Below are 71,468 nucleotides of genomic sequence, written 5' to 3' on the forward strand. Positions count from 1 at the left end.
AGGTCTCCCCTCAAACTCTGGCGCCCCAGAGAAAACAATCCCAAGTTTGCCAAATCTCCGCTTGTAGCTAACAGCACCAAATCCGTACGGGTAAACCTCTTCTACACCCCCTCTAAACCCTCCACATTCTTTCACTGTTGTCTTGTGGGTCATCTCATGAAATGAGTCAGACCCACGTGCCTGCTCAGTGTGATAAAGCAACCCAGTAGGTTAACAGTGTGGGACTGCGGCTTTAACTGTACAGGTTGCTGCCCATTCCCTCTGGTGAACCGGATGCTGCCCAGTTCATTGCAGCAGACAGGGGCTGAGCGGCCGGTGAATGGGAAGCCAGGTGAGACTCACCTCGCCCACTGGCCAGGATCTGCTGGGATGGGAAGCTCAGAGCCGGCGGATGCTGCGTTTGTCGCACAGGGAATTACCGGACTGTCACCAAAACCCACCTGTCCTCGAGGGGAGGAGATCAGCCATCCTTGCCCAGTTTGTTGTACAGGTGACTCCATCCCCACAGCAGTGCGTGATTCTCGCTGCCCTGTGGATTGGCAGCAAACTAATTGTATCCTCACTCCTAATACTAATTGTATCCTCACTCCTGCAGCTCAGAGCGGTTTACCACCAACTTCTCAAGGGTAGCTTGGGATTGGCGCTGAATGCTGGCCTGTCCGACAATGTACCCCCTTGAAGAAACAAATAGTAAAACAATAATGAATCAGGTTGGGTCTCCTGTAAACCAACTGAGTTGGTGGGTTCACCATCAGGGGGAGGGGGACTGGGGACCGGGTCTACCTGGTCCTCATTATCACAGGCGACCAGAGGTTTGTGTGTCGTGTACAGTGTTGCGCGTGTCTCTCGGAGTGGCGGGGTGTGGGGGGTTGGGGGGGGGGGGGGGGATTCAGAACGAGTAAGAGTGTTTGGGAGATGTTGCACTAATTTACAATGACATGTCCATGTCTATACTTCTCTTCTCATCACGTTTGAACCACTTTTTGAATGATTTCCACAACCTTCTCTCTCGACGCTCTCTCCATGGGCAATTTTTGTGAGTGATTAACTTTTCTACTTTACAATACTGTGTCATGTTGCTGATTTTTTTTGAACAATGTACTGTGGCAGTGTCCTGTCCTTGGCTTTTCCGCTCTGCTGCTGCTGCTGCTGCTGTTGTTGCTGCTACCCCGCCTGCGTATGTCCCTGTGTAACCTGCAGTAAGGTGAACGTGCATGTTTCAGCCGCTGTTGCTTGCAGACCTGCCTCGGTGCGAGCCATGAAAGTGCCTCTTGAATCGGTGTCGCTCAGAACCCGTGGGATTTAGTGTCAGAGCAGCGAGAGGCCATGGCTCATCTCATGTTAGTGTGGAGTCCACACTGCCTGCACCCAATAACAAAAATGTTCTCCTGCCACCATGTTGCCCCAACCATGTTATCTCCTCCGTTAGAGAGTCAGGAAGGAGGGGGGGTCATTGGGGAAAAGAAAGGAATGGGATAAAAGTATGCCTTTCCATTTTGCTCAATTTAAAACGTTAAAATCAGACTAGGAGGGAACTTTGGGGTTGTGTACGAAGATAGACACAAAAAGCTAGAGTAACTCAGCGGGACAGGCAGCATCTCTGGAGAGAAGGAACGGGTGACGTTTCAGGTTGAGACCCTTCTTCAGAGGGTTGTGAATATTGGGGTGGATCTTTGTTGCAAAGGTTATTCGGAATCATAGAGTACTTGCTGTAGTATGTTGAAATAGAGTGGCCCGTGTTCATATTTGTGAGAGTTCCTAAGAAAAGGCCCTCCGAGAGGAAATGTTTCCCCTCGCCTCTCTTAGTTGGGTGACCCTTTATTTGTAAACAGTGACCCTCGTTCTAGATTCTCCCACAAAGAGGAACCATCTTCCCTTCAGCGTCACAGAACAGTCTAATTGTACAGCCCAGGGGAAGATGTGTTAGCTCAGTCGGATCATGCTGCAGAAAGATCAGTGATCCAAGTACATCATCCAACCACAGCCCGGGTTAAAGTGTCCCAAAGGAGCATCATTGGAGCTCAGACTAAATTTGATGCAGAAGGTGTGAGGCCAGGTGTTTGCAAGCTCGTTGACAGAGTCTGACATGCCTGCTTGGAGTGGAGAGAGGTTTAGAGAGAAAAGTCTAGAAGGCTGAGCCCAGAGAGCTGAAGGTACTCACTCTGGATGTGCTTAAATTCTGTGATGATGGAGAGACTGGAACTGGAGAAGCCCTGAGATCTTGGAGTGTTGTTGAGTTGCTGATGATCCCTCAGATAGGGAGCTGATGAAGCTAATTACAAGAGACTTTTGGTACCTAGAAATTAGTATCTCAGCAGATAGTTGCGCCCCTCAGTCATTGTGTGAGGGTGATTCACTTCTGGGGCTTTGCTCACACTTGCCAAGTGAGGATTAGCTTCAGGTTGTTAGTTCTGTAGCACAGGATCTACACTTGGGATCTGCAACCCACCCCTCCCTACAAGACCCAAGGGGCCGAGATCCTCATCTTGGTCGTATGTCCGCCAAGATGACCGGTGAGGGGTAGCCTTATTTAATTACCCCTTGGTGATGAGTGTAAGATGCCCCGGGCAAAGACTAGGAAGAGAACCCTGTGTGCTGTTTTTGAGACTGAGAATGCTGCTTGACGTTGCCGAGGTTTTGCGGGCTAACTTGCAATAGACGGATGGAATTTGTCCTTCTTTCCCATGTCGTAGGTGGGCCGTTCCTCGCTACTAATCGACAACCTGGCCAAACAAAAGCAGCAGCAGCAGTCGGCAGCTGTGCAGCCGACCGAGAAACTGCAACAGCTGGATCAACCCGACTCCGAGATGGACGATCTCAGTCAGCAAGGTGTGTGTCTGCATCCTCTAGTCCTGGGCCTGCACCGTAGATGGGGTCCCTGAGCACATCAACAGGGTCTCCCCCACTAACCCTCCTGTAGTTTAGTTAGAGATACAGCGCAGCCCACCGAGTCCGCGCCGACCAGCGATCCCCACGCACCAACACTATCCTACTCACTAGGGACAATTTACAATTATACCAAGCCAATTAACCTACAAACCCGCACGTCTTTGGAGTGTGGGACGAAACCGGGGATCCTGGAGAAAACCCATGGGTGTCACGGGGAGAACGTACAAACTCCGTACAGACAGCACCCGTAGTCAGGATGGAGCCCGGGTCCCTGGCGCTGGACGGCAGCAACTCTACCGCTGCGCCACCATGTAATCCACTGGTTGGTGGCTGAGACTCCATTCCTCCTGCTCTCACCCAGACTAAGATGTAGTCTAGATGAGTCACAGAGTTATACAGCATGGAAGCGTGCCCTTCGGCCCAACCTGACCATGGTGACCAAAATGCCCCGTCTACGCGAGGTCCATTTCCTGCATTTGGCTCATGGATCACTGAATTCTCAATGATTTGCCAAGTCCAGTAGTCGCGAATGAAACTTTTTATTCAGTCACATTGGTATACAGCATTGGAACAAAGCATTAAAATCAGTTGTGACCTTGAACTCACAAGTTGCTCTTTGTCACTGTGTTCAGCAGACCTGTTTTCAAGCAGTTAATGTTTTTTGTACAAACGACCCCCATCAATTCTAAATAGCCCCTACATCCCTCTAAACCTTTCCTATCAATACCCCTATCCAAATGCCTTATTGTACCTGCCTCAACTACTTCCTCTGGCAGCTCGTTCCATATATCCATATGTTGAAAAAGTTGCTCATCAGGTTCCTATTAAATCTTTCCCTCTCCCCGTAAACCTATGCCCATTAGTTCTTGGTTCACCTGCCTTGGGGGAGGGAGGGGGGGAGATTCTGTGCATTCATCCTATCTATGCTACTTATGATTTTGTACACCTCCAAGATCTTCTCCGCCTCCTGTGCTCCAAGGAATAAAGTCTTAGCCTGCCCTATCACTCCCTATCATAAATCTTCTCTCCACTCTTTTTAACTTAATGGCATCTTATATATAGCAGGGTGTAAAATAATACCTCCAAGTGTGGCCTCACCAATGTCTTGTACAACTGCAACTACAACGTCCCAATTTTTCTACTAAACGTTATTCCCTTTATCATGTATCTGTACATTGTAATAATTTTCGCCTTTCCACTAACTGGTGAGCACACAACAAAAACTTTTCACTGTACCTTGCTTGATGCACGTGATAATAAATTAAACTAAACCAAACTACTAATTCCCTGACTGATGAAGACCAACGTGCTAAAATCCATCCTGTCCACCTGCAAAGCATGTTTCAGACTCTCTCTCCAGTTTGCCCTTTTCCATGACTTCCAACAACATGGAATCCCTTTACTATAAGAAAATAACTGCAGATGCTGGTACAAATCGATTTATTCACAAAATGCTGGAGTAACTCAGCAGGTCAGGCATCATCTCGGGAGAGAAGGAATGGGTGACGTTTCGGGTCGAGTCCCTTCTTCAGACTGATGTCGGGGGTGGGACAAAGGAAGGATATAGGTGGAGACAGGAAGATAGAGGGAGATCTGGGAAGGAGGAGGGGAAGGGAGGGACAGAGGAGCTATCTGAAGTTGGAGAAGTCGACGTTCATACCACCGGGCCGCTCATACCGTTCATACCACCAGTCTCTTCCCATAATCTTTGAATGCCCAATGATGGTACGTTTCCCTGATTGTAGCCATGTCCCCTACCGGCCGACCGCTTGTTGCTGGGATGTTTTAGCACTGACCAGGCCTGGCCACTATTATTGGAAGCAGATTTATTTTGTGATAAAAAACATCACTGTAGTTTGATCCACAAAATGCGCATTTTGGCCTCTTCATAAGCATAATTACAAAAAAAAATTCTGTCCAGAGTTGTTCTTGCTGGAATTTTTCCATTTGTATTTAGAAGGATGAGAGGAGATCTTATCGAAACGTATAAGATTATTAAGGGGTTGGACACGTTAGAGGCAGGAAACATGTTCCCAATGTTGGGGGAGTCCAGAACCAGGGGCCACAGTTTAAGAATAAGGGGTCGGCCATTTAGAACTGAGATGAGGAAAAAAGTTTTCAGTCAGAGAGTTGTGAATCTGTGGAATTCTCTGCCTCAGAAGGCAGTGGAGGCCAATTCTCAATGCATTCAAGAGAGAGCTAGATAGAGCTCTTAAGGGTAGCGGAGTCAGGAGGTATGGGGAGAAGGCAGGAACGGGGTACTGATTGAGAATGATCAGCCATGATCACATTGAATGGCGGTGCTGGCTCGAAGGGCCGAATGGCCTCCTCCTGCACCTATTGTCTATTAAGTGGTGAAGCCAAGCTTTAACCAATCCTGACCACAGTTCTGACATATTGAAGCATTCGACTTTACGAATGGCCAAGGAAGAATATTTCATTGCCTGGCTGGATGGTACACGTTTAACCATCAAGTCTTTGCCCCTTTTCTTTACCTCAGAGTCGAAGGAAAAGGAGGAGGATGCTCTGAAACTGAAGTGCGAGTTCTGCGGGAGGCTTGATTACGCCCACAAGTTCAAGGGCTCAAAGAGGTTTTGTTCAATGGCCTGCGCCAAGAGGTAAGATCTCGCAGTGCAGGAACTTCTGTGACAGATTACCAGGGAGCCAGCACAGTGGCTCAGCTGGTGGAGCTGCTGCTTCACAGCTCCAGTGATAAGGATTCAATTGTCTTCTCTGGTGCTGTTGTGTGGAGTTTGCACCATGTGGAGTTTGCACATTCTGCATGTGACCACATGCACCAGTTGCCGGGATGCACCAGTTTCCACCCACATCCCAAAATCGTGTGGGTTAGTGAGTCAATTAGCCGGTCCCTCCAGTCAAGGTTGACTCTCAGAGCCATCCTATCTCACCCATTCCCCAACTTATTTCCAAGTTACCTGTGTTCTGTCACATCACATTGACGTCTCCCTTCCACCACCCACCTGTGCACAAGGGTCAATGTACAGTGACCAATTAACCCACAGACCAGCACATCTTCGGGATGTGGAGCGAGAACCGGGGACACCCAGGGGAAGCCCGCATGGCCCCAAGGAAAACATGCAAGCTCCACACAGACAGCGTCAGAGGTTAAGATCGAACCTGGGTCAACGAGACTGTGACGGCAGCTCTACCAGCTGCGCCACTGTGCCGTCCTTCAGAGATTTTTTATTATGTCCATTCTCTTGTATGATTTGTAATGCAGCATTAAAACAGGCTCTTCGGCCCATCTCGTCCATGCCGACTAACATGCCCCATCATCATTGCTGAGCGACATGCCCCATCCAAGCAAGTCCCAGTTGATCGGGCCTGGGCCATACCCCTGTAAACCTTTCGTACCCGAGTACCTGTCCAAATGCCTTTTAAATGTCGGTATTGTATCTGCCTCATTTACCTCCCCTGGCAACTCGTTCCATATACCCAACACCCTCTGAGTGAAAAGATTGCCTCTTGGGTTCCTATAAATCTTTCCCCTCTTACCGTACAAAGTCTTCTTTTAAGTTGCACATTGCAGAAAGATATTTAGAGAACAAGGGTTGTGTGTTACCCAACATGTTGTGAGTTTCACTGCGGGGTTTCTTTGGCTGTTAGGCAACCGAACCATCCTATCACCAAGGTGTGGGGGAAGGGGGAATAGGGAGATGCAGAGCAATGGATGTGTGTGTGGTTCTGACCTACCACCAATGGAGACCTTCGGCCTATATTTAATCAGACTTTACTGGATTTTATCTTGCACTAAACATTATTGCCTTTATCCTCGGTACACGTGACATTAAGAATAAACTGAACTAAACATTCCTTTTGCATTCCCAGGTATAATGTTGGCTGCAGTAAGCGAGTGGGTTTGTTCAAACCCGACAAGAGCAAGTACCTGCAGAAGAAAGAAGGAGGCAAGTTGGGAAAGAGAGGCCCAAGGAAGAACAGCCTGCACAGCACCAACAGCGAGCAGCCCAAGAAACAGCTGAAGGTAAGGGAACAGAGCCATCCAACATCGGCTAACTCGTGCAGTGGCCTCTGAACTAGCAGTGGGCCTGATGTGGAGTGGGAGCCCACATCTCACCACTGCAGCTGAGGAACAAAGGCACAGATTGGGAGTGGGGAGGGGGAATAGAGAGAGCCAGAGGAAGAGATGTGGGAAAGGGGGGAGGGGGAATAGAGAGAGCCAGAGGAAGGGATGTGGGAAAGGGGGGAGGGGGAATAGAGAGAGCCAGAGGAAGGGATGTGGGAAAGGGGGGAGGAGTGTGGGGGAGGGGGAATAGGGAGATGCAGAGGAATGGATGTGAGGGGGGGGGGGGGGGTGGGATGGAGAGAGACATTCATGGAATAATTTAAATGCAAGGCTGAGAATGTCAAACTGGGGGTGCTGGTTGCAGTTCCTGATGTGGAGAGGGTATGTCGGGTGTGAACCCGCAGGCTTCTGTGTGGTGACTCTAAACACGGCAAGTCTTGTGATGTTCATCCACCATAAAACTTTGCAAGTCCTTGTAAGTCTGAAGTGCGGCCATAAGCCATGATCATATTGAATGGCGGTGCTGGCTCGAAGGGCCGAATGGCCTACTCCTGCACCTATTGTCTATATCAGGAGATTACTTCTCTGGTTCAGTGCAGTTTTTGCACATCCCGGAGAGGGAGCTGCCCTGTGGTTTGAATAAAAGCCTGCGGTCTGCTGAAGGCAGAAGTGTTAACGAGGAGACAGTGGGTGGGATCCTGGACTCCGGCTTGGTTAGTACAGTGTTAAAACTTCCAATGAGTCTGCGGCGGGGCTGGGCCCCGGCAGATTTTAAATGAGGTCGGTGTTTGTCCGCCCGTCTCCGAGGTGGGCGATTGTGTTCAGACACCCAGATCTCCAGCTGGCCTCGCCTCTCTGAATAGGAGCACGGGTGAAGAAAGCCCTGGAGATACAATGCCCGCAGCTGGTGGACGTTTGCGGCCCGAGGTGAAAGGGAAGAATAGCTGCCTTTAGATTCATATAAAAGGGAACAAGTGGCGGATAATCAAAGATGCTCCAGGACACAGCGAGGCACAAGTGTCCCCACAAAGCAACCTGGCCCCGAGCCAGGGGGGCTCACAGCATCATGGCCATGTGTGCGCGTGTGCTCCCTCCCTCACCCCACCCCCACACAGCTGAGGCACACTGCCAGGCGAGATGATGGAGGCACACGCGATAGTGGTGTTTGAGGCTTTCAGCTAAGCACATAGATATGGATCAGGTGCAGGCACAGGAGATTAGGTTAACTTGGCATCATGTTCAGCGCCAACATTGTGGGACAAAAGACTTGTGCTGTGCTGTGCTGTTCTATGTACCATGACAACTGGCATTTAGATAGCGCCTTTAGCACGTCTTGGAGAGGAGTACGTCTTTCCAGAAATTGGTCGGGCTTGGCTCCCTGCTGTGTTGGAGAGAGTGATGAGGTACCTGGAGAGGTGAAGGTTACATCCACAGTTCTTTACTTTACTTTTACTTTAGACTAGCCTAATGGAAACAGACCCAGCAAATCCTAGCACTATCCTACACGTTGGATGCAATTTAGAGGAGCCAATTAACCTACAAACCTGTATATCTTTGGAGTGTGGGAGGAAACCGGAGCATCCAGAGAAAACCCACACGGTCAAAGAGAGAACATACAAACTCCATACAGACGGCACCCAGAGTCAGGATTGAACCCGCGTCTTTGGCGCTGTAAGGCAGCAACTCTACCGCTGCACCACTGTGCCGCCCAGTTCTGTTCCCCAGTGCTGTCCACATGTGCTGGGCCACCGATGAGCAATCCCCTTCTGAATGTTAGAACATTTAAAACACTTTACGTTTAAGTTTATTATTATTGTCGTGTGTACTGAGGTACAGTGAAAAGCTTTGTTTTTACAATCAGATCAGTTAATACGATACATAAATACAATCTGTGTAATAGGTAGAGCAACAGGGAAAATACAGAGTGCCAAATATAGTTCACAGCACTGTAGTGCATCACTTCCATAGACAAAGTCCAATGAGCATCACGGAGTGGAGGTGAGTTGGACATGCTCAAAATTATAGAAGCTGTTCCTGGACTTGAGAATTTTCACCTTTGTGTCAAAAATCCTTCCTTTCAAACGCATCCGTGGCCTTGTGATCTCGAGCCTTCAGGCTTTAAGCCCTCCAGGATTTCTGCATTCCTCGTCTTCCCTTGCCTTCCATTCCCCCCCACCTCCCACAATTTTAATCACTCTCACAGTTCCTGAGCTGGGGTTCTGGCTGTGTGGAATTTGTACACCAATCAGCCAAAACATTATGACCACCTGCCTAATATGTTGTTGGTCCTCCGTGTGCAGCCCCATAAGCAGCAGGGTGCGATGCACTGTGAATTGTAACACATTCCTCCCGTGACCACCATTATAGATTTCTGTGACTTGTGCCATAGTAGACCTTCTGTCGGTTCGGACCAGACGGGATAGCCTTCGTTGCCCTCGCGCATTGATGAGCCTTGGGCACCCAACACCCTGTTGCTGGTTTGTGGTTTGTCCCTCCTCGGACCACTGTCGGTAGGTACTCACCACTGCTGACCGGGAGCACCCCACAAGCCTTGCCGTTTCAGAGATGCTCTGACCCAGTCGACTTACCATAACAATTTGGCCTTTGTCAAAGTCGCTCAGGTCTTTACTCCTGCCCATTTCTTCTGCATCCAACACATCAACTTCCAGAACTGACTGTTCACTTGCTGCCTAATATATCCCACCCCTTGACATGTGCCGTTGTAACAAGATAATCAATGTTATTCACTTCACCTGTCAGTGGCCATAATGTTTTGGCTGATCGGTATATGTTCTCATTGTGACCTTGTGGGTTTCCTCCTTATGCACCAGTTTCCTCCCACATCCCGACATGTGAGTTTGTAGGTTAATTGGGCTATATAAATTACTCCCCGTGTGTAGGGTGTGGATGTGAAAGTGGGATAATATAGAATATAATCGATGATTTGGCATGGATTTGGTGGGCTGAAGGCCCTGTTTCCATCCTGCATCTTTCAATCAATCAATTCAATCAACTCCCATGAGTTACGGCTTAAAATCTGTCTTAGCCTTGATGAATAACCCACGTAACCGTTCAGCACTGGGGAAGATTTTGGTACATTAGCACACAATACCATACAATATATCTTTATTGTCATCGTACAGGGGTACAACGAGATTGGGAATGCGCCTCCCATACGATGCAATAAATCACTTAGCTAATCAGTATTAATTTAAACAACCCAATGAAACAAATTAGAACAGTTTTGAAACAGAATAAAGTGCAAGTAGATCTATGCCGGTTCACTGTGCGATGTGACCATCCGGCTCAGCAGGACCGGTTCATAGCAGCTATGGCCCTGGGGATGAAGCTGTTCCTGAGTCTGGAGGTGCGGGCGTAGAAGGCTTTGTATCGTCTGCCCGATGGTAGAAGTTCAAACAGACTGTTACAGAAGGAGTGTGCGGTTGGGGGCGTTTTAGTTGGGTATAGCGGGGCTTTGAAAATAGGGTCTACATTTGTGATGTTCCGAGCTTCGGCCTTCAGCTCTGACATGTTGCTCTTGCTTCTCAGCAGTCCCCGGCAACCGTGGGCCTGAGTCAGGAGGACTCCAGCAGATGTTCGGACAACTCCAGCTACGAGGAGCCGCTGTCGCCCATCTCGGCCAGCTCCTCCACGTCACGGAGGCGGCAGGGCGAGCGGGAGCTTGACATCCATGAGCTGCGGATGCGGGACCTGATGGGGATCGGCCACCACTTCCTGCCCAGCGACCCCACCAAGTGGAACGTGGAGGACGTGTGCGAATTTATTCGCTCGTTGCCAGGTAATGTTCTTGTGGGGTGGGGTTTTTATTTAAAATTGGGGGTTCAGAGAGGGTGCTTCCTCTGGCGGTGAAGCCCCCCCCATTCTCACGCTCTCGACTACCCCAGAGTTAGGGTAAAGGGATGATGGTTTCCTTGTCTCAAGGGATGGTCCACCCGGGAACAATAAGTAATCGGAGGTCCAGACGCTACATACTTACCTTGGGACTTTCACTGTGGATACATGGAGCAGGAAGAGGCCATTCAGCCCCTTGAACCTGCTGCTCCAACAAATGAGATCATGGGTGATTAAACTACAAACCTGCACGTCATTGGGACGTGGGAAGAAACCCAAACACCCAGAGGAAACTCACGCGGTCACAGGGAGAACGTACAAACTCCACGCAGACAGCTCCTGAGGTCAGGATCAAACCCGGTTCTCTGGCGCTGTGGGACAGCAGCTCTAGCAGCTGCACCTCTGTGAAGCCAGTGCCAGATGTGCAAGCACCCACTGGAATGTAACTTGGCACTCCACCTTGAGCCCGTGTAGTTGGCAGGACTGTAAACCCCTTGCACTGTGTTCCTTTCAGGTTGCCAGGAGATCGCCGATGAGTTTCGGGCCCAGGAAATTGATGGGCAGGCCCTCCTGCTGCTTAAAGAAGACCACCTCATGAGCGCCATGAACATTAAATTAGGGCCAGCCCTGAAAATATATGCCAGGATCAACATGCTGAAGGACTCCTAACCAGAACCCTTGGGACATTGAGGAACCTGGCTGGCTGAAGTGGCAGCTATACTGAGGGCCAAGGTTTCTGATCGCTGTGGACGTTTGGTCGCTCTTTGCGAAGGGAATTGAAGTGTGCCACTGCAGAGTGCAGTGATCACACGATCAAACAACTATTGGCTTCGTGAGAAGCCTGCAATCTGGGTACAATGTTTCCTAAATAAGGAAAATACATGGTGCTATCCCAGCGGCAAAGATAAAGATGGGAACATGGGTGGAGAAGTCATCTCTGCCAGATGAGCCAATCAATGCATTGAGTGTTTAGAGGATAATTCTTCACACAACACAGTATATTTGCCAGTGGTTATGTAGCTGAAGAGAATTGCTTTTTTTTGGATTTAGATCTGTCCTACGGTTGGTTTCTGTTTGGATGCATGTTTAGAGGTTAGACTTTCTTTAGATTGGTTTGATAATCAGATCTATTTTGTGATCTTATAATGTGCCTGAAATAACAAAATGTTGCTATAAAACTCTTTGTAACTGTTTCACGCAGGGTGAGGCAGTTTCTAGAATTTTTCGATCATCCATACAGTGCGAGTGATTGACCAGCATGTGTTTGTACAGCAGAACACACAACCTGTGAACATTTTATTTCTTGCTGGAATCTACATTTGTTATGAGTTTAACAAGGTCTGCCTCCCTGACTTCTGCAAGGGGGGAACATTCAGATGGCAGAACAGCTCAGGCTTTTTTTATTTAAAAAGAGGAGGAGGTGGTTCTCCCAGGTGTGCAGAATGAGTTAGGAAGGGAGCAAAGGCCAGAATCAATGCCCTGTTCAGCTTCTAATCTGTCTGCCCAACCAACGTATGAGTGGAGGTCGGCAGATTATCTAAATTTGGGGAGACAGAAATCTATTAATCCAAACTGTTGACACGCAGGGACCCAGTGCAGCTCTGGGTGCTGTATCAGGAGCAAAATCCTCAATGACTGGTTTAGAAATACAGCACGGAAACAGGCCCTTTTGCCCACCAAGTCCGCGCCGACCAGCGATCCCCGCACACTATTACGGTCCTACACTCACTAGGGACAATTTACAATTAAACCAAGCCAATTAACCTACAAACCTGTACATCTTTGGAGTGTGTGTGGAAACCGGAGATCCTGGAGAAAACCCACGCGGTCACATGGAGAACGTTCAAACTCTGTACAGGCAAGCACCCGTAGTTGGGATTGAACCCAGGTCTCTGGCGCTGTAAGGCAGCAACTCTACCCCTGTGTCACCGTGCTGCACTTTCTTCCTCCCCCCCCCCTCCAACTTTGTGACATAGACCATCAAACCAATGTTCAGGATGCAGAGCCATGCGTCTCCTGTGTTACTGCTCACCCACTGAGCCTTTTACAGACCAGTCTTCCAGAAGCTCCCCTTGCACCCGACCAGATGCAACAGGTGTGGGTACCAATTCAGGGCAGCCTTTCCCGGCTCTGTGACAAAACAATTTCTCAGCCACCGCAGGATTCCCAGCCTCGGCTGACGGTGCTGTGTTTGTGCCTCAATCGTTCTTTCATTCCTGCCATCACTGACCCATTACACAGGCCAAGAGCAATTAACCCGAAAACATAGGGTGACATCACAGGGCAAGTAATCGAAATACAATGTTAAATGTTTGTGTGCGAGCACTGAAACGTTGGATGTGCTGAACTTGTTTTGGCACACCTTAAGTTGAAGCTACACAATGTTTTAATATTTACAGAGGAGGGACCTAGGGCTGAAAACTGGTGTCTCTGAGCGCTGCTTGCCTGATCCCGGATTCACTATGGTCGCTTCATTGCACCGGCTAATTCAATGGCCCCTGTCTCACGCTGTCGCCCGGAAGAATTTCTAATCCCCAGTCTCCATTATCTTGATAACTGCAGATGGCAATTTACAAACGGTTCCATATATCATTCCAGCAAACCTTTTCCCACTTCATATTCATAACAATATGTCTTTTGGTACTTAACATAAAGCAATACCAAGTTGCCTTTAAATGGCAGAAGGAAATGAAGGTTAGTCTTCAACTTTCCAAATCACTTTGCTGTTGCTAGAGTCTGTACTGTTATTGTCTTGAAGTTAAATTTTAATAGAACTGAATAATGGAATACAATCAATGCCTTATTTTGAAACGGTCTGGAAAGGCAGAGCCCCTTAACGGCTGGTACGTGTTTCCGTAAATTGAAATGATGTTATATTTAGCAACTGATTGCTGGAGATTCATCCTGAGCTGCCCTGTGCAAGTCACACATTTGTAATCTGCATTCAAAATCTATTGAAGTCACTCGAGCTTAATTTTGCAAGCACCCTGTGCCACACAGCCAGAGACTCTCCCTTCTGTGTTTTAGCACAGCCAACCAACAATGAATTTCTGCCTCGAACAAGCCCATTGTCTGGTGATCCCCCCTGACCCCATTCCATCTGTTCTTTGTAGCGATGCTGAATATTTTCAACACTACAAAAGAGAAGGCTTTGGGATGACCAAAGACAATTGAATATTCACTTTTGTTCCTTATTCTTACTTGGTGCTTTCTCAGGCTGTTTCTTCCTGCAGGAAGCCCTGCTGTGGCTACATTTCAGTTTGTACAAGACTTGAATTCTGTTGCTCCTGTGAAAGATTTTTGTATTGTATTGCAAGTTCTGTTGGTAGTTTTAAAAGCATAATTTAACTCTAAATTACTGCGTTTCATTTATGTATTTTTGTAAGACTATGGGGATTTTTTTCTTGACAAATTGGGAGAGGCCTGAAGTAAATTCCTGCTCAGTCCACGCTAACTGCACAGAATTCCACCCTCTTTTTCCAGGGAAGAATCCTCACGGAGTGGGTGGACTCCTCATGGAATGGCTCGGCAGCTTCAGCCTGGTTTGGTGCTGAGCTGTAGAGACGCTGGCAGGATCTAGCGGCCCATCGTGGGAGGTCAGACGAGACCCCGCTTGTGACGTCTTCCTAGGTTGAGTTGCAAGAGCAGCATGAGACGCCACACGTTAAAGATGGCCACTTGTTTAGCACAGCCATGGTGTCGGTGAAACCAAACCCGTACAGCACCCTGTCTTAAGGAAATGCTACGGTTTGATTGGGGGAGGGTGGAAGTGAAAGGAAAAGACCTCTTCTTCAGAACAGTAGTAGTCTGGGAGTGATATGTAGCTCTGGCCAATTGAGCATTCCAGCTTTTGCAATCCTCTCCCAAGAAATCCAGTCACCAAATGATTATAAGTCATAGAGAGTCATAAGTGCTGATAGAACAGTGATCAGAAGTGTTAGCTTTGGTGCATCTTGCCCACCATCCAGACGTAGTGACCCCTGTTACCGATGCATTGCTTGTCCACTGTGAACAGCCTTCTGGTTGTGTTTTTCATGGCCTTCTGGTGTTTGTCACAAAATATTTTCACCCACGTAAGGGCCATCTTTGACGTGACATATGTTTCCATTCATGGTGCACCCAGATGAAATCCAGCCATTCAGTATGAGTGAACGAAAATCAAAATACCGAGGATGCTCAAAATCATAAAAAGGGAAAATATTGGAAACGTTCAACAGGCTAAGCAACAGAAAGAAACGGTCAATGTTTCGGGTAAAAGACTCTTCATCAGAACCTGAAAAAGTCAGTCTGAAGAAGGGTCCCAAAATGTCACCACAAATGCTGACTGAGCCACCAAGTTACTCCAGCATTTTTTGATTCACTTTGTTCCTCATTCCATTGTTGTTGACTGACCTGCTGAGTGTTTCCAGCATTTTCTGTTTTTACTTTCAGTGTTCGGAATTGGCTAGTTCAAAATAAAATTGAGAATATGGAGGTTTTGATAAGATGAATAACATGAATAAATTAAACTCGATCAATGTTTTTCAATTTCTGGTGATTTTTAATGCAATGTTGATTTTAAAATTATATAATTCTCTTTGTAATGAGACATGATTTGACTTTTTTTTAACTTCTAAGCTTTTTTTGTGACATCGGGTATTGGTCAATTCTGCCTCAGTATTTGAATTATACATCAAGATTGGTGCCCAATTTCCAATTTTCATTTCAGGGGTTGGGTCAATTGCTTAAATGTACTTCTGTCTCTCAACTTTTCTGAATTTTCACAGTTGTGAGTTCAATGACAGCTAGAACTGTGGCCACAAGGAACTGCATCGTTAGCTTACACAATAAAAAAGACAAAGTGCTGCTGGTACAAACATTGAATTCTCCAATTTCAGGTAACTACAAACACCATCTTCCCTGTGGCCCACCAGGCTGCACAGCCATTTCTCTCTTTCCCCAACGTCATCCTCTTCCATCTATCTTCCTTTCTCTGGCTTCACATTCCACGGCCCTTCTCACCACCCGTCACTTGCCAGGCTTTGTCCTGCCTCCTCTTCCAGCAACCACACACACACAAAATCAGTCTGCAGGGTCCCGACCCAAAACATTGCTTTTCATGTTCTCCAGATATGCTGCCGGACCCACTGAGTTAATCTAGCAATCGTTTTTAAGCTATAAATTCACGTTGAAATAGCAGTGTTCACAATCCTTCTGCCCCGAATGTTGCAGGTTTACACTGTGACAACGTCTACATCATTTTAATAATCAGCGCTATTTCAACTTGCTACATCAACATATGAGGTACATGTTACATTGAAATTGTTGATACATGGACTCCCATAATAACCTGCTGAAAGAGTTTGCAATAACTTATAACTTGGCAATTCCATTTGTATAAAAGTGAAATAAGACTCCTTTGATAGGACACTGATGTCTGACAGCAGGCAATTTTTTTCTGTTTGTTGTATTCATAATAAATTGGTTTAAAAAAAATAATTGCAGTGCACACTTGAGTTTTTACAGTGTTTGAGTATTCAGCTTTCCCAACAGGAAAAGGGGAACCTGATTTAATGTCCGGGTGGATTATGGTAAACTTGGACCAAGAGTTTTATTAAGATTCCTTGTCCGCATTAAGTTATACAACAAGGCACACCAGCAACAAGGGATCTTTGAATTGAATACTTCATTGTCACATGTAACAAGTCACATTGGAATTCTTTCTTTGCTTACCCAAGGTATGCAAATAGTCACCCATAAAGGGCGCTTACAAAGCTACAAATTCAGAAAAATAAGACTTTTCTTGCAGAAAAACAGGTATCTAACAGCTGCTCCCAATTTACTCTCCATAGCTCTTGTCTAATAATGTTATAATCCCAATTTTGTTCTATCCCAATTTAATACCTCCCCCGTGGTCCAGACTTACCCTTTTCCATAACTGTCTTAAAACTACAGAAATGCTCTCCCACAGAAATGTTAGTCACCTGGGCAAGTTCATTTCCCAATACAAGATCCAGTATGTTCCCTCCTGTTTTGACAGTCCACAAACTGTTTTAAGAAACTCTCTTGGATGCCCTTAACAAATTCTGCCCCATCTAAGCCTCTTGCATTAAAGAAGTCTCGGTCAATATTGGGGAAGTTAAAGCCACCCACTCTGACAACCCTGGTGCTGTCTCATCTGTCCATAATTTGCATTTCATATCTGGGAAGCCAATGGTATAATCCCATCGGAATGATTGCACCTTCCTTATTTTTTTAGCTCTACCTATATATTGCCTCAGTAGATTATTCCCGCCAGTATGTCCTCTCTAATTGCAACTGTGTTATTCTCCTGATTGGTAATGCAATTCCACTTTAGTTTACAGATACAGAATGGAAACAAGTCCTTGTCCATGTTATCCATGTACCTGTCCAAGTGTCTTCATGAGTTGTAAGAGCAGAATTAGGCCATTTGGCCCATCATGTCTACTTCCCCATTCAATCATGGCTGATTTATCCCTTAAATCTCATCCTACCGCCGTCTCCCCATAACCCTTGACACCCCTACTAATCAAGAACCTATCAATGTCCACCTTAAAAATATCCCTTGACATGGCCTCCACAGCCTTCTGTGAATGAATTCCACAGATTCACTACCCTCTGACCAAAGAAATTCCTCCTTTCTAAAGGTACGTCCTTTTATTCTGAAGCTGTGGCCTCTGGTCCTTGACTCTTAAAATGTTATTGTACCTGCCTCAACTACTTCCTCTGGCAGCTCGTTCCATATACCCACCATGTTGTGCCTCAGGTCTCCTTTAAATCTTTCTCCTCTCACCTTAAACCTATGCCTTCTAGTTTTAGATTCTCCTATACTGGGGGAAAGACTGGGTATTCACCTGGTCTATGCCCTGCAAAGGTGCTCTGTGAAGTCAGCCAATCTTCATTTGGTTTCTACAGTGTAGAGTAGCTTCTAGGAAAGACTGTTTGGGTCTCTCGACAGTGGGAAGGGAAGAGAGGGTGGGACAGTTTGCATCACTTGTGGTTGAAGCCAAAGTGGAATGGTTAGATAGATAGAGCTCTTAAGGATAGCGGAGTCAGGGGGTATGGGAAGAAGGCAGGAACAGGGTACTGATTGAGAATGATCAGCCATGATCACATTGAATGGCGGTGCTGGCTCGAAGGGTCGAATGGCCTCCTCCTGCACCTATTGTCTATTGTTAGTTGGGACGTTAAAGCAGTTGAGAAACCCATGGACAGGGTGGTACCTTTGAAGCTGGGAGGGGTGTGTCTGGCAGTAGAATCCCATTGAAGGTGGCAGAAATTCTCATTGAAGACCTGATGATGTACCCTTGCAGTCTGATTACTGTTGTGGAGCAGGAAATGCAATAGTCAATTTGCACACAGCAAGTTTCCACAGTAGCAATGCGATAAACACCAGATAATGTTTCAGTGATACAAAAACAGAGAGTGCTGGAAACACTCAGTGGGTCGGGCAATTCCTGTGGAAAGAAAAACAAATGAATTAAGGTTTCAGGTCACAGAATGACTAAACTTCATTCGATGTTTTAGTGATGTTGATTGAAGGACAAATATTGGCCACAGGATGCCAGGGGGAATTCCATTGCTCTTCTTTAAAAGAGTGCCACGGAGTCTGTGACATCCCCTTGAGAGAGGAAGTAGGGTTTGGGTTTAATGTCTTGTTCCCGAGCACTGCACTGGAATGCCGGCTGAGGCTGTCTAACTCGTGCCTCTGGAGTGGGGCTGGAACACCCAGATACAGAGGAAGGAACCTCTCCATCAATCAGCTATCTTGTGAAGTTCAAATCGACACAGGTCAATTCTCACATTGAACAGTTTCCCCAACAACTCCACTCAATTTCCCCAGATCAAAGGTGTCGCCATTCCTATTTGTTTTTGTGGGACGTGTGGAACATTCTCTAATTAAATGCTACTCGGGTCCCCTCTTTCAACTCCTTTTTCTCCGGGACATCAGTGCTGCATCCTGCACTGTAGTGGGCTCAAAAACGTTGTCATAGTTGCTGACAATTTCCACCCTGCCCTTCCCTTCTAATGGTCAAAATCTGACCCTTCCCTTCCCTCTCTTAGAAAAGGTCTCCATCTTAGAAAATGGGCTAGCAATAAGCAGACTCCCATGGTCATCCTCCCATTCTACCTCCTGTGTGGACTCCATTCCATTCTCCCCTCTCCTCCTTCACATTTACTTACCACACAGAGCCTCTGAGCAGTCTCCCTTTTCCCTGAACCGTGGCTCTCTTCTTTACCGTAGTTGACTGCATCTTATCCGTTGCCTGCAACATTGCCCTCTCCTCCTGGACAGAGCAGGAGTGTGGTCCTTGTTCTTCACCATCCACCCTACTAACATACGCGTTCAATGGATCATCCTTTACAATTTAGACTTTAGAGATAGAGTGCAGAAACAGGCCCTTTGACCCACCGAGTCCTTGCCAATATGCGATCACCCCCTACACTAACCTACACACAAGGGACAATTGTTTTTTAACAACTTAACAATTAGCCTGCCAATTAACCTACAAACCTGTACATCTTTGGAGTGTTTGAGGAAACCGGAGCACCCAGAGAAAACCCACACGGTCACAGGGAGAGCATCCAAACTCCGTAGAGGCAGCATCCGTAGTCAGGATCGAACCCGGGTCTCTGTCGCTGTGAGGCGGCAACAATACCATTGCACCACTGTGCCACCCTGTGGATGTGGGGGGAAAGCAGGACACCCAGAGGAAACCCACGCGGTCATAGGGAGAACGTGCAAACCCCACACAGACAGCACCCGAGGTCACGATCAAACCCGAGGTGAAGTAAATGGGCATTGTTTCTTTGTTCTGCACTGCACTACCTTCACTGATACCCAAGATCAGGTGGCAAAGATGACTTTCCTCTCTGCTCCATTCCAGTCATGGAAAGCTTGCTCTTTTAATCCGAGACGTGACTTTTATAGAAACAGGAAAAGGCTATTAATCCTACATAAATACTTTCAAGACAGCCACCTGACCTTTGCAATGTGCCCCTTCACATTCTCGAGAGAAATGAAACTCCATCTGGCAAGATGACCAGAAATGTGCACAACACTCCAAAGGGGCACTGACTGACACCCTGAAAAACTGCAATAAATCTCTTTAAATGTGTCCTCCATCCTTTTTGCTGCTTTAGATTTATTGCCAATTAGTACTACTCCATCACTTGGAACTTTACCTCGAGACTGATCACTGGGATTCATTTTAAAAACATATTATCTATTGTGGTCCCACCTGCTCATGAGGAACACTGTGACTTCAGCGGAGTTTGTACGTTATCCCTGTGACCGCGTGAGCTTTCTCCAGGTACTCTGGTTTCCTCCCACACTCCAAAGAAGTATAGGTTTGTAGGTTAATTGGCTTTGGTAATATTGTCAAATTCTCCCTGGTGCGTAGAAATGGTGTTGGCGCACGGTGTGCCCGCTGTTCGGCGCGGACTCCATAGGCTGAAGGGCCTGTTTCTGCTCTATCTCTAATGTCTACAATGTTTTCCACAATAATTAGGGGCGTGGCATCGTTAGGGGCAGCTGCCAATAGCTCTTAAATGCCACTATTGTATTGTATTGTACTCCACCACTACCCCCAGCAATGTATTCCAGGAACCCACCACCCCTTGTGTAAAAAACTTGTCCCGCACATGGTCATTAATCTTTGACCCACTCACCTTAATGCTTTGACATTTCAGAATCAGAATTGCCCTTATTTGTCATCCAAAAAACAAGTCTTTTGGACGAGATTTCGCCATCCACAGTCCAACAGTAAGAGCAATAAAATAAGCAAATTACACAACCACAAACCAACACAAAACAAAACAAAAAGCAACATCCATCACAGTGAGTCTCCTCCAGTCACCTCCTCACTGTGATGGAAGGCCAGAATGTCATTTCTCTTCCCCTGCCGTCTTCTCCCGCGGTCAGGCTGTTGAAATTGCCATGTTCCAGGCCGCGCCGGACAGTGAAAGGTCCGCGGCGGGCGGACCCAAGCCCTGCAACCCGGGGCGGGCGAAGACGCTGTCGCTGCACGTCGGGGCGATCGTGGCTCCCGACATTGAAGCCCCCGCCAAGCAGAGAAAATCCACCCTGGAAAAAGGTTCTGTCTAAACTTTCTTCGCCTCTCAAAATGTTCTATGCTTTTATCAGGTCTCCTCTCCCCGCCAGTGTTCTAGAGAAAACAATCTGAGTATCACCTCAAAGGACAGAGGGCAAGGGTAAGAAACTCTGCACGTAGCACTATCACAGGTGATAGTCAAACATAGTATGCAGCAGATACACACAAAATGCCGGAGTAACTCAGCGGGACAGGCAGCAAGTGAAGTCTGAAGAAGGGTCTCGACCCGAAATGTCACCCATTCCTTCTCTCCAGAGATGCTGCCTGTCCTGCTGAGTTACTCCAGCATTTTGTGTCTGTATTTGATTTAAACCAGCATCTGCAGTTCCTTCTCGCACATAGTATGCAGCAGATTGCCCAGAGCAATCCTATTGCATCTTCTCTAGCTTCACAATTCGCAACTCTTCAATCCTTTTGTCTCACTTTCACCTCTGGCTTTTGTCCACCATCTGCCTACAAACCCCCCCACCCCTCACATGTTTTAACACATGAAGAAGGGCCCTCCTATTTCTCCAGAGATGCTGCCTGGCCCGCTGAGTTACTCCAACAATTAGTGTCTATCTTTGGTATAAACTAGCTTCTGTAGTACTTTGTTTCTTCAACTTATTACCTGCCAGGCTTTGTCTTGCCCCTCTTTTCTTCCAGCTCCCTTAGCCCCCACGATCAGTCCCAAGAAGGGCTCTGACCCAAAACATCACGTCACCTATCCATGTTCACCAGAGATGCCACCTGGAGCTGAGCTACTCCAGCAGTGTCTTTTCTTTAATAAATCAGCATCTGCAGTCCCTTGCTTCTGCATCTTATTTAATGATCACTGACAACAAACTGACTTCCTTTCCTCTGCTGACATCTAGTGAGAAGAGTAAATTCTGCATTCACCAGCATCTGTTTCATGGGAGAGAGGGAGAACTATTTACAGTCTACCCACATTATTATGGACCTCTTTATAATAGATCTCGGTTAAAGACTGGAGCGACTAGGCTTGTATACACTGGAATTTAGAAGGATGAGAGGAGATCTTATCTAAACGTATAAGATTATTAAGGGGTTGGACACGTTAGAGGTAGGAAACATGTTCCCAATGTTGGGGGAGTCCAGAACAAGGGGCCACAGTTTAAGAATAAGGGGTAGGCCATTTAGAACAGAGATGAGGAAAAACTTTTTCAGTCAGAGAGTTGTGAATCTGTGGAATTCTCTGACTCAGAAGGCAGTGGAGGCCAATTCTCTGAATGCATTCAAGAGAGAGCTGGATAGAGCTCTTAAGGATAGCGGAGTCAGGGGGTATGGGGAGAAGGCAGGAATGGGGTACTGATTGAAAATGATCAGCCATGATCACATTGAATGGCGGTGCTGGCTCGAAGGGCAGAATGGCCTCCTCCTGCACCTATTGTCTATTGTCTATAGCGGATGGAGTGTCCCCACAGTAATCAGAATCAGAATAACCTTTATTGTCATCCAAAAAAACAAGTCTTTTGGACGAGATTTCGTCACCCACAGTCCAACAATAAGAGCAATAAAAATAAGCAATTACACACACAATCACAAACCAACACAAAACACAAAAAAAAGAAACATCCATCACAGTGAGTCTCCTCCAGTCACCTTCTCCAGACACCACTGACTCTTTCAGAACACAAGCTACTAGTTACACTGTAGGGGGCAACTGAAATTGACAAGCAATTGCTTCGATTGACATGTGCAATGATACTCTATTAACCAATGTAACAAACAGCCTTTAATATTTTTAGCTTGAAGTAGCAAAAAATGCATTTTCAGCTGTTAAAAAGAACTTTGTGCAGTAATTGAAAACAACTCGTTGTTTCACGGAGGTGTTTGGAGCAAATCCCTTACTCGATTACAGCGGACAATCGCCAATAGCGGACACCCATTCCTCCCCCATGGTCTGTAATAACAAGGGTTATCTGCACATTGGGAGGGGGAGAACTATTTACAGGGAGGGGAGAACCCATAACTGTGGCAAGATCTTCTCAAAGTCTTCCTTGTCACCTTTCCTCCCAACCAAGCTATGAAGTTAGCTGTGAAACGGCTAACCTAACCTGTCAATGAATAAATATTGCAAAACCTACCTCTGCAATGGAAGACTACGGACATCTTATGCACTACTGTGGACTTGTTTTCTCAGTATGTATTCTTGCACAATTTTGTTTACACTGTCTTTTTCTTGTTACTGTCCTGTGTTGTTTACGTATAGCTTAAGTTTTATAGTTTAGCTTATTGTCACGTGTACCGAGGTACAGTGAAAAGCTTTTGTTGCGTGCTAAACAAGCAGCGGAGGGACAATACATGATTACTATCGAGCCATGCAGTGTACAGATACATGATAAAGGGAATAACATGAATAACGTTTGGTGCAAGATAAAGTCCAGTAAAGTCTGATCTGAGGGTCTCCAATAGTAGCTCAGGACTGCTCTCTGGTTGTGGGTAGGATGGTTCAGTTGCTTGAGAACAGTTGGGAAGAAGCGGTCCCTGAATTTGGAGGTGTGCCTATTCACACTTCTGCACCACATTTCTTTTGTGTGTTGACCAAGTCTATGTGCCTACAAATGAAACTTTCATTGTAGCTGTATCTATCCATACTTGAGCACATGACAATAACTAGCTGGACTCAATTAGAACATAGATCACAGAACAGTGCAACACAAGAATAGGCCCTTCAGCAGACCAGGCTTTGTGGCCATGTTTGCGGATTATACTAAAATAGGTGGAGGGGCAGGTAGGTAGTGTAGAGAAAGCAGGGACTCTGCAGGAGGACTTGGACAGGTTGGGAGAGTGGGCAGAGAAGTGGCAGATGGAATATAGTGCAGCAAAATGTGGAGGCATGCATTTTGGTTGTAGGAATAAAGGAGTAGACTATTTTCTAAATGGGGAGAGAATCCAAAAATTGGAGGTGACAAGGGACTTGAGAGCGTTCATGCAGGATTCCCCAAAAATTAATTTGCAAGTCGAATTGGTAGTAAAGAAAGCAAACTCAATGCTAGCATTTATTTCAAGAAGGCTTGTATACACAAACAGGGATATAATGTTCAGGCTCTGTAAGGCACTGGTAAGACCGCATTTGGAATATTGTGAGCCATTTTGAGCACCATATCTGAGGAAGGATGTGCTGGCCCTGGAGAGGGTCCAGAGGAGGTTTACAAGAATGATCCCAGGAATGAGTAGGTTATCATATGAAGAGCGTTTGTCAGCACTGGGCCTGTACTCGCTGGAGTTCAGAAGAATGAGGGGGGACCTCATAGAAACATATAGAATAGTGAAAGGCTTGGACAGAGTGGACGTGGAGAGGATGTTTCCACTAGTAGGAGAGTCTAGGACTAGAGGCCATAGCATCAGAATTAAAGAAGGTTCGTTTAGAAAGGAGATGAGGATAACTTTCTTTGGTCAGAGGGTAAGGAATCTGTGGAATTCTTTGCCACATAAAGCTGTGGAGGCCAAATCAGTGGATATTTTTAAGGCAGAGATAGATAGATTCTTAATTAGTACAGGTGTCAGGGGTTATGGGGAGGAGTCAGGTGAATGGGGTTAGGAGGGAGAAATTGTTTTTTTACTAGTTTACACTTTATTTTGTAACTCATATACATCATGTCACAGTACTACAACATGTGTAGGAAAAAAAACCTGCAGATGCCGTTTTAAATCAAAGGTAGACACAAAATGCTGGAGTAACTCAGCGGGTCAGGTAGCATCTCAGGAGAGAAGGAATGGGTGACGTTTCAGGTCGAGAGTCTGAAGAAGGGTCTCGACCCGAAACGTCACCCATTCCTTCTCTCCTGAGATGCTGTCTGACCCGCTGAGTTACTCCAGCATTTTGTGTCTACCCACAGTACTACAACAGTCCAATGTTCTGGATCTTTCATGACCGGCATCCAAAATATCTACATAAGTTGTTGATCTTAGAGGAACAATTATGAGCAGAAATGTCCAGAGCCCATTTGCCAAGGAAGGTTCAACATCGTCTGATCAGCAGCAGTTCACCTGGACCTCTGCCTCATCTTTCGTCTTTTACGCTTCAATCTGCGCATACGCTTCTTCCGCCACTTGGCTCGCATCTTGTGAGGGAACTCAGACGGGAGAGATTGATCAGCCATGATCAAAGATACAAGAGGAACAAGATGGACCACTCCATTGAAATCGCCCATACTTAAGTGTAGGAGCGTAACGACCGCCATTTTAGCAGGCAAAACCCGCCGTTCGCAATGCCTCTCGCAGTGTAATCAGCGTTTGGGGGAACAGTATGTGTGATGATACCATTAAAATGCAGAATATATCTCATCTATCAATTCACAAATTTTTGTTATTTTTCTTTTTAACTGTTTCTGCAAGTTTCTACCTACTAAAATGGCGGCATGACGTGCTACGATTCTTAGGGTGGAGTGGTCTATCTTGCTCCTCTAGTATCTTTGGCCATGATTGAATGGTGGAGTAGTTATTCACAAAATGCTGGAGTAACTCAGCGGGTCAGGCAGCATCTCGGGAGAGAAGGAATGGGTGACGTTTCGGGTCGAGACCCTTCTTCAGAGTGGAGTAGACTAGATGGGCCGAGTGGCCTAATTCTGCTCCTCCCACGTGGTCTCCTGGCCTCTCCCCCCTCACGCTGATTGGCGCAGAGCCCCGGCGACCACGTGACGCCAGCCCCTCGGGCCGGAGCCGCGCCTGCGCACCGCGGCGGGTGTGCGTGATGGCGGCGGCCGAGTGGCCGGAGGTCGGGCTGGCGCTGGCGGAGGGGCGGCGGGAGCTGGTGGTGCGGGGCCCGCGGCCCGAGGGCGACGAGATCGACCGGCGGCTGTACAGGCTGGCGCCGCTGCTGCAGCACCTGGAACTGAGCGGCGTGGCGGGGCTGCGGGGGCTGGAGGGCGGCGACAGCGGCAGCGGCAGCGGCGGGCTGGGCGGCCTACGGGCGTTGCGGAGCCTGGTGCTGAGCGGCGACGGGCTGCTGGCTCTGCCGCCCGAGCTGGGGCAACTCAGCGAGCTGCGGCTGCTCGACGTGTCGGACAACCGCCTCTCCGCCCTGCCCGCCTCCCTCGGCCGCCTGGCGCAGCTCAGCAGCCTGAAGGCGAGCGGCAACCAGCTGGAGGCCCTGCCGCCCGAGCTGGCCAACTGCTCCCGCCTCGCCCTCCTCAACCTCTCCGACAACCTGCTGCCAGAGCTCCCCGCCTCCCTGCTCGACCCCGGACTCTCGCTCCTCAGCACCCTCAGCGCCGCCCGCAACCGCATCGAGCGCCTGGACGGCGACATCTCCGAGCTGCGGGGCCTGCGGGTGAGAAGGGGAGGGGAGCGGGCCGGCCATGGCCATGGCTATGCATCGATCATCACCCCTTCACACTAGTGCTACGTGTTGGAAGGAACTGCAGATGCTGGCTTACACCGAAGATAGACGCAAAAAGCTGGAGTAACTCAGCTTTTAACAGAGATACTGCCTGACCCGCTCAGTTATTCCAGCTTCTTGTGTCTGTCACACTATTTCAGTGTTATCCCACTTTCTCTTCCACTCCCCGCACATTAGGCCAATTAACCTACCACCTCTTTGAGATGGGGGAGAAACCCACGCCTTCACAGGGAGAACGTGCAAACTCGACATAGCATAGACATTACCCGAGGTCGGGATCGCACCGTGGTTCTTGGCACTGTGAGGCCATGGTGCAGCATTTGTATTTCTTTTAATCTGGACTTTCTCTGCAGCTGTAAGACTATATTCTGCACTGTTTATTTCCTCTTGCACTGCCTGATGCACATATATGGTATGATTTGTTTGGATAGCATACAAAACAAAGCCTTATCACTACTGAGGGATGGTAAAAAAGGCTTTGTTTTGTATGCTATCCAAACAAATCATACCATATATGTGCATCAGGCAGTGCAAGAGAAAATAAACAGTGCAGAATATAGTCTTACAGCTGCAGAGAAAGTCCAGATTAAAAGAAATACAAATGCTGCAACATGGTAGAGTGGAGGATTTGGGTATATGAGAGGCATCTGAAGCTTTTCTTGGATCTATTGATATGTACTTACAAGCCTTTACATGATTTTGCTTAGGGGGAGAACAACCGGTGTGAGTGGTCCTTGATTATGTCTGCTTTCCTGAGGCAGCGTGAAGTGTAGATGGAGTTCTGGTTTGTGTGATAGATGGGACTGTGTTCACAACTCTGCTATTTCTCTAGCTGTAACAATATATTCTGCACTCTGTTTATTTTCTTTTTTGCATCACCAGTTGTGTTCATGAATGATATAGTTTAACTGGTGAGCATATGAAACAAAAAAAATCATTATTTTTGTACCATGACAATAAAACAATTTTCTATGGTCTTTGACAGAATAGTTCCTGTGGTGCATGTGCAGAAATTGGTAAGGGCCACTGGAGATGTCCTTGGCCTTCTGTGGAAGTAGAGACGTTGATGCGTTTTCTTGACAGTGATAGCAAGGTGCTGAGATACAATTTTTGAGGGCATTGAGAATTATCATGGAGATTTTCTTGTTGCCTTTCCTCCCTGATTGCACTCTGAGTCAAAAATAATAGAGTTGTAGAGGCAGGGACTGAGTTCTTTCTTGTCTGTCTTTTTGCTTTTTACACAATAGAGTATGCCATTGCTGATTTACAAGAGACTGCTGGTGCTGAAATCTTGAGCAAAACACCAAATGCAGAGAGTCACTCAGCATCTGGGGTGGGAATTGACAGGTGAAGTTTAGGATCTGATCCAGTCTGAAGAACGATCCTGAGCCAAAATGTCACTTGTCCTTTCCCTCCCTAGATGCTGCTTGACCTTCTGACTTCCTACATCATTTTTGTGTTTTGCATAATACTATAGAGATATTGTTACCATGTTGAGTGCTTTTTGTGCTTTTCAACTTACAGATAAAATCAACCTCAGAATCTGTAAAAGACCCCGGGATGGGCTGTGAATGATTGCTGCACCAATATTTCATGACTGGAGACAAAGCTGGACAGATTGCAGCACAATGCTTGTATCAAACCTAACCCAAAGCAAGAGCAAATCAAATACTTTCTACTTAAATTAATCTGCCCAGATGCAGATATCCACCCAAAATGATGGCAATTCCTTTCCTCTCCACACATGCTCCTGGACTCACTGAGTTCCTCGCCGATTTGTTTTTTTATTTGCCACAGATGGCAGCATCTGCCTCCCCTTGTGTCTCTAACTTATTCTAAAGATGTTTTAGAGAGGAGCTCCACTGTCTTGTAAAACTAGCTTCAATGTACCAACAAGTTCTGAGACTAAACAAGTATGTAACATTGATTAATTGCTTTACCACAATAGTTATGTGTGGAGCAACATATTTCAATGATTGATGTTAGTATAACTGGACAACACACCATTTTTTTAATGAAAAGATACAGCTGGAAGTTCCTAAATGCTAAGCTTGCTCAAAAACTAGTTTTGCCTTAAGCCACCTGTTTCATAGAGTAATGCAGCCTGGAAACAGGCCCTTTGACCCAACTTGGCCATGCTGACCAAGATGCCCCCATCTAAGCTCGTCACATTTTCCCATGTTTGCTCAATATCCCTCTAACCCTTTTCCATCATATACCTGTCCAAGCATCCATAAAATGCTGGAGTAAGTAACTCAGCGGGACAGGTAGCATCTCTGGAAAGAAGGAATGGGTGACGTTTCAGGTCGAGGCCCTTCTTCAGATCTACACATCCTTTAAATGCAATTAGATTTCACTTGTTCTCCAACCTGTATCAGAGATTGAACAGATTTTTTAATTCCATATCTCATTAATGTTAAAGTATAGTTTATTATTGTCACATATACTAAGAAAAATGATACGCTTTTGCTGCATGCAATTCAGTCAAAGAAAAGACTATACATGATTACAATCGAGCCTCCCACAAAGTATAGATAAAGATGCAACATTTAGTGCAAGATAACATCGGATTCAAGATAATTCAAAGGTCTCCAATGAGGTAAATGAAAGGTCAGGACTACACTCTGGCTGGTGAGGTAGATGGGAGATCAGGGCCACACTCTTGCTGCTGAAAGCGGAATGTTCCTTTTCACAGGTAGACACACAATGGTGGAGTAACTCTGTAGGTCATGCAGCATCTCAGGAGAGAAGGATTGGGGGACGTTTGGCAAAAGGTTCATGGTGACATGAAGAGAAACTCCTTTTTGAGCCAAGTGGTATGGAACACAGCCTGACAGCGCAGTGAATGCAGATACTAGTATGGCTTTCACAGTTGGTTTATATAAATGTTTAAAGCCAAAGATTTTGGAGAAAGTGGGCGAATGAGACTGCACTGTGCTATAAAATATAGATTCAGACTTTGAAATGACTGGTTCCTTTTGTGCTGTCATAATTCTATATATTCTAAGGATGTACTTTCGTCCGTACCAGAATCCAGTGGGATCCATTCCTCATTATCTCTTACTCTAGCCCTACAAGGTGCCTCGACAATACATCCCTGCATATACCTTTCCTTCATCAGCCATTTTGTCTCCACTCATCAATAATGTGCTTCTTCGGCCTCATTTTGTTGCTTTCTAGAGCTATTTTGTAATACTATATCATCCTTCCCCTCTTCTCAAAATCTGCCATCAAATCATCGTCTTCAAACGTCTGAAACTCGTACTTTTTTCTCCTTGCTTGTAATTTCTGATGATTTCAACTGCTGGATCTTAATGCCAGCATGGATGTGATGGTCCAAATGCCTGCTCCTGTGAAGAATTCTACAGGTGTGCACCTTTTGTGCAATAATCACTAAGTGCCCCTCTCTCCTTTTGTGTTCCAGACTCTGGATTTATCAGACAACTTCCTCTCAGAGATTCCCTGCGAGCTGGCTGACTGTCCCAAGCTGAAAGAAATCAACTTGAAAGGAAACAAGTTAAAAGATAAACGACTGGAGAAAATGGTAAATGGTTGCCAGACTAAATCGATCTTAGACTATCTGAAGGCAGGAGGTCGCGGGAAGGGGAGAGGGAAAACAGAGGGGAATGAGAAAAATGAGAGCAAGGAGAAGGCAAAGAGGAAGAAAGCTGTGAAGAGAGATGATGCTGATGAATCAGATGAGGAGGACCTGAACAAGCTGGTGTTACGAGTGCTGCGTTTTTCAGAAAATTCTCGCACAGTTCAAGTGAAAGTCACTCCCAATGTCAAGGATGTGAGACCTTACATAGTGTGCTGTATCGTGGAAGGAATGCAACTGAGACAAGGGAATGCTTTGAAACGATTCCTCGTGGCTCAGGTAATATATCACTCTATTGACTTAAGTTAAATATAAATCACGTGTTCTCACATGTAGTTTACTAACATGCTTAATTATCTTATTTCTAAGCTATTGTATAGTATATTTGCTTTTAATGTATCACAATTCACACATACATTTGCACTTTGCTGAAATGTTAGTTTCCAAAAGCAATGAATCAGAATGGAGAAACTGTTTAGAATAGTGAAAAAGAGAACTATCTGTTCTACAAAAACAACCTTTGGAAGGTAAAACTATAAGTTAATTTGTTGTTAATTTATTGAAGTTAATGTTCTGTTCTGTTGCGGAATTAGTGAAGACCACTCTACAACAGAAGATTAATACTATTTTTTATGCAAAACTAAATTATCATATCTGCCACTTCCGAATGCCTGGTGTGCCTCAGTGACAAGACTGTTTACAGTGACCGCCCGTGAAAATGCTTGGGAACGATCAGATGAATTCTTCAAAGGCATTTCATCTCTGATTTCATTATGTACATGTTTGGAGTTTATGTGGGAAATAATTTCCCTGGCCAATCCCTCTCTCATGCCACACAATAATTACCTCTGTTTTATGGCCTAGTAAGTAACCACGAGTCACTTTTTTCTCTTTTCCCAGACCAAATTGCACGATGACATCTGTCTTAAGAGAACATTGGCGACTATTGCTACTCATGATCTGCAACTGGTGAAAGGACCATTATTGTATGATGCCAGGCCCTCCCAATCCTGGAAGGTACATGTGTACATGAGTAAATATTGTTGGTGTATGCACCAGCAAACATTACATGACTGCAATAAAAGCATGTTTGTGAGCCATTTATAGAAATGATATTGTTCATCATGTTTTGCCTGGACATTGTTTCACTTGAGTTTATTGTTATGTATACCGAAGTACAGGAAAAAGCTTTTGTTGCATGCTACATTGTAGACCAAAGGACATGTTTCTGTACTGTACTTTTCTGTGTTCTATGTATCATATGTACCCCGAAAGATAATAGATGTTAAAGTGGCATAACATAGAACTAGTACAAACGGGTGATCGACAGATAGCATGGACTCAGTGGGTTGAAGAGCCTGTTTTCACGATGTATATTTCAATCAAATCAATAACCAAATCTACATTGGAAGGTTTTCCCTTGGCTAACCTCCATTAACTGAAATAAGGTATCTTAAATTGAACCATCTCAGCCTTGCTCTATCCATGTTTTCTCCACTGATAACATTTCACCAATACAAAGAAGTTTAATATTCAAGTAATCCCATCTGATCTTTCAGATTATCCCACTTGGAAGGAAGGAGGTAAAGGCGCTTGATCTGGTGCGACAGTTACAGATGGAAGCTGATGAGCAACGGAAGCAGAAGAAGCGGCAAAATGTTTCTGGGCTGCACAAGTCAGTAACAAAATGATGCCATTGCGTTACAATATAATTCTGTTAACATTTTTTGATCAAATATATATTTTATAATATTTTGATCAAATATAAATCCAATATACTCATGTACTAAAATTGCTGTGTTGCCGTTTCTGGGTGTAATGATGCTGAACTCTGGTCTTGCTGTCAATGAAACCACAGACTCTGTTCTTCATTTGGTGCATAGACCCCTGGTTTCCCACTTGGATGATAATTCTCATCTGAGCACTATATATATCAACAGGATTAACAAAGGCCAATTCTTTTCTCTCCTGATCATTTAAGTTCATAAGTTATAGGAGCAGAATTCGGCCATTCCACCATTCATTTGTCGCTGATCTACCTTTCCCTCTCAACCCCATTCTCCTGCCTTCTCGCCATAACCCCCGACATCCTCTAATATGTACTCCTAGTAATGAGTGGTCTGTCCTGACACTAACTTAACTAAGAGCCAATCAAACCCAGTGCAAATATCGAACATAGAAAGGTACAGTACAGGAACATGTCCTTCGGCCCACAATGTCCAGGCCGAACGTGATACCAAAATAAACGAATCATCTGTCTGCACATGATACATATCCATGTGCCTATCTAAAGGCCCTTTCTGTAGATTCCATGGACTTTTTTTTAGTTTAGTTTGGAAATATAGTGTGGAAACAGGCCCTTCAGCCCACCGAGTCTGCGCTGACCTACATTATCCTACACGCACTAGGGACAACTTACATTTATACAAAGCCAATTAACCTACAAACCTGTATGCCTTTGGAGTGTGAGGAAACTGAAGTTCTCAAAAGAAAATCTAAGCAGTCACGGGAAGAACGTACAAACTCCGTACAGACCGCATCCGTAGTCGGGATCGAACCCAGGTCCCTGGCACTGAAAACGCTGTAAGGCAGCAACTCTACCACTGCTCCACCGAAGAAGAGTGGGGGATTCTTCTCAATATCCTGACAACATGCCTTATCCCTCAATCAACATCACTAACGGATCATGTGGTCATTGTAATGGATTAACTATACCTGAAACCTATACCATTACAACATGGTCACGAACTTGGATTGTTTTCTCTGGAGCATCAGAGTCTGAAGAGAGAACTGATAGGGTAGACAGCCAGAACCTTTCTCCCATGGTCGAAATATCAAAGGCTAGAGGGCATGCTTTTAAGGTGAGGGGGACAAAGTTTAAAGGAGATGTGTGGGGCAAGTTTTTTTCAGTGGTGTGTGTTTGGAATGAGTTGCCTAGAGTGGTGTGGAAGCAGATGCAGCAGTGGCATTGAGGCTTTTCGATGGGCACATGGTTATGCATGGAATGGAGTTATAGGGTTAACGTGCAGGCAGAGGAGATTAGTGCAATTTAGCATTTATAAGTGGACCTTTGTGAGCCGAAGGCCCCTTTTCTGTGCACTACCGTTCCATGTAACCTTGATGTGCACAAATTAACTGGTCTAAAATGCTTTGGAGAATCCGGATCATGACGGATACTTCATAAAATAGTATTTTTATTCATTCTTCCATGTGTTCATATGTTTTGTTGGTGTGTAGAACGTGGGGCAGACTGTATTTTACCTGCACTGTTCTTTGTTTTCCAGATATCTCCAGTTACTCAACGGGAAAGAGAATTTTCCCTGTTTGGTCGATGCGGAAGATTGTGTCATTTCTTTCCCACCAATCACAAACAGTGAAAAAACCAAGGTGCGTCCCTGGGAATGGCCTAATAATGGGTGTAACTCTGCAGTGGGAGATGAAGGGTTCTGCTTTTTATCTTATTGAAACTCTACATTCTTGGAGTCCCAGCAAGAAATGAACTTGATTCATTCCAATCAAATTGGACTGACATTCTCTCTACAGACAGTGCCATAGATTCTTGATTAGTACGGGTGTCAGAGGTTGTGGGGAAAAGGCAGGAGAATGGGGTTAGGAGGGAGAGATAGATCAGACACGATTGAATGGTGGAGTTGACTTGATGGGTCGAATGGCCTAATTCTACTCCTGTCCCTTATGATCAGAGTGCAGTTTTTAGTTTGAGGTGCAGCATGGAAACAGGCCTTTCAGCCCACTGAGTCCATGCTGCCTATCAATCCCGTCACATCTTTGAAATGTGGGAAGAAACCGGAGCACCCGGAGGAAACCCATGCAATCAGAGAATGTGCAAACTCCACACAGGTGGCACCCAAGGTCAGTATCAAATCTGGGTCTCTAGCGCTGTAAGGCATTAGCATTTCCAGCTGCGCCATCCTATAGTTGATATGAGAAGTGTAGGTTCCCATAGTCCTCCAGCAACCTGCACGTTCCCACTGTATTTTTAACTGGCGTATCTACAGTTGCCAGGAAATTAAGCTTTGGAAATTAACTTGTCACCTGTCAGAGGAGACCATCTCTCAGTTTAGCTTAGAGATACAGCGTGGAAACAGGCCCTTCGGCCCAACAATTATTTGTTCACTAGTTCTATGTCCTACATGCTAGGGGCAATTTACAGAAGCCAATTAACCTGCAAACCTGCATGTCTTTGGGATGTGGGAGGAAACCAGAGCACCCAGAGAAAACCCACGCAGTCACAGGGAGAACGTACAAACTCTGTACAGATGACATCCGTAGTCAGGATCGAACCCGGGTCTCATATAGGGCCACAAAATCTGGGCACTGATCTTTGTCTGTGAATTTATCTGAGGCAACACAATGTTTCTGATTAATGGGTTTAATCTAGTGGGATTTGTTCATTAAATTCCTTCATGATGTACCGCAGGATATAGATCACCAGAAAAAATGGCATCGAAATGGCGAATGAAGTATAATCCAAGCAAGTGTGAGGTGCTGTATTTTGGGAAGTGAAATGTAAAGGGAAAGTATACTATTAATGGCAAGCTGCAGGAAGAGCAAAGTCCCTAAATCTGCCAATGCTGCCAATGATCATAATTATGTCCGATAATTTTTCCAAAAACAAGAGTATTAAATGTTAGGAAAGCACAGCACGCTAATTATTGTCTGTGGTAAGATTAAAGTCTTGTTTGCACAAACTTCCCTCAGCACATTGTTTTCCTCGTGCTGTTTTGTTGTTAGCATTACTCCCTTTATGCTTTCATTTCTTTGTTAGATTAAAAAATCCACAAGTCAGCTGTTCGTGGAAGTGACCAGTTCTGCCAATCTGCAGGCCTGCAAAGAGGTGATGGACAGCTTGATTATGGTGAGTTACTCAAACTCTCCTCCTGCCTTTGTTTGTTCTGTTGGATTTTTCTTTGTCGTCCTGTTGCCACTGGATACATATTAAGTCCATACTTGTCCTCGCTGGTGTGAAGTAGTTTCACCTTTGTTGGACTAAGAATATTTGCTGGTTGAATCTGATCTCATCTTTTGTCAAAACTTAACTGTGGCTTCTTTAGGAACTTTCAATCGACACTGTTTCAAATGCAGGATATAGGTAAACTTTTCATTGCCCCTTATCTTCTTTAATGTATCAGTCAAGACAATAAATAGATGCTATTGTATGTGGGACTGTAAACATTTGTTTGATTATTAGCTACCTTTACAAGTGTAAAGGTTTAGTAGGCACAATATACTTAAAATATTCTGAGTAGGGACTCTTCCTTGGCAAGAAAAACACTTATTGATTAACTTGCTGGGGGATTCCACTCAAGGAATCCTCAGATTTCTCTGCCTCAGAAGGCAGTGGAGACCAATTCTCTGGATGTTTTCAAGCGAGAGTTAGATGGAGCTCTTAATGAAAGCAGAGTCAGGGGGTATGGGGAGAGAGCAGGAACGGGATACTGATTGTGGATGATCAGCCATGATCACATTGAATGGTGGTGCTGGCTCGAAGGGCTGAATGGCCTACTCCTGCACCTATTGTCTATTGAATCCAAGGAACCATCATTCATGGTTCTGCCGTTATTACAGAAGTGGATCTATTAGCGATTGGTGTCATTGCGCAGCAGATCTGTTGGTTGGTAGGGTTTACAAATAAGTGGTCAATTGCTGCTCTGAAGTTCCTGCTGTTTCCAGCTGCCTTGAAATTGACCAAAATCAATAAATTGACCAAAAAAAACAGGCATTTTCAAATTCTCAAAAAAAAAAATCTAATTGTTATGCATTTTATGTAAGCCTTAGCTCACGATTGATTGCAAGAACTGACCCTAAAATAAAATGTTTAGTGTCTACTGGTTGATATTTTGTTAATCATTTTAAAAAAACATTAATTTTAATGGTTTTTGGCAGCAGGGGTAGTAAAAGCATTGGTTGTAGCCTTTTAGAATTCCAGATGTTCGGAAGCCCCATGTCAAGTATCTTCCCCAGAATGGGAAAGAATGAAGGTAATGAACTAAGGCCCATTAATCAACAAAATGAACAAGAAAATATGCCCAGGTCCATTATTAGGCAAATGCCGATAGGGAATTTTGAAAATCATTATAATCAATAGTTTAGTTTTTGAAAGGAAAATTGTATTTGACGTTTATTAAGTACTTTGAAGGCTCAGGGAATTAATGGAAATAATTCATTTGCTTTTCCAAAACATATTTGATATGAAACAATGTTAAATGTAACTGGAGTCACAAGGAATTGCAAATGCTGGAATCTTGAGTGAAACAAAGTGCCAGAGGAACTTCAGTGGGTCAGGCATCAACTGTGGTAGGAATGGATAGGGGACATTTCTGGTTGGGACCCTTCTTCAGAAATGTTACTATAGAAGAATGTTACTATGGTAATGAGAGGAATGTACTGACATTGGTGGATGGTTGATAAACTGGCAGAAAATTAAGGAATTGAGGCCAAGTATGAATAGGTCATTGCTGAAAGGTGTGGTACACTATGGCGTTCAATGCAAACCCACACGTCTTTGGGATTTGGGAGGAAACCGGAGTACCCGGAGCAAATACAGTTTCAGGAAGAACATGCAAACTCCACACAGACAGGATCGAACCCGGGACTCTGGCACTGTGAGGCAACAACTCTATTAGCTGCACCATTTTGGAATGTTGGCATTTGTATAAGAATAAGGAAAGCTTGCTACAGCTGCATAGTTTTGATGTGACCACACATGGAATTTGTTTGCAGTTTTGGATTCCTTATTTGAGGAAGGACATTCCCCGAGAGGCAGTTCCAAAAAGCTCGATGAAGTTCTGGGTTGTCCCACAGGGAAAGATTTAGTCAAGTAGCCCTAAACCACCTCAATTCAGAAGAATGTGAGGTGATGTGATAAACATGTGTATAGTTCGGAGGGGGTCGATGGCCTTCAAGTAACAAAAAAATGACCCTTGCTTGCAGTTGATGCAAACACGTGGAAGCCTTTTAACAAAATAGAAGGTAATTGTATACCCTTCCGTGACGTGCTGACAAAGTCTTGGTAGAATTTGATCTAATATTACTTGTATAAGCAGCTTTCCATTGCATAATGGGCGTATCTGCTGGGGCAAGAAATTTCACCCCTTTTATTGTAGTTCTTGCCTGTTAATAATTGGTATTGTGTGGGTTTTAAACAGTATAAAGGATTTGTTTAGTCTGAGTTGTGAGTGCTTTGTGGCACAACTAAGTAAATATTAGACCACCATCTTTTGCAAACCACACAATAGCATTGTTGAAATAATGACTAGGTTCTCGGAAAATCTACCTGGTGTGGTTTATGTGTCTGGTACCAGGAGCATGATATCAAAATGCCGAGCAGTGTTTCACAGCCTTTGGCATTGGTTTTTGCACTGGGTATTCATACCCCGAGGTCAGATTTTGGTGCAGTATCACTGTGATCTGGTACATATCCTGCAATGCTGGTCCAGACTGATTCCTCCCTCCTTCAGACCTCTGGATTCAAGCTCCGGGCTGCTACGTGTTTTGCACAATGATTGCGAACTCATCCGAGTTAGAACTAATGGTGTTCTGTTTGATTTTATGCTGTGTGATTATGCAGCACATAGGGAGGCCAGGGTAGACACAAAATGCTGGAGTAACATTGAGACCCGAAACGTCACTCATTCCTTCTCTCCAGTGATGCTGCCTAACCCGCTGAGTTACTCCAGCATTTTGTGCCTACCTTCAATTTAAACCAGCATTTGCAGTTTTCTTTCCTGCAAAGAGAGGCCATTCAGCCCATCATGTTCATGCCAAAATGTTCACCTAGTTTTATAGTCTCAGTGCATAGGTAATGGAACTTCAAGTACATATCCTCTAGCGTTGATAATAAGTTTATAAACAGTGTGTTCCAAATTATTTTGGTGAATAGCATTTCCTTAATTGCTCTCAATTTTTTGTTACTATGTACATTCCATGTCCATTTGTATTTGAGCTCTCTGCTGAAGGAAACAGATTCCTCCTGTCAGCACTGAATCCACCCCCACCTCTCAAGCTTAATGTTATAACTTGATTAAGCCCCCCCCCCCCCTGCTTTGTTCCAAGGAAAACAGCCTGAGCTTTGTCAGTCTCCCTTTATAATTGTTGTCCTTTGGTGCAAGCAGCAACCTGGAGACTCTTCCTTTCCTGCTCTGTTGTTCAATCCAATCTCTCCTGTGGCGTAGTGAGCAGAATGGGATTTATTTCTCAAGCTGTGGCCTAGCTTATGCTTGTTACGGTTATAACATTATCTCCCTTGTCCCATAGTCAATACCTCACTTGAGGACTCAAGGGGCCGAGCTATAGGGAGAGGTTGAAGAAGGCTTAGACTTCCTTGGAGCACAGAAGGCTGAGGGGGATGATCTTATGGAGGTGTGTAAAACCATGAGGGGAATAGACAGCATGAATGCAGTCTTTTACCCCGGGGAGGGGAATCTAGAGCTGGAGGAGCAAAGGTTTATGATGAGAGGGGAAAGGTTTCACAAGAACCCGAGGGGAAACCTTTCAAACAGATGGTTGTGGGTATATTGAACAAGCCGTCAGAGGAAGTAGCTGAGGAAGGTATAATAACAACTTTCAAAAGACTGTTGGACAACTACCTAGATTGGAAAGATTTAGAAGAATATGTATGGGCCAAATTGGAAATGGGACTAGCTTAGTGGGAAATGGGGCATCTTATTCAGCATGGCAGAGAGGTTTGTTTCCAGGCTGCATGACTCTGTACTAAAGGCTTTTTAACCACCCTGTTCAGTTCAGATGCCCCTCACATCTCCTTAAAACTTTGCCCCTCTCACCTTAAAGCTAAGCCCTCTGATCTTTGACTTTTCCAACCTGGGGGAAAAGGTTCTGAAGTTAGCCAGGGTGATCTGGGGTTAACTGTCCCCTGCAGCAAGACAAGAATTCACAGGTTTTACGCCACATTTCATACTATGAGTTAATGCCTTCTCTTTCTAAATCCATCTCTATGGTTTATTAAATGATTGTGTAAAACAATAGCGAAGTTTACTTGTGTTGTATTTTGGCTGCCTGTGTGAATGAGACGGTACATCGTGGAAGAGGCTTGAAAGCTCCAGAAATGACTCAGTGAGCTGCACGGAACGGCTAAATTTTCATGCAAACAACCATAAAGCTTGTTTTATTTTTAAATACAGCGAATGGCCGAATTGAACAAGTTCACCGTTGAAAATCAGGAGGAGGAGACTGTATCCGGTGACGAGGCTGAAGAGGCGAGTGAAAGAACTGCAGTTCCAGACCCTGCGGAGACTCCGGCAGCCACATCTGAACTGATAGTGAAGCAAGTGCGGGTTGTTGATGTGGACGGGAACCTGAAGGTGGTTTACCCAGCCAAGACTGACCTAAACCTGAATGTGGATTGTGTGACCGTAATCCGATAGCCCCACACAAAACCTCTTGGAAGAGGCGTTAAACAACTCCTCATCTGGCGTCTCAAGAGGACTTAAAATATCCCCGGGAATTATTTCAAAAAGCAGCAAAGAGTTCTTCCCAGTGACCTGACCAATATTTGACCCTCAGTTAACATTGCTGAAAAGACTGATCATCTGCTCATTATGGTATTGGTGTTTGGATTGCTATGAGAAATTATCCATGGTGCTTCATCCATTGCAACTGTGTCTACACAGAAACAGTATCTACTTGGCTGCAGGGAGCTTTGTCGTGAAAGGAGCAAAGTGGTTTTTTTTTCTTTGCCCCTTTTGTGGCAAATAATTAAATATTGCCCTTTCCATTGAAGCCCAAGTCTGGTAGTGAATCAAAGAAACCACTTTTGAAAATTTAAAGAGAAGCTTGCACTTTTTATTTATTTTTTCCCGATCTGTTCTTCAGCGCCTGTTTTTCTTTCCTGAAGGTGCTGGGTTTGGCTGCGATATAATTCCAGAAGCTGATGGTACATTGCCTGAGTGTCCAGTGTTTATCCAGAACTGTGAAGCAACTGAATGAGAGTCTTGAGCAAACTGACCTGCAGCAGGTCCCCCTGCTCTCTCTGTAGAAGAGCTGAGGTGCATGTTAAGCTAGAGGGGCCTGCAGTCTATATCACAGCGTGCATTTGTACCTTGTAAGGGTAAGGAAGGAGGGAGAGAATAGAAATTAGACCATTAATACAATGTGTTAAAACAGTTACTTAACCAGAAAATATTCAGTGAGCAGTGATCAAGTGCAGTATTTTGAGGAAAAAATTATATTCCAATTTAGCCTGCCATTTGTGAAATTCCTTTTCATTGCAGGGACTTGAAACTCCATTCCTTTAGTTAATTGCAGGGACTTGGAACAGCAAACAATCTACGGGAGGAACTCGATGAGTTCAGCAGCATCTGTGGAGGTAAATGGACAGACGACGCTTGGGTCAGGACTCTATCTGAACCTGAACTGTCCATTCCCCCCCCCTCACAGATATCGTTTGATCTGCTGGTTCTCCAACAGATTGGTTGCTCCAGAGTCCAATATCTGGAGTCTCTTGCATCTTCATTGCAGGGACTTGTCACAAATGGTGCTTTGCAATTGCCTTTCCGCCGAGCTGTGCCAATAGTCTTGCACTTTTGTATTTGAGGGTGTCAGGTGTAGGCTGTGAAGAAGCAGGTTCACAGAGAGGACAAGTGGTCCATGGGGGGGGGCAAAGCTACGTGTGTAGGGATGGTTGTGTAAAAATGAATCCATTTTGGTGGACGTTATGGGATGGCATGAAGTAACATCTGAAATAAAATGAGCCTCATGAGTAAATGATGTCTTGAGTAGTCTGTACAATCAGTTAACAAACTGACTGATTTTTTTTTTTTAAACTGCAGATGCTGGAAATCTGAAATAAGAGAAAATGCTGGAAACACTTAGTAGTTCAGGCAACATCTGTCGAAAGAGAAACCGTTTCAGGTCCTGGAGCTTTCTAAACTGACTGGCTGGGTGGTACACTGGCATATCCCTATATCTGTGATATCTCCACAATTCACACAGTACAGTTTACTTGGCATGGAAGAGTGAGTAGGTTGCCTGGGTCCTTGCGCATGCTCCCACCATTTGACAAGGCCATAGGTGATTCTAATCTCCTTGTTCCAACCCATGTCAATCCAAAATTACAAAGCTTGAACCCAAAGATTTTCCCAAAGTTCCCACGGGTTGGTCAATGAGTTCTATTGTTTTTACTGGTTTTTGGGGTGGTACAGTGGCACATTGGTACAGTTACTGCCTTACTGCGCCAGAGACCCATGTTCGACCCTGACTGTGGGTGCTGTCTGTACGTAGTTTGTAGATTCTTCCTGTGACCACAAGGGTTTTCACTGGGTGCCCTGATTTTGTCCCACACTCCAAAGACGTGTAGGTTAATTGGCTTCAGTAAAAATTGTAAATTGGCCTTGGTGTGTAGGATAGTGCTAGTGTACGGGGAACACTGGTTGGCGTGGACTGGGTGGGCTGAAGGGCCTCTTTCCGTGCTGCAGGAAATGTAATGATGCTCCCTGACTTTGTAGGTGGGATTGATGAACTGACGGGTCTTGCTGCCTGACTGGGGACTCCCAGCTGCTTTGTACCTCTCGTTGAACTTTGCTTTTGGATAGGTTCCATTGTCAGAAGGAACCAAAATCTTTACAATTCTGTTCTCTTTAATTTGATCTCTTATTTGCAGAGCCTTGTATTACAGGCTTTGCTATCTGATAACAGCTAGACTTTTATTTGATCTGCAGCAATATTGCCAGCGGCAGATTAAGCTCTCAGTCACCATGACAAACCCTAGCAAAGCAGCACCTAATTTGGACAATCTCCCAAGGCCCAGCAATTTGTAGTGTTGAATTACAAGGAAACAGTGAAGCAAGAATCACCTATTCACCCATTATGGGCAGCACAGTGGCGCAGGTGGTAGAGCTGCTACCTTACAGTGCCAGAGACCCAGGTTTGATCCTGACATTGGATGCTGTTTGTGTGAGGTTTATAGGTTAATTGGCCACTGCAAATTGCCCTGAGTGTGTAGGGGGTGGATGTGAAAGTGGGATAATAGAAATCGTGTGAACGGGTGATTGATAGTGGGTTTGAACTCAGGCCAAAATTTCCATGCTCTTTGGCTAAATAAACTATTCAGGCTAACAGTCACATGTTGTCCATGTGAGCAATGCTCCAAATCTGTGTTCCCATTCCTTTCATTACCCTTCCCTTCAATAAGCCATTCCAACAGGTGAAACCTCGCTCATAAACTGACAGACTCTGCATCCGCTGGATGAAACATTCTTCATTTTCCTCTCTGCATTGGTGCCTTGATAAATCGCCGGTCCTTTGACAACCTTGCTGCTCGTTCCAGTCTTCCGCCTTCCATCTCAAAACTCCATGGAAATCCCACAGTTGGTTTGAGGAGAGACCTGGAAGAAGCTTATTAAATTGAAAAAGCATAGATGAGGTAGACAGAACCTGTACCAGGATGGAAATTCCAAGACTGGAGGGCATAAGTTTAAGGTCAGTGCTGGACTGATTAATCTTGAAGGCCCCTGTGATTCAGACATTTGATTATATTTTTTGGGAATACACCTTTTTTTTAAAAAAGAAGGGAGTTAAAAGAATTCTGAGTTAATGTTACTTGCATGGACAGAGGTGAGAAGCCAAGACCATCCAAAGGCTGGTGAATTTTTAGAATCCTCTACCCAGTCATTGAGTATATTTAAGTTGAAGTGTAATAGATTTTTAGACATTTAATAAATTGAGAGATATGGATTCCATGCAGATAAAAGATGTGGCGTGATCTTATTGAATAGTAGCTAGGTATGTGAATATAGAGCAGTACAGTGCAGGAACAGGCCCTTCAGCCCACAATGTCCATGCTGAACATGATGCCAACTTAAACTAATCTCCTCTGATTGCATGTGATCCATACCTCTCCATTCCCTGCATATCCATGTGCCTATCTAAAAGCCTCTTAGATGCCACTATCGAATCTGCTTCCACTATAACCCCTGGCAGCAAATTCTAGGCACCCACCACCCTTTAAGTAAAAAAAACTTGCCACATACAATCTCCTGTACACTTTGCCCCTCAGCTTAAAGCCATTCTCACTAGCCATTGCCATTTCCAGCATGGGAACAGTGTTCTGACTGTACCATATATACGTCTCATAATTTTACATCTATCAGTTCTCCCCTCAACGTCCGATGCTCCAGAGAAAACAATGCAAGTCTGCCCAACCTCTCACGGCTAATACGCTCAAATCCAGCCAGCATTCTGGTAAACCTCTTCTGCACTCTGTGCAAAGCCTCTGCATCCTTCCTGTTATGGGACAACCAAAACTGTACAGTACTCCAAATGCAGCCTAGCCAAAGTCCTATAAAGCTGCAACATAACTTGCTGGATGGCCGCTACCTGACCCCTGGCCAGACGGAGAGCCCGCCTTCATCTGGCCCTAGGCTCCACAGTCTATGTAGTCGCATTCTCCCACACACCCCCAGGGACCCCAGGCCTCAGTTTGTACTTCGCTGATGGGAAGTTGTGGTTTGGAGAAAAATTCAGGTTTATTCCCGAGTGGGTGGGGAAATTAATGTAGTCCCTGAGGCAGATGCAATGAGACTCTAGCCCTCGATGATGACCTGCTTTGGTCTCGACTGTAACCCAATTGTCACTTCTCCCTCTGTCTTCATAAGTAATAGGAGCAGAATTAGGCCATTCAGCCCATTGAGTCTCCTCCGCCATTCAATCATTGCTGATCTCTTTCCCTCTCAACCCCGTTCTCCTGCCTTCTCCCCATAACCTTTGACACCCTGTCGATCTCTGCTTTAAAAGTACCCTTGCCTCCACAGCCAACTGTGCAGGTCCCTCCCCTGTTTCCTGCACTTCAAAGCAAGTTAGTTGCTCCATGCTCTGTGAGATGTTTCGAATGGGAAGTGATGGCTACATTGCAAATGCAGTTGCTTGTACTGGTACTGCTTGATCATCCAAGGTCAGACGTGACTCCCCACTGTTACTGTCATCTAGAACTAATCCTACATCTCCCCAGCTCAATAAGTGTACACCCCTTCTCCTTGAATGACTTTCTTCCAGTGACCTTGGAAGGCCTAACCCTGTAGTTGGCTACTCAAGTGTTGCACTATTTGCAGGAAGGCCTGCCAAGCGATTGCTGGCAGGAAATGTTTGGTTGCCATCCATTTAAATTAATGGAGCAATTAAACCACGGCGCCGTTTCCTACAGCTGATGCATTCCAGACCCACTCAGCTGTGGAACAGCCCTCGGAATTGTTCACTGTTCCCTGGCGGCAAGAGTCAGTTCACAGCCATGGGCAGGGCAGGCAGTGATGTCATAAGCCAAACACGGCGTTAAACCAACACAGTTTAGTTTGGAGAAACTGCATGGAAACAGGCCCTTCGGCCCACCTGGTCCACATCGACCAACGATCACCCATTCGAGCTAGTTCTATTTTATCCTAGTTTCGCATCCACTCCCAACACGCTATGGGGAAATTTACAGAGGCCAATTAACCTACAAACACGCGCGTCTTTGGGATGTGGTAAGAAACCTACATGGCTATAGGGAGAACGTGCAAACTCCACATGGACAGCATCCGAGGTCAGGACCAAACCCAAGTCGCTGTGAGGCAGCAGGTCTACCAGCTGCACTGCTGTGCTGCCTTATTTAATCATTTGTGTGGTTCTCAAAGCTCCACTGACTGGTGGATGTGTTCCCCCTGCTCATTGATTATAAAGACATACAGCACAGAAACAGGCCCATCTTGTCTATGCCGACCAAGATGCCCATCTAAGCTCGTCCCATTTGCCTGCGTTTGACCCATATCCCAAAAAATCTGTCCCATTATCCCTGAGCATCCTCCCTTGTCTGCACTGTAATTCCAATACAAATGTGTGAGTTTGCAGTTCCAGTGACCTCTTGCAGCACGGGCTTTATCTCCTCGTCCTAGTACAGTATCTAATAACCCTTTGGTGCTAACTGCCTTCCACATTGGTTTTGCTCTATCATTGTCACGTGTACCAAAATGCAGTGAATTCTGTGTAGTTTCCAAGCAAATCAGCTGGATAGAGCTGGATAGAGCTCTTAAGGATAGCGGAGTCAGGGGGTATGGGGAGAAGGCAGGAACGGGGTACTGATTGAGAATGATCAGCCATGATCACATTGAATGGCGGTGCTGGCTCGAAGGGCCGAATGGCCTCCTCCTGCACCTATTGTCTATCATATCATACATGAGCACAACAGGTAATCCAAAAGAGAAAATAACCAGCAGCTCTGATTTGCAAGCTGTTTCCCTAATTTATTCACTGATACTCGCAGTTGTGTTTCGTTCTCCCTCCTGCACCTCTGAGTTTTTAATTCACAAGTACATGCTTTAATCGTCAGTTTAATTATTTGCTGCGGCATTTTTTCCATTAATTAATTTCCTCTTGTGGTTAGAGTATAGAAATTATTGATTAACTACTGCCTACTGCTTATTTTGGTTTCTAATATCTTTGAAAAACATAATAATTAATTGATTAAGTCTCAAAATGCTCCACACATTCCAAGACAAAGTTAGTCAGAACCTTTTTCCACAGTCGCACTTAATCACAGGGTAGAAATACCAAAGACGAGAGGGTGTGGCCTTAAGGTGAGAGGGGCATAGTTTAAAGGAGAGGCGTGAGACAGGTTTTTTTACACAGGATGGTGGGTACCTGGAATGCGCTGCCAGTGTTGGTGGTGGAGACACGGGATAATGGTGTTGAAAAGGCTTTTGGATAAACATGTGGATATGCAGGGAATGGAGGAATGTGCAGGCAGAGGGGATTAGTTGACATCATGTTTGGCTCAGACGTTGTGGGCCTTCTGTGCTGTACTGTTCCATGTTGAACCAGCTGTGTTTTTTCCAGCATTCTAAAAATTGATCCCCTTCCCCACCAGGCACAGTAACTCTAATGTTTACCATCTACAAAGGACCCTGCAGTTTCTCACCCAGACCCTAGACCTCCACCCCCCCACCACCTGTGGGTGCACCACAGGATTCCCTTCACCAACAGTGACCCTGATTTGGAAATATGTCGTCATTGTTGTTTGTTTCTAAATCCCAGCATTCCCTGGTCAACAGTGCAGTGGAGAGTAGCCTCACCGGCAGATCAAGAAGACACTTCATCACTAGGGCAGCACGGTGATGCAGTGGTAGAGTTGCTGCCTTACAGCGCCAGAGACCAGGTTTCGACCCTGACTGCGGGTGCTGTCTGTACGGAGTTTGCATGTTTCGACCCTGACTACGGGTGCTGCAGTTTGCTCCAAGGATTAACAGGTTTGTAGGTTAATGTGGCTTTTGTTAATTGTCCCTTGTGTGTGGGATCACGTTGTGTATGGGGTCGCTGATCAGCAGGCCCCAGGGCCTGATTCCATGCTGTATCTCTAAACTAAACTGCCCTCTGAAGGGCAATAAATGTTGCCAGTAATGTCCATGCCCCAACAATCAAGATATTATTCATGTAATGCTGCTCCTTACTTTATTTTGCCGTTTGTCACTTGATCTGTGAGGTTATTGATCCTGCAATGATTTGGCAGTTTGGATTCAGAGCCAGTTTATCCGTAAACAACCGAGGGTAGTGGTGGATGGGTGTTAATCTGGCTGGAGGTGTGTGACCAGTGGGGATCTGTGCTGGGTCATCTTTTGCTTGTGTTATATACGTGACTTGGATGTAAAGATGGGTTAGCTCGTTAGTTTACAAACAACACAAATTGGTGGAGGCGTGGACAGTAAGGGAAGGTTGTCAAAGGATACAGTGGGATATCGATCAGCTACAGAAAAGGGTGGAGAAATGGTGGGTGGAGTTTAATCTCTCCCGAGATGCTGCCTGACCTGCTGAGTTACTCCAGCATTTTGTGAATAAATACCTTAGATAATATGGACAGTCAGAACCTTTTCCCAGGGTGGAAATGTCAAACACTTGAGGGCATAGCTTTACGGTCAGAGAGTAGTGGGTGCCTGGAAGGAGGTGGAGGCAGATACGATAGTGGTGCTTAAGAAGAGTTTTCATAGGCACATGGATATGCAAGGAATGTAGGGATATAGATCACGTGCAGGTAGAGGAGACTGAGTTACATCATGGTGGGCCAGACATTATGGGCCGAAGGGCCTGCCCCTGTGCTGTACGGTTCTATGTTCTGTATTCCTCCTCACACATTGCTTCCATCTGTGACGCTCGTTGTTTTAATGCTACCACTTGGACTTTCTCTGGACTAATTTTTTAAAAAGGGGCTGGCTCAGGAATAGAGCATAGAACAGCACAGGAACAGGCCCTTCGGCCCACAATGTCCATACTGAACATGATGCTATTAAACTAATCTCTGCCTGCACATGATTCATACACCTCCATTCCCTGCTGATCCATGTGCCTGTCCAAAAGCCTCTTAATTACCATGAATGCATCTGCCTCCACCACCACCCCTGGCAGCACGTTCCAGCAACCCACCACTCTCTGTGGAAAACATTGACACGCACACCTTCAAACTTTCACCCTCTGAACTTAAAGTTATGTCCTCTTATTTATGACATTTCCACCCTTTTAATCTGCAGTGACCAGAGAAATATGGTCAGGTCTCACAATGCCTTCGTCCACAGTTGAAAACATAACTGTTATAGTGTATAATTATAGGAGGGAACGGCAGATGCTGGTTTAAACCAAAGATACACATAAAATGCTGGAGTAACTCAGGGGGGGGGGGGGGGGGCAGGCAGCATCTCCGGATAGAAGGAATGGGTGACGTTTCAGGTCAAGACCCTTCTTCAGACTGAGTCAGGGGAGAGGGAGATACAGAGATAAGGATGTGCAAGGTGTGACAGCGAGATAAAGGGGATGAAGATCAAGGGAGATGTAGAATGGATCATTGTTAGCTAGGAGAAGGTAACAACAATGTAAACAGATACAAATGTAAACGAGGACAGTCAGACTAGTCAGAGAACTGGGAAAGGGGAGGGATGGAGAGAGCAGGAAGGCAAGGGTTACTTGAAATAGAGAAGTGTATAGTTTTATAAGAAAATAACTGCAGATGCTGATACAAATCGAAGGTATTTATTCACAAAATGCTGGAGTAACTCAGCAGGTCAGGCACCATCTCGGGAGAGAAGGAATGGGCGACGTTTCGGGTGGGGACCCTTGGTCTTGACCCGAAACGTCACCCATTCCTTCTCTCCCGAGATGCTGCCTGACCTGCTGAGTTACTCCAGCATTTTGTGTAGTTTTATGCAGCTGCCTCTGCCCAGCTGAACAGTGGAGAGAGAATGAATCAGATTCCTCTAAAGTCTGAAGTATTGTCCCGACTAGAAACGTCACCCATTCCCTTCTCCCCAGAGATGCTGCCTGTCCCGCTGAGTTACTCCAACATTTTGTGTCTATCTTCGATTTAAACCAGCATCTGCAGTTCATTCCTACGCATACGAATTAGATTCATCTACGACTTGTTGAATTAAATAGCAAAAGCACAAATAACTCGGGGAAATCCTGTTATTTATTCAAAATAATATTTGTTCAGAAAACAAATGCACTTTACAGAAATAAGCAGGTGTAACCTGCAACAAATGCAGAATCTTCTGCGGGAGTTGTTACAATCCATTGCAGAATACTCCCCTTCCCAGAGAGTGTGGACACAAAGCATCGGTGCACATTTTATAAACAATTGTTCTTCGCATCACATTTATTTCTCTGAATTATTGACCAATACAGCATAGAAACCGGCCCTTACGCCCAGAGTCCACACCGACCCTCGGTCACACTGATACCTGTTCTCGCCTTCTCATCCATTCCCTTCACACGAAGGGCAATTTACAAGAAGCCAATTAACCTACAACCCCGCACGTCTTTTGGGATGTGGGAGAAAACCAGAGAACCCGGAGGAGACCCACGCGGTCACAGTGAGACTAACCCTAGGTCAGGTTCGAACTAGCTCTACCTGCTGCGCCTTCCGTAGATTAAATGGATATTATTCCAACTGGAGGCTAAAGAGAGGGGAATACCATAAGAATACATTGCAGTGCAAATGTTTCTGGTGGTTCCCTACGCCGCTTTTTCTCGCCCTGAGCCACTGTGAACTTGGTCAACGTCTCAAGCGGTTTCCATGCAGTGGGGCAAGTAGATTGTGTGCGCTCACTGCCAGCGAGCGCTCTCTCTCTCTCTCTCTCCACTCCGAACAGCAAACCTATGGATCAGTGTGACTGACTCAACTTGCCCCACTCCAAGCATTCCCAGCTAAACCGACTTGACACGGCTCAGTGCATAAACCCGGCTGAGTACGCAGCGAGTTCCCACAAATTGCTGCGTGATTGATTAGAGCTGGAAATGTTATTTTCCTGGCGACACAAACAGCTGGAGCAATTCAACGGGTCAGACAGTGTCTCTGGAGAGAAGGGAATAGGTGACGTTTCGGGTCGAGACCCTTTCTCTCGCCCTGAGCACCGAGCCCCTTCAGACTGAGTCAGGGGGAAAGCTTTACTGATGTTGATCCAGGTGGAAATATTCAAGGGTCCAGACCCGAAACGTCACCCATCCCCTCTCTCCAGAGATGCTGCCTGTCCCGCTGAGTTGCTCCAGCTTTCTGTGTCTATCTTTGGTCCCAGCATCGCCTGGTGGACCAACTCGGGGTCTGGCGTCTGGGTGTGTGGGGCCCGGGTTTGTGGGGTCCGGGGTCTGGGTGTGTGGGGCCCGGGTGTGTGGGGCCCGGGTTTGTGGGGTCCGGGTGTGTGGGGCCCGGGTGTGTGGGGTCCGGGTGTGTGGGGCCCGGGTGTGTGGGGTCCGGGGTCTGGGTGTGTGGGGCCCGGGTGTGTGGGGCCCGGGTGTGTGGGGTCCGACCAGTGGCGAGACCAGCCCACAGCCGCACGGGCAAGCGCTCAACCCGGGGCAATTTAACCCGCGTTCCGTCGGTGCCAAATGCCAACGTCGGAACATGGAACAATGAGCCATTGTGAAGCTTAAATGCCAACGTAATTAATGTCCGAACTGGAAGAAATAGCTGGATGATTTAAAAACAAAATGTTGGAGGAACTGTGTGGGAAGGAACTGTCTGCCAAGTTTGATCATTTCTTTAGTTTCCCTCCCCCTCCCTCTCAGTCTCAAGAAAGGTCTCGACCCGATAAGACACCTATTCCTCTTCTCCAGAGATGCTGCCCGACCCGCTGAGTTACTCCAGCACTTTGGGGTTTCTCTGCTGGAGGAACTCAGCGGGTCAAGCGGCATCTCTGGAAGAAATGGCCGGGCGATATTTCGGGATCGGAACCTTATTAGTTCAGTTTAGTGGCACAGTATGGAAAGAGGCCCTTCGGCCCACCGAGTCCGCGCCTATCAGCGATCACCCTGTACACTAGGACTACCCGACACACGAGGGACCATTTACCGAAACCAATTATCCTACAAACTCGCACGTTTTTGGAATGTGAGAGAAACCCGGAGCGCCCGGAGAAAACCCGCGCGGTCACAGGGGAAACATACAAACTCCGTACAGACAGCTCCCAAAGTCAACATTGAGCCCGGCTCTGTGGCCGTGGGGGCAGCAACTCTCCCACTTCGCCTGCACGGAAGGAAAGGTCTGGACCCGAACCGTCCACAGTCCATTCCCTGCGTCGTTGCCGCCTGACCCGACCAGTTCCTCCAGCACTCTGCCATTTGCTGGAGACTCCAGTGATGATTCGGGGCCGTGGTCCGCGGGGGGTGAATGATCCCGCCCGGGGCACAGGCGCCGGAGTCCCGCTCTCATCCGTCGTGTGTCGGGTAGACCTGGTGTACAGGGTGGTCGTTGATCGGCACGGGGGGGGGGCCTTGTGACCGCCCCATCCTCACCCCGTCCCCATCCACAAGCCCACAGCAGCGGCGATGGGGGTCCCGGTGCCGCCAAGTCCCCGGGATGGGTCCACATTGCGGGGGGGGGGGGGGGGTCCTCAGTGCATGGGCTGGGTCCTGCTCCCCGGGGCTCGGTCCACAGTGTGGGTGGGGGGGTGAGGGGCCCTCAGTGCATGGGCTGGGTCCTGCTCCCCGGGGCTCGGTCCACAGTGTGGGTGGGGGGGTGAGGGGCCCTCAGTGCCCGGGCTGGGTCCTGCTCCCCGGGGCTCGGTCCACAGTGTGGGTGGGTGGGAGTGAGGGGCCCTCAGTGCCCGGGCTGGGTCCTGCTCCCCGGGGCTGGGTCCTCAGTGCTCCTGGTACACGATCTTGATGGACGTGTCCATCTCGGCGACAGGCGGCGTGCGGCGTCGCCGCGGGTCGTGTTGCCGGAACAGGCACATGTTCACCTCCAGCAGCCACTGTACGATCCTGCCCCGGGCCTCGGCCTCGGCCTCAGCCTCCGTCTCCAGCTCCGACTCCGAGCCCTGGCTGCTCGCCTCGCTCTCCGCGCCGGTCCCAGCCCCAGCCCCAGCCCCAGCCCCGGCCCCAGCCCCGGCCCCAGCCCCGGCCCCAGCCCCGGCCGCTCGCTGCTCCGTCCCGGGGCCGCCCGGTGCCCGACCCTCAGCGCCCGCCTTTCGTCCACTCTGCCCCCGGCGCAACACAGGCGGCAGATTCTCCTTCCCCGCGGCGGCTGCGGCGGCGGCGGCTGTTGCTGCTCCTGTCCCCGGCCAGCGGTGCCTGGGCTCCGGCCTCTGGGGCTTGGCGATGGGCGGGAGGAGAGGCGGCTGGCGGCCGCATCTCTGTCCCTGTCCCGGTCCCTGTCCCTGGACGGCCCGGCTCCTGCAGGTCGCCCTCCCGTAGCGGCCCGCCGGCGGCAGCATCAGCATCATCCACCCGCTGTCCCGGGTTAAGCGAGTGGCCGGTCGGCCCGTTGTAAAGCCGCCTTATGAGCGGTCGCTGCGCCCCGCCCCTGTCCCCCAGCTCAATGCCCGCCCCGGGGCGGTGCAACACGCCGGCTGGTCACAGCCAATAACCCCCCCCCTGACATCAGAGTACAGCCTCTCTCCGGGGGGTGTCCAACCTGCCAGCATTTCCACAGTTACCCGCCAATGTCCCACACTCCACAGTGAGCTACTCCGTGAAAATAACCCACCCAGACTGCCAATATCCACCCATTGAGTCACACTGGCAGAGGCGACACCCACACCCACACCCACACCCACACCCACACCCACACCCACACCCACACCCACACCCACACCCACACCCACACCCACACCCACACCCACACCCACACCCACACCCACACCCACACCCACACTGGCAGAGGCGACACCCACACCCACACCCACACCCACACCCACACCCACACCCACACCCACACCCACACTAGGACGTAGATGGACACGGCGCGCTGCAGTAACTCAGCGGGACAGGCAGCATCTCTGGAGAAAAGCAACGGGCGACGCTTCGGGTCGAGACCCCTTCTTCAGACGGAGAGTCAGTGGGGGAAAGGGGAACGGGAGATGTAGACGGTGATGCCCAGAGAACGAGGACAGGCGAATGATAGATGTGCAAAAAAAAGTGACGACGAGAAAGGAACCAGACCATTGTCACTCCAGACAGACACAAAAAGCTGGAGTCACTCACCCTTTTTGTGTCGATCTCCGGTTTAAACCAGCATCCGCAGTTCCTTCCCACACACATTGTCACTCCAGGACGTCTTGTTGAGTCTCATTGTAACTCGTTAACACCAAGCCCGCAGCTATCGATGGCCCGTCTCCTTTATCATTGTTACTTATCTGCATATCTTCCATTCATTTTGTTTTATACCTCCCTGAATCACCGTCTATATCTCTCGTTTCCTTTCCCCCCTGACTCTCAGTCTGAAGAAGGGTCTCGACACCAATTCCATTCTCTCCAGGGATGCTGCCTGTCCCGCTGAGTTACTCCAGCTTTTTGTGTCTATCTTCGGTTTAAAGCAGAATCTGCCGTTTCTTCCTGCACTCCAGGTACATCCGCGCTCTCCAGGGTAATATCCACACTCTCTCAGGGACCATCTACACACATCCTCGGGATTCCCACCCTACATTTTAAGGCCTGTCCCACTTAGGCGATCTTTTTGGCGACTGTCAAAGTCGTAGCAGATCGCCGAACTTTTCTTTTACCCGACGACAATGACCACGACAATGCCGAGTCAGGTCGAGATTACAGCGTCTTCGGAAACATCCCGAAAATTCCCCGCTGTCAATGCTTCTCCGACGTCCTGGTTTTCGCTGAAATCGCTGACAAGTCGGTAAGTACTAGAGCGTTTTGAACTTTAACACCTTATATGGGTTACTTAAAAACCAAGCTTCACTGTAACAAGGAATAAACTGGATTTACTTCCAGTTTACTAATAGCTGTATTAAAAAATAATAATTTTAAAAGTGGTTCAGTGGATTTTTGTGAAAGGTGTGTGGGCATTCTTTGAAAATGTACGGGAGATGCATATCTGCTTTCTGGGTTGCATATCTGGGTTGGGAGCCCACTTTAAATGTAATGGCTGAGGCCATAAACATCACGAAAATTCCCACGCTTACCTGACCTCAAACCGTCGCCTCCAATCTACCTGTCAAATGGCCTGACGGTAAATAAATTGGTTGAACACAAGCATTTTATGGTATTTTGAAATGACTTTACTTATTTTAATATTATGTGCTTCTAAATGCATCTTAAGAGAACCTATCAAACCTGGGGACAGCAGGCGACAGCGCCCGCAATAAGCTACGATACCTGGCGACAAGCCAACTGTCGCCGAGAGATTTCACACCGTTTGATTTCTAGGCGACGCGCTGAGATCCACTACGATCTTTGGAAGACTCCTCACGGTCATGCCCGCGACACCCCGGCGAACTGTTGGCGACAGCCTAGTCGCCGGCAGTCGTCTTAAAATCGCCTAAAGTGGGACAGGCCCTTTAACCCTGGGAATACCTGCCACCCCCTGACTTTGTTCAGCCATTCTCTGCCTCCATCCCCCACCAATAAGGCCTTAAAGCCCTCGGTTTATTCGTCGACCGCAGAACCAGCCAATTTCCCTCGACTAACACTCTCCTCCACCTAGCGGAGCTGGTCCTCACCCTCAACAACTTCTCCTTTGACCCCTCCCACTCCCTCCAAGTCCAAGGTGTAGTAATGGGCACCCACATGGGCCCCAGCTGTGCCTGCCTCTTTGTAGGGTAGGTTGAACAATCCCCCTGTTCCAGGCGCATACTGGCCCTATCCCCGAACTCTATCTCCGTTACATTGACGACTGCATCAGTGCTACCTCCTGCACCCATGCAGAACTCATGGACTTCATCAACTTCACCACCAATTTTCATCCTGCACTCAAATTTACTTGGACCATCTCCGACACCTCCCTCCCCTTTCTTGATCTCACAGTCTCCATCACAAGTAATAGATCATTCACTGACACCTATTACAAACTCACTGACTCCCACAACTATCTCGACAACACTTCTTCCCACCCTGCTTCCTGCAAAGGCTCTATCCCCTACTCCCAATTCCTCCGTCTACGCCACATCTGCGCCCAAGATGAGGTGTTCCACACTAGAACATCCAAGATGTCCTCATTCTTTGGGTTAGGAATGGGGGTTCCCTCTACCATCATAGATGAGGCCCTCACTCGTGTCTCCTCGGTACCCCACAGCTCCGCCCTTGCTCCCCCTCCCCCTAGTCGCAACAGAGACAGAGTCCCCCTCGTCCTTCCCTTCCACCCCATCAGCCGTCGCATACAACACATAATCCTCCGAAATTTCCGTCACCTCCAACAGGATCACACCACTAGCCACATTTTCCCATCTCCACCCCTTTCCGCCTTCCACAGAGACCGTACCCTCCGCAACTCCCTGGTTAACTCATCCCTTCCCACCCAGACCACCCCCTCCCCAGGTACCTTCTCCTGCAACCGCTGAAGATGCAACACCTGTCCCTATACCTCCTCCCTCGACTCTGTCCAGGGACCACGACACTCCTTTCAGGTTAGGCAGATGTTCACTTGCACCTCCTCCAACCTCATCTACTGTATCCGTTGTTCAAGATGTGGACTCTTATACATCGGCGAGACCAAACGCAGACTGGGCTATTGTTTCGCGGAACATCTTCGCTCAGTCCGTGTGAACCAACCTGATCTCCCGGTTGCTGGACACTTCAATTCTCCTTCCCATTCCGATACAGACCTTTCTGTCCTCGGTCTCCTCCATTGTCAGAGTGAGGCTAAACGCAAATTGGAGGAACAGCATCTCATATTTCGCTTGGGCAGCTTACAGCCCAGTGGTATGAATATTGATTTCTCTCACTTCAGGTAGCCATGGCATTCCCCCTCTCTCTCTATCCCTCCCCCACCCAAGTCGCACTAGCTTCTCATCTCCACACTACAAACAGCTTACAACGGCCTGCTTCCTTTATCATCGTCACTTTTTTGCACATCTTTCATTCATTGTTCCTTATCTCTCCACATCACCGTCTATATCTCTTATCCCTAACCAGTCTGAAGAAGGGTCTCGACACGAAATGTCACCCATTCCCTCCAAATAAGGGATTCTGTGTAAATTTGGCAATAAATATCTGCATTGGATGTATAACCTCCGGGAATGTCGGATGGAGTTTCTGAAAAGAAAATGTTTTTGTAAATATTTTTTACTGGAATAAAGTATTTTTTTATTTAAAAAAATACATTAATTCCTTCTCCCTCGAGATGCTGCCTGTCCCACCGAATTACTCCAGCTTTTTGTGTCTCTTGGGTTTAAACCAGCATCTGCAGTTCCTTCTTACACAATACCTGCCCTCAATCTGGGAATACTCAATTCTTGAATATTCACCCTTATCTGAGCAAGAGTCAGGAATGTTTTATGATCCTATGTCGTGAAATGGAACAATGATATTCTTGCTTGTACCAGCACAACAGATATGTAAACATAGTTCTCTGTAAAACTCGTAATAAACAACAACAAAGTTCAGTACATATAGAAGGAAAAAAACAGGCAAATAAATAAATTCGGTCTCAATTTGAAACCTATCCTTGCAGTATATGTAATAAGGTGGATGAATTAAATGTGGAGATAGTTATTAATGATTATGATATAGTTGGGATTACGGAGACATGGCTCCAGGGTGACCAAGGCTGGGAGCTCAACATCCAGGGATATTCTATATTCAGGCGGGATAGACAGAAAGGAAAAGGAGGTGGGGTAGCGTTACTGGTTATAGAGGAGATTAAAGCAGTGGAAAGGAAGGACATTAGCTTGGACGAAGTGGAATCGATATGGGTAGAGCTACGAAACACTAAGGTGCAGAAAACGCTAGTGGGAGTTGTGTACAGGCCACACCATTCTGCTTTAGTTAAACATTTTGTTCAAGATGGCCGCGCCGTTGTGTTTGGCTGCCTGCCACTGTATGTTTATTTTTTCTTTTTTTTTCCTAATCAGATGTGCAGCACTTTGGTCAACGTGGGTTGTTTTTAAATGTGCTATACAAATAAAATTGACTTGACTTGACTTGACCTAACAGCAGTAGTGAGGTTGGGGATGGCATCAAGCAGGAAATTAGAAATGCGTGCACTAAAGGTGCAGCAGTTATAATGGGTGACTTCAATCTACATATAGATTGGGTGAACCAAACTGGCAGGGGTGCTGAGGAAGAGGATTTCTTGGAATGTTTGAGAGATGGTTTTCTAAACCAACATGTCGAGGAACCAACGAGAGAACAGGCCATAATAGACTGGGTATTGAGTAATGAGGAAGGGTTAGTTAGCAGTTTTGTTGTGTGAGGCCCCTTGGGCAAGAGTGATCATAATATGGTAGAGTTCTTCATTAGGATGGAGAGTGACAAAGTCAATACAGAAACAAGTGTTCTGAACTTAAAGAAAGGTAACTTTGAGGGTATGAGGCGTGAATTGTCCAAGATAGACTGGCGATTGATGCTGAAAGGGTTGACGGTGGACATGCAATGGAAGACATTTAAAGGTCGCAGGGATGAACTACAACAAGTGTTTATCCCAGTTTGGTAAAAGAACAAACCAGGAAAGGTAGTGCATCCGTGGCTAACAAGGGAAATCAAGGATAGTATTAAAACAAAAGATGAAGCATCCAGATTAGCCAGAAAAAGTAGCATACCAGAGGACTGGGAGAAATTCAGAGTCCAGCATAGGAGGACAAAGGGCTTAATTAGGAAAGGGAAAATAGATTATGAGGGAAAACTGGCAAGGAACATAAAAACTGACTGCAAAAGCTTTTATAGATATGTCAAGAGAAAAAGATTAGTTAAGACAAATGTAGGTCCCTTGCAGTCGGAAACAGGTGAATTGATCATAGGGAACAAGGAGATGGCAGACCAATTGAACAAATACTTTGGTTCTGTCTTCACTAAGGAAGACATAAACCGTCTGCCGGAAATAGCGGGGGACCGGGGGTCTAATGAGATGGAGGAACTGAGGGAAATCCAGGTTAGTCGGGAAGTGGTGTTAGGTAAATTAAATGGATTAAAGGCAGATAAATCCCCAGGGCCAGATAGGCTGCATCCCAGAGTGCTTAAGGAAGTAGCCTCAGAAATAGTGGATGCATTAGTGATAATTTTTCAAAAATCTTTAGATTCTGGAGTAGTTCCTGAGGACTGGAGGGTAGCTAATGTAACCCCACTTTTTAAAAAGGGAGGGAGAGAGAAAACGGGGAATTAACGACCAGTTAGCCTAACATCGGTAGTGGGGAAAATGCTAGAGTCAGTTATTAAAGATGTGATAGCATCACATTTGGAAAGTGGTGAAATCATCGGACAAAGTCAGCATGGATTTACCAAAGGCAAATCATGTCTGACGAATCTTATAGAATTTTTCGAGGATGTAACTAGTAGAGTGGATAAGGGAGAACCAGTCAATGTGTTATATCTGGACTTTCAGAAGGCCTTCGACAAGGTCCCACATAGGAGATTGGTGTACAAACTTAAAGCACACGGTATTGAGGGTTCAGTGTTGAGGTGGATAGAAAATTGGTTGGCGGACAGGAAGCAAAGAGTAGGAATAAACGGGTCCTTTTCGGAATGGCAGGCAGTGACTAGTGGGGTACCGCAAGGCTCAGTGCTGGGACCCCAGTTATTTACAGTGTATATTAATGATTTGGACGAGGGAATTGAATGCAACATCTCTAAGTTTGCGGATGACACGAAGCTGGGTGGCAGTGTTAGCTGCGAGGAGGATGCTAGGAGGCTGCAGAGTGACTTGGATAGATTAGGCGAGTGGGCAAATGCATGGCAGATGCAATATAATGTGGATAAATGTGAGGTTATCCACTTTGGCGGCAAGAACAGGAAAGCAGAGTATTACCTGAATGGTGACCGATTGGGAGAAGGGGAGATGCAATGTGACCTGGGTGTCATGGTGCACCAGTCATTGAAAGCAAGCATGCAGGTGCAGCAGGCAGTGAAGAAAGCGAATGGTATGTTGGCATTCATTGCAAGAGGATTTGAGTTTAGGAGCAGGGAGGTTCTGCTGCAGTTGTACAGGGCCTTGGTGAGACCGCACCTGGAGTATTGTGTGCAGTTTTGGTCTCCTAACCTGAGGAAAGACGTTCTTGCCTTAGAGGGAGTACAGAGAAGGTTCACCAGATTGATCCCTGGGATGGCGGGACTTTCATATGAGGAAAGACTGGATAGACTGGGCTTGTACTCGCTGGAATTTAGAAGACTGAGGGGGGATCTTATAGAAACATATCAAATTCTTAAGGGGTTGGAGAGGCTAGATGCGGGAAGATTGTTCCCGATGTTGGGGGAGTCCAGAACCAGGGGTCACAGCTTAAGGATAAGGGGGAAGTCTTTTAGGACCGAGATGAGAAAACATTTCTTCACACAGAGAGTGGTGAGTCTGTGGAATTCTCTGCCACAGAAGGTAGTTGAGGCCAGTTCATTGGCTATATTTAAGAGGGAGTTAGATGTGGCCCTTTTTGCTAAAGGGATCAGGGGGTATGGAGAGAAGGCAGGTACAGGCTACTGAGCTGGATGATCAGCCATGATCATATTGAATGGCGGTGTAGGCTCGAAGGGCCGAATGGCCTACTCCTGCACCTATTTTCTATGTTTCTATGTTTCTATCTCTGGAGATGCTGCCTGACCTGCTGAGTTACTCCGGCACTCTGTGTCCTGGGAAATTCACTCACTTTCCAGGAACCGGATACTCAGGGAGCGAGTGTGGATATATCGTGGGAGATGGAGCAGGAAGTTCTCAGAGATGGTGTGCTAACTCACAGGAAGAACATATTCACAGAAACAGTGCAGACATCGCCAGGGAAACAGAGAAAAGCGTAGGAAGAGCGCGTTAATTCTCTGGAGAGTGGGGGTGTTCCCAGGGAGAGGGTGGATATTGCAGAAACAGAGAACTACAGATGCTGGTTTATGCCAAAGACAGATAGGTCCCGTCCCTTCATACAGGCCCTGACGCGGAACATCACCTGTCCATGTTCTCCAGAGATGTTGCCTGGCCCGCTGAGTTACTCCAGCACTTTAAGTCCACCAGAGAGTAGACATTGCCCGGGAGGGGCGAATATTCCAGGGATTGTTGGGAATTCCAGTGACACGTTGTATACGTGGCATTTGTTGTATCGGGTGCAGTTCTGGTCATCGCATTTCAGAAAGGATGTGGAGGTTCTGGAAAGGGTGGAGAGGAGGTTTGCCATCATGAAGCCTGGAATGTGGAATATTGGGTACAGGGAGAGGTTGGACAGATTTGGATTGTTTTCTTGGGAATGCTGGAGGTTGTGGGGAGACCTGATAGAAGTACGTGAAATTATGAAAGGCATCGATAGGGTATCTTTCCCTGGATGGATAAATGAAATACTAGAGGGCATAGTTTTAAGGTGAAGGGGGCAAAGTTTAAGGGAGATGTGCGGGGCAAGTTTTTTACACAGGGGACGGTGAGTGCCTGTCGTGCACAGCTGGGGCGGTGATTAAGCCAGATAGGATAGTGGCATTTTAGAAACGTTTAGATAATCAAGAGTCATGAGTGAAGAGTGTTTTATTGTCATATGTAACGGGACAACGGAATTCTTACTATGGATAGACACAAAATGAGAACATGGATAGGTGACATTTCATAAGGTCCATAAGTGATAGGAGCAAAATTAGGCCATTAGGCCCATCCTCTACTCCACCATTCAACCATGGCTGATCTATCTCTCCCTCCTAACCCCATTCTCCTGCCTTCCCCCCAGAACCCATGACACCCATATCGGGGGGACCACTTCATCAGACTGAAGACTCCACACATTGTGCCTTTTAAAAAATATATGATATTATAATAATATTATGATAGAAACTGTATACGATAGTAATAAAAGGCCTATGATGTTCTGTGATGTTTCTCGGCAGTCATAGAGAGAACATCACAAATCAGCCTGAGAATAATCACACACTCCCCCAGGTCCATCCCGCGACCAGCCTCGCCATGCCCACACCTCCCTGGGATTATTTAGTCCTGGGAACATTTAATGGGTCTTGTAAATCTCTGTACCTCCCGAGGAGCGTTCGTGTCACTGGACAAGTGATCGGAGAGACGTTTAAGTCCCACCTCAGCAGCCGGGAAATGGAAATTCCCGTTAAAGTTCCATTAATCTGCCACCATTGGGACTTTGATCATGATGCTGCTCAGCAGATTTTGCCAACTGTTGAATAAGACAATGCTGGTGTTGTGCTGGTACAATGCAGATGCTGGTATTTAGTCACAAAATGATGGAGTAACTCAGCAGGTCAGGCAGCATCTCAGGAGAGAAGGAATGGGCGACGTTTCGGGTCGAGACCCTTCTTCAGACTGATGAATGTCATTTCGATGCCAACTGTTGAATGTCATTTCGATGAATATCCCAACAGACATTTAATTTGCATTTTTTTTAATGTAGATAATATTATAATAAATATTCCGTTGAACCTGGGAGGTTTAAGGAGATCTTGGAGCGGGAGGGACAACTACTCTTTCGTGAAATAATTTCCCCCTCAGGTCCCCTCAAAAGGCGCTCTCTCACCTTAACCCTCTGGTCTCTAGTTTTCGGCACCCCTACCACCGGAAACAGACGTAGACTATCTACCCTATCTGTGCCCCTCATAATTTTTTAGTTTAGTTCAGAGACAAGCGAGGAAACAGGCCTTTTAGCCCATCCACGCTAACAATGATCACTTGTACACTAGTTCTATTCTACACACTGGGGACAATTTACAGAGCCCAATTGTCTTTGGGATATGGGAGGAAACCAGAGCACCCGGAGGAATGCCAGGAAAGTATTTGCACTTCCCCCTCCACTCCCCTCAACCCAAGATAGACAATAGACAATAGGTGCAGGAGTAGGCCATTCGGCCCTTCGAGCCAGCACCGCCATTCAATGTGATCATGGCTGATCATTCTCAATCAGTACCCCGTTCCTGCCTTCTCCCCATACCCCCTGACTCCGCTATCCTTAAGAGCTCTATCTAGCTCTCTCTCTTGAATGCATTCAGAGAATTGGCCTCCACTGCCTTCTGAGGCAGAGAATTCCACAGATTTACAACTCTCTGAGTGAAAAAGGTTTTTGCTCATCTCCATTCTAAATGGCCTACCCCTTATTCTTAAACTGTGGCCCCTTGTTCTGGACTACCCCCAACATGTTGGGAACATGTTTCCTGCCTCTAACGTGTCCAACCCCTTAATAATCTTATACGTTTCGATAAGATCCCCTCTCATCCTTCTAAATTCCAGTGTATACAAGCCTAGTCGCTCCAGTCTTTCAACATAAGACTCACAACACAAGATCGCTCGCAAATTGCAAAATAGTGTCCCATCAGCACCTCAGACGTAGTTGCCCAGAGGGAAGCAATGGGATAAACATTTTATTATAAAACAGCCGCACAAATCATAAATCAATCAACAGAACATTTGGCAGTCTGATTGCACAGGAAGAGAATTCCAATGACCACCAAGATCCTGCTCTTATCCCCAAGCCCTCTGGTTACAACTGCTGCAAACTCAATGCATCCTCAGCATCTTGCAATTTCCTTTAAATCCCCATCAGCTATGGTGATCACTTGGTCTTTCTGATCTACTGATTCAAAACTCAGGGCAGCTCTGTGGTGCAGCGGGTAGAGCTGCTGCCGTACAGCGCCACAGACTTGGATTCGATTCTTGCATCGGGTGCTGTCTGTATGGAGTTAGCACGTTCTCCCTGTAAACACATGGGTTTCCTCCGGGTGCTCCGGTTTGCTCCCAAAGACGATGGATTAATTGGCCCCTGTATATTATCCTAAGTGTGCAGGGAGTGGTTGCAGAGAGTGGGATAATGTCGAACGAGTGTGGACAGGCGATCGATGGTTGATGTGCACTCAGTGGACCATTCGGCATGTCTCCTTGCTGCATCTTTCAATCAATTCAATTAATTGAAACTCCTTTTAGAGAAATATTGGTATGGAATACATTTCATGATCACTGCAAAGAGTTGTTAGAGCTGTGGACAGGAGCTCGCTGGCCTAGTTGTACACAATCTACCCGGTTCTCTTTGGTCTGCTGGTATTTTCTCCCACCTTAACCTGGACCAGAGAGTTGAGTGAATTTCTGTCCGAGCCCAGGGCAGTGTAGAGTCTCGCTTGGTCCTTGCAAATTGTCCTTACAACACATAACCCGAAGAGGAAATATCCGGCCCTTCATTTGGGAACAAGGAATTTTTCCAAATTGCATTAACATAGGGAACTGCAGTAACCAATTCCTGCTTTGCAAGCTCCCATAACAAAGTGAGTATGATGGTATGGATTGTGGATAAACTACAGCTCAAAGCACTGAGAGAAGACAGGGGTCATTTCAACATCACAGCTGAAGGTGCTGCCTCCATCTCTCCCTCAGTCCAGTCCCTCCCACAATGTAGCGCTCCCTCAGAGAACTGCCCCCTCCCGCTGTGTGGCGCTCTCTCAATATTACCCCTCCCACAGTGCCACGATCCCCCAGTACTGCCCCCCTCCCCCCACAGTGTGACACTTCCCCAGAACTGCCCCCCCCCCCCCCACAGTGCGGCACTTCCCCAGAACTGCCCCCCCCCCCCCCCACAGTGCGGCACTTCCCCAGAACTGCCCCTCCCACAGTGTGACACTTCCCCAGTGTTGTACTTCATGGTCCAGTATCTATTATACCTTGCTGCCCCTCCTGCAGTGCGACACTTCCCCAGTTCTGCCTCTCCCAGTGTGACACTTCCCCAGTTCTGCCCCTCCTGCAGTGTGACACTTCCTCAGTTCTGCCCCTCCTGCACCATGGGACAACCTCAGTACTGCCCCTCCCCTGGTGCAGTGCTCTTATTCTGTGAAGGGGTTGCTCCTCAGGTTTTGGCTGCACTTTAGCCCCACACTCCTGATCTTTGGCCATCCGTACAGAGGGTTGGGAGGGAGGAAGGGAGGGGTGGGTGGGGGGGTCTCCCTGTCGGGTTGCTCCCGGGCCTGACCACGATGGTCCAGGCAGCAGGCAGTCGAGGGTTCTGTCCGAGTTGACTGCCCGCCCTTCGTCCAGGCCTATGTCCGTGCCCACGTGTCCTTGGAGAGGGAGCACACCGTGTCTAGGGGACTCTGGAGGCTTTCCATGAACACTGGCCGCCGCGGGGGGGTCGAGTGTATGGTAGATAAGGTGACAGTATTTCAATCTGATGACTGTTTGATTGTAAACTGCCAATGGCAGTCTTGATTGTAATTACTACTCTGTATTTGTGTATAATTGAATAAAAGCATTTTGGATTATTTTAAAAAAAAACCATGGTGCGGTGGTCCCTCAGTATTGTCCCTCCTACCGTGTGGCATTCTCTTCCTGCCCCTCCCACTGTGGCGTTATTCAATGCTGTCCCAGTGCAGCACACCCACAGTGCTGCCCCCCCCCTCACATTGTGCAAAGCTCCCTCAACACTGACTGTCCCACAGCAGTAGGCACAGCACTGCCTCCACAACAGTGCTGCACTCCCTTAGAATGGCCCTTTCTTCTGTGAGGCGTTCCCTCAGTACAGTGTGACACCACCTCAGTACTGCCCCTTCACAGTGTGACACCCCCTCAGTACTGCCCCTTCACAGTGTGACCCCCCCTCAGTAATGCCTCTCCCACAGTGTGACACCACCTCAGTACTGCCCCTTCACAGTGTGACACCCCCTCAGTACTGCCTCTCCCACAGTGTGACCCCCCTCAGTTCTGCCCCTTCACAGTGTGACCCCCCTCAGTTCTGCCCCTTCACAGTGTGACCCCCCTCAGTTCTGCCCCTTCACAGTGTGACCCCCCTCAGTTCTGCCCCTTCACAGTGTGACACCCCCTCAGTACTGCCTCTCCCACAGTGTGACACACCCCCTCAGTACTGCCTCTCCCACAGTGTGACCCCCCCTCAGTACTGCCTCTCCCACAGTGTGACACCCCCTCAGTTCTGCCCCTTCACAGTGTGTCACCCCCTCTGTACTGCTTCTCTTGACTGCGCAGTCTAGATTTGGTGTTGTGTCGTACAGGCGACCTGGCTGTGCTTGCGGTGTGCTGACTCGGAACGAAGACTTCTGCCACTTAGCCACAGCTGGTGGAATACTGACCTGGCAACCCTCCCCTCCTCATCTCTCTCCGTCATGGTCACGTTGGATGACGTGGCGGACAAGCATGTTCGGTATGTTGCCTTCCTGGTCATGCAGACCACTGAGGCCATTTAGCGGCAGAGAGAAGGTGTGGGGGAACCCAGAGCCACCAGCACAATGTGCAGAGTGAGGGCTGGGTGATTTGGCCGGCCGGCCGGCCGGGCAGTCTCAATGTGGAGGGAGAAACCGGTTACGTTTCAGCTCGAAAGTCTTTTCATTGGAAAAAGTGATTGAGTTGCAACGTTAAGTGTTTCTCCCTCCAAGGAGGCTGCCTGACCTGCTGAGAATCCCCAACATTTTATCTCCTATTCCAGGCATTCCACAAATGCAGCATTTTACCAGTGAAAGTGAAACAGTTTGGTAGGAGGATAGCGTTTTAACATCTAAATTTAAAAAATCGAACAGTCATTAAATCATCATTGCTACTATTTATTCTGCTGTTGAGGACTGTGTTTTGGTGTCTGATGCTGTTTCATTGTAACTGTCATTTCGCTCAACAACATCCTAGAGCGGCACGGTGGCGCAGTGGTAGTGCTGTTGCCTTACAGCGCCAGAGACCCGGGTTCAAACTTGACTACTGGTGCTGCCTGGATGGAGTTTGTACGTTCTTCCTGTGATCATGTGGGTTTTCTCTGAGTGTTTAGCTTAGAGAAACAGTACATTGCGGAAACAGGCTCTTCGGCCCACTGAGTCCACATCAACCAGCGTTCACCCTGTACATTATCCTCTACACTAGGGACAATCTTTACTGGAACCAATTGACCTACAAACCTATACGTCTATGGTGTGTGGGAGGAAACCAGAGCATCCGGTGAAAACCCATGCAGGGTGCTCCGATTTCCTCCCACACTCCAAAGATGTACAGGTTTGTAGGTTAATTGGCTTCAGTAAAATTGTAAATTGTCCCTAGTGTGTTGGTGTACGGGGAATCACTGGTCGGCGTGGACTCGATGGGCCGAAGGGCCTGTTTCTGCGCTGTATCTCTAAAGCAGCAACTTTCCTTAAAGAAAGTTGCATCAAGATTGGTCAGATAAAGGACAACTCTAATAACTTATCAGACACGTGCATTTTGGACCCAATGATAAAAAGGAAAAACTTTTTTTCCCCCCTGTAATTGTGCTCTTTAACTGGTAGAAAAAGAATTAAAGATAGATGCAAGCAGCAGCCGCAGAGCCCAGAGCTGAGGGAGGTAGGATTACGTGATGCATTCTTGATACAACTGAGGTCGTGCTTCCACTGTGCCTATTTGCACTTGTGCACATAGTAACCCGTGACGTATCCAGAGATGAAGATGATCAAGAACGTTGTTACTCCACCGAAGGCTTTCATTACAATGCCAACTTTTCCAGTGCACAATTTATTGTATATCCTGAGAAGGGAAGCAGACAAGAAGTGTTCTCAGCTGAAGTTGCATGAAACATCACCAGGTTTGATACAGGCACTCAAAGGAAATCAGGGGCGTAATCTTAGAGTGCCAAACACAAGCCTTCAGATTATTTAAATTAAAACACAAAGTCCTCGTGCTATAACACCAGGATAGGTGCCTGAAACCAAAGTAGTATCTAAACTCCCTGTACACATTTATGCTATAGGACGTATTCAATAATAAGCTATTTACATGTTCACAAGCACATAAAAATAATCTTGTAGATAGACAATAGACAATAGGTGCAGGAGTAGGCCATTCTGTCCTTCGAGCCAGTACCGCCATTCACCGTGATCATGGCTGATCATTCACAATCAGTACCCCATTCCTGCCTTCTCCCCATATCCCTTGACTCCACTATCATTAAGAGCTCTATCTAACTCTCTCTTGAAAGCATCCAGAGAATTGGCCTCCACTGCCTTCTGAGGCAGAGAATTCAACAGAGAGATGCCAGTATATCATTGGGGTTATAAAGTGGGTACATCCCTTCACTGGCGTTTCGTCGAGTTAGGCCCACGATGTCTCGTGATTTGCTGTATTCAGTCCACAGACCCTGGTGCACTTGGTCCCTGCTGTGGCCACGATGGTAGAGAGGCCAAGTGCAAATTGGAGGAATAGCTTCTCATATTTCGCTTGGGCAGCTCACAACACAGTGGTATGAAGCTTGACTTCTCTAACTTCGAGTAACCCTTACATTCCTTCTCTTTCCACCCCTCCCCCACCCAAGTCACACCAGGTTCAAAGTCGTCTTGTTGAGTCTCATTACCTGTACTCGTTTTCACCTATCATACAGCTAACAATGGGCTGTCTTCTTTATCATTGTGACATTTTTGCATAACTTTAATTTATTTGTTCTATATCTCTCCTCATCACCATCTATATCTCTCGTTTCCCTTTCCCCTGACTCTCAGTCTGAAGAAGGATCTCGACCGAAGATGTCACATATTCCTTTTTTCCAGAGATGCTGTCTGACCCGCTGAGTTACCCCAGCTTTTTGTGTCTTTGGTTTAAACCAGCATCTTGCAGTTCCTTCCTGCACAATATAAACACATATCTGTTCGAAACCCATCTGATTAGTTTTGTTCATCTTTTCATTTAACAGCCTTGGAATGACTTCTTCAGCAGTTTCACAAGACGATGTGCACTATCGTCAAGGGCAAGTGAGAGCTATTGCCAAAACACCCATCGCCTAAATACACCTAAAGATTAAATACTGCAGATGCTGGAAACCTGAAGTAAACCATGTTCCATTGAAAGTTTATTCACCTAAAACACCATCTCCGTTTCTTTCTCCAGAGATGATGCATGACCTTTCCAGCATTTTTCATTTTATTTAACACAAACACAACTTTTTGATTACTCAGCAACATCTGAAGAAACGCTGCCTGACAGCAGCCTCCGCAGACGCTGCCTGACCCGTTGAGTTGCTCCATCACTTTGTGTTTTGCTCAGGATTCCAGCATCTGCAGTTCCTTCTCTCTCTCTCTCACCCCTAGTTATGTTTTTGTTTGTCACGAGCCCTCCATGAAAACCGGGCTGAAGTTAGTGGGGGCACGTTGATGGGTCTCGGGGTGTTAGTTGTGAGCCTGACCTGTGAACACACAGCATGGCAGGGAGCCACTGAACCTGGGATGAGCCTTACCTTCTACAGCCCGAGGTTTCAATTGCAGAAACGCTTATGGTGACCTGTTCCTGGGCGTTGTCATTCCAGCGACTGTACTGCACATCTGTCTCACTGGTGTTCATCGTCAAGTTGGGCACCTGACACTGAGGATTAGCAGCACCTGGGTTGGCACAAAACTAGAGGGTCAAACAGGCTCTTGTAGTTAATCGAAGTTTGAAACGGAAATCAAGTTCCCTTAGTTGGTACAATAATACAAGTACAGCACAGGGACGGGATCTTCAGCCGACAATAGAAGCCAGAAGGTTGCGTAATCATGAAGGAGGCTTTTCAACCCCTCAAACCAATTCTTAGAGTCATACAGCACGGAAACAGGCCCTTTGGCCCACCATGTCCATGCAGACCAAGATGCCCCATCTAAACTAGTCCCATTTACCTGCATTTGACCCATACCCCTCTAAACATATTCTATCCATGTACCTGTCCAGATGTATTTTAAATGTTGTTATTGTACCTGCCTCAACTACTTCCTTTGGCAATCCATTCCACCCTCTGTGTAAAACAAATTGTCCCTCAGTCTCTTCATGACTTTTCAATGGAAAAAGTGATTGAGAAAGCTGGAAGAGAGGAGGGCAGCACAAAGCCTGGAAAGTAATAGGTAGATACAGGTGAGGGGGGGGGGGGGGGGGGTTGGCAGATGGTTGGGCAAAGGCCAGGGGTGAAAAGGCAGAAGGAGTGAGACAAAAGGATTGAAGAACTACAAATTGTGAAGCTAGAGGAAGGAATGTCAGTGGGAGGGGAGGAGGAGGGGTGAAATAGGTGCAAATCCAGTTGGGACACATGGGAGATGGGGAGAAAAAAGGAAGGGGTTTGGTAGTTACCTAAAATTGGAGAATACAAAGCTCATACCATTGGGATATAAGTTAGCAAAACAGAATATAAGGTGCTGTTCCTCCTGACTGCCCGTGGCCTCACTCTGGCAATGGAGGAGGCCTAAGACAGTAAGGTCAGTACGGGAATGGGAAGAGGAATTAAAATAGCCTCCAGTAGATCCAGCAAGCCTTGGCATTAGGGTTCAGTGGAACAGTCGCCACGTCTGCGCTTGGTCTCGCCGATGTACAGGAGGCCGAATAAGGAGCACCGGATGCATTAGTTGAGATTAGGGGATGTGTGTACGTGAACCCCTGCCTCAACTGGGAGGACTGCTGCTGTCCCAGGATAGAGGGAAAGGGAGGAGGTACGGGGACAGGGGATACATCACTTGCAGTTGCAGGGGTAGGTACCCGGGGAGGGGGTGGGAAGGGATGAGTGAACCAAGGAGAAGGAGCGGTCTCTGTGGAAGGCGGGAAGGGATGAGGATGGGAAGATGTGACAGGTGGTGGGATCTCGTTGGAGGTGACGGAAATGTCGGAGGATGATGTGTTGTGTGCGAAGGCTGGTGGGGTGAAAGGTGAGGGGGGGGGGGGGGAGGTGAGAGCAGAAGAACTAGTGGACACAGAAGCAACATGGTGAGGGACCCATCAATGACAGCAGGGGGGGATAACACTTTTACTAAAGAAAGAGGACATCTTGGATGGAAAGCCTCATCTTGGTAGATGCGACAGAGACAGAGACATTTAGAGTAGGGGATAGCTTCTTGGTGAGAGGAGGTGTAGTCCAGATATCTGGGTAATTGGGAGGTTGTAGTAGATGCCATTCGATAGTCTGTCCCCTGAGATGGAGATAGAGAGATTAAGGAAGGGGAGGGAGGTGTCATAGTCCATGAGGTGCAACAGTATGAACATTGAGTTCTCATTGAAACCTCACCACAATCACACTGACGAAGGGTCCCGACCCAAATCGCCACCTGTCCATGCTCTCCAGTAAGGTTGCCTGACCCATTGAGTTACTCCAGCACTTATATCTTTTCTTGTAAGCCAGCATCTGCAGTTGCCTGCTTCTACAACAACTTATTGTTCACTGAATAGCTTGCTCCAGTTCTGCAGCCGGGTCTCGACCTGAAATGAAGACCTTTCTTCTGGCTCCACGGGTGCTGCTCGACCCGCTGAGGTCCTCCAGCAGCTTGACTTTTGCAGTCAGCTCCTGTTGCTCCTTGTGCTGTAACAGGAGGAGGCTGTTCAGCCCCTTTAGACTGTTCCTCCATTCATGAAGAATCTGACTCCATATTCCAACATCCCAGAGAGCTTTGCTTAACAAAACCAATCAACGGAGAATTACCAACTAATCAGCATCTCTTACTGTTTCTGGGTGAGTTCCAAACTACCTATGAATGAAGGGCCTATGTTGGTGAAGTTGTTCAGATAAACAAAGAACAATGCAGCACAAGAACAGGCCCACAATGTCCAAGCTGAACATGACGCAAAATTCAAGTAATCTCCTCTGCCTGCATGTGGTCCATATCTTTCCATCCCCTGCATATTCATGTGCCTATCTAAAAGCCTCTTCTCTCATACTGTCTCATCTGTCTCCCCCTCCGCCCCTGGCAGCAGGTTCCAGGCACCCACCATTCTCTGTGTAAAAAGCATGCCACCCACAGTCACTGGATTATGCACCAAGACCATTGATCAGAGAGACATGAGTCCACATCCCACCCTGGCGGATGAGAATTTAAAGTCAAAGGTTAAGTAAACCCGGAATTTAAAAAAATAAGCTGTCTCAGAAATGGGACAATGGGTGTCAGGGGTGATCGGGAGAAGGCAGAGGAATGGGGTTGATGGGGAAGATAGATCAGCCATGATTGAATGGCGGAGTAGACTTGACGGGCCGAATGGTCCAATTGTACTCCTGTAACCTATGATTTTTTTGACTGGCCTTTCCTCTCCATCACACTATTCACGCCCAGTTCCTGAGTCAGGTGGAGCATGTGGAGTCAGGGAAGGGAGACACTTGAGTGCCTCATCCAGTGAGGTTGTGGGAGACCGCAGACGTTGCTTGCATCTGGACCAACCTAAGCACTGGACGATCTTCAACACGTTCACAAGTTATAGGAGTAGAATTCGTCCATTCGGCCCATCGAGTCTACTCCACCATTCAATCATGGCTGGTCTCTGCCTCCTAATCCCATTTTCCTGCCTTCTCCCCATAACCAGAAACACCGGGTGGCGCCAGCAATGGCTGCCTCGCCAACAGTGTCTGTCTGTCCCTTCCTTCTCTGTTTTTTTAGTAATTGTTAAATGTATGTTTTTGGTGTTCTTTAGCTTGTTTTATGTGGGGGGGGGGGGGGGTGGGGGGAAGGTGGGGGGGGGGGGTTGGGGTAAACTTTTAAAAAATCTTTTACCTCGACGGAGATGCGATTTTTTTCCCGTATCGTTTCTCCGTCCGCACTGCGGCCTAACATCGAAGAGCTGGAGGCCTCTGCTGGAGACCGACTTCGGGAGCTCCAACCACGGGTGCCTGCTGACTTAACATCCAGGAGCTCATGGTCCCTGGTTAGAGACCGACTTCGAGAGCTCCAAGCCGCAAGAGCTTGGACCGCCCCGACGCGGGAGTTTCGATCGCCCCGACGCGGGAGCTTTGACCGCCAGCTGCGGGAGCTTAGACCGTCCTGATGGATGGTTCGACTGCCCCGAAAGTGGGAGAAAAATTAGGGAAGCAGATTAGACTTTATTGACTTCCATCATAGTTAGGAATGTGGGGACTCCGCTGTGGTGGATGTTTATGTTAACATTTATGTAGTTGTGTGTCTTGTTGCTTTTTTTAGTATGGCTGTGTGGCAATACGAATATCACTGTACCTTAATTGAGTTGAGTATAGGAGCAAAGAGGTCCTTCTGCAGTTGTACAGGGCCCTAGTGAGACTGCACCTGGAGTACTGTGTGCAGTTTTGGTCTCCAAATTTGAGGAAGGATATTCTTGCTATTGAGGGCGTGCAGCGTAGGTTTACTAGGTTAATTCCCGGAATGGCGGGACTGTCGTATGTTGAAAGACTGGAGTGACGAGGCTTGTATACACTGGAATTTAGACGGATGAGAGGGGATCTTATCGAAACATATAAGATTATTAAGGGGTTGGACACGTTAGAGGCAGGAAACATGTTCCCAATGTTGGGGGAGTCCAGAACCAGGGCCACAGTTTAAGAATGAGGGGTAGGCCATTTAGAACTGAGATGAGGAAAAACTTTTTCAGTCAGAGAGTTGTAAATCTGT

General features: G+C 46.9%; 3 protein-coding genes across 12 annotated transcripts in view; 2 read left to right on the forward strand and 1 right to left on the reverse strand.

Annotated features, from left to right (window-relative positions):
- LOC144608165 (polyhomeotic-like protein 2) overlaps window positions 1-16,209 on the forward strand; it is a 176,006-nt gene extending 159,797 nt beyond the window's left edge. For 6 of the 9 annotated variants that reach the window (XM_078425620.1, XM_078425621.1, XM_078425622.1 and 3 more), the window contains 5 exons: window positions 2,694-2,829; window positions 5,390-5,507; window positions 6,739-6,892; window positions 10,484-10,733; window positions 11,301-16,209. In XM_078425620.1, the coding sequence (XP_078281746.1) occupies window positions 2,694-2,829; window positions 5,390-5,507; window positions 6,739-6,892; window positions 10,484-10,733; window positions 11,301-11,455 (813 nt within the window). In that variant the 3' untranslated portion in view covers window positions 11,456-16,209. The remainder of the gene's footprint in view (window positions 1-2,693; window positions 2,830-5,389; window positions 5,508-6,738; window positions 6,893-10,483; window positions 10,734-11,300) is intronic. The other 3 variants (XM_078425623.1, XM_078425624.1, XM_078425626.1) reach the window with 3 other exon arrangements.
- Window positions 16,210-25,564: 9,355 nt separating this feature from the next.
- Window positions 25,565-40,573, forward strand: lrrc47 (leucine rich repeat containing 47). The gene is made up of 7 exons (XM_078425230.1): window positions 25,565-26,176; window positions 29,670-30,122; window positions 30,744-30,860; window positions 31,403-31,518; window positions 33,128-33,230; window positions 34,630-34,719; window positions 39,002-40,573. The coding sequence occupies exons 1-7, from the start codon at window positions 25,598-25,600 to the stop codon at window positions 39,242-39,244; spliced, it is 1,701 nt and encodes a 566-aa protein (XP_078281356.1). The 5' UTR covers window positions 25,565-25,597; the 3' UTR covers window positions 39,245-40,573.
- Window positions 40,574-64,702: 24,129 nt separating this feature from the next.
- Window positions 64,703-71,468, reverse strand: part of smim1 (small integral membrane protein 1) — an 11,671-nt gene continuing 4,905 nt past the window's right edge. The window contains exons 2-3 of one of the 2 annotated variants that reach the window (XM_078425220.1): window positions 67,346-67,487; window positions 64,703-65,646 (exon numbers count right to left, since the gene is read on the reverse strand). In XM_078425220.1, coding sequence (XP_078281346.1) covers window positions 65,520-65,646; window positions 67,346-67,449 — 231 coding nt within the window. In that variant the 5' untranslated portion in view covers window positions 67,450-67,487 and the 3' untranslated portion in view covers window positions 64,703-65,519. Of the gene's footprint in view, window positions 65,647-67,345; window positions 67,504-71,468 lie in introns of both variants that reach the window. The other variant, XM_078425221.1, reaches the window with a different exon arrangement.

This window comes from Rhinoraja longicauda, chromosome 30 (genome assembly GCF_053455715.1).
Source record: "Rhinoraja longicauda isolate Sanriku21f chromosome 30, sRhiLon1.1, whole genome shotgun sequence".
Taxonomy (NCBI): domain Eukaryota; kingdom Metazoa; phylum Chordata; class Chondrichthyes; order Rajiformes; family Arhynchobatidae; genus Rhinoraja; species Rhinoraja longicauda.

Coding starts and splice junctions, on each gene's coding strand:
- lrrc47 (XM_078425230.1), top strand. CDS start 25,598: ATGGCGGCGGCCGAGTGGCCGGAGGTCGGGCTGGCGCTGGCGGAGGGG. Junction 31,519..33,127: donor AATGTTTCTGGGCTGCACAA/GTCAGTAACAAA, acceptor TTTGTTTTCCAG/ATATCTCCAGTTACTCAACG. Junction 34,720..39,001: donor TGATGGACAGCTTGATTATG/GTGAGTTACTCA, acceptor TTTTAAATACAG/CGAATGGCCGAATTGAACAA.